General features: G+C 35.1%; 1 protein-coding gene across 1 annotated transcript; it reads left to right on the top strand.

Moving 5' to 3' along the window:
* Positions 1-15,157: 15,157 nt before the first annotated feature.
* LOC131508065 (transmembrane protease serine 11G-like) lies at positions 15,158-44,710 on the top strand. The gene is made up of 10 exons (XM_058723334.1): positions 15,158-15,210; positions 16,981-17,102; positions 18,970-19,088; positions 22,157-22,224; positions 22,855-23,015; positions 34,611-34,649; positions 35,538-35,709; positions 36,828-37,087; positions 40,732-40,874; positions 43,178-44,710. The coding sequence occupies exons 1-10, from the start codon at positions 15,158-15,160 to the stop codon at positions 43,334-43,336; spliced, it is 1,296 nt and encodes a 431-aa protein (XP_058579317.1). The 3' UTR covers positions 43,337-44,710.
* The last annotated feature ends 11,388 nt before the right edge of the window (positions 44,711-56,098 follow it).

Genomic DNA, 56,098 nt, shown 5'->3' on the forward strand with positions numbered 1-56,098 from the left:
CCAGGAGTAATAAGGGGTATGGGTGTTTGGATGGGTGGGGGAGGTATTGAAAAACTATCTCTGTTCTTCCCTTTGGAAATCCATGCCTCAGTGTAGTTAAATCTCAGAAGATTTTCTCCATTTGAAATATACAGGTAAATGTTTATTAATTTTTGTCACCTGTGGGTAATGTGAAGAAAATATAACTATTCTTTGTTGTACATGTTAGCACCTAGTAGAATTCTTGGCATGTAATATGTTAATTGAGCTGTTTGATTGTTCTTCAAATTTATATGGGACTAACAACTTATCAGGTTTGGTTATTTGGAACTTCTCCATTTGACTTAGCTGGATTTCATATCACTTTCAAAGACTCTTTCACACAGAAAATTTTGTTTACTTTTCTAGTAAGCCACTCTGTATTTAGATACAGTGGTATAAACAGGTGTAAATAGATTTATAATGTTTAGTCCTTATTTTCTTTCCTAAAACTGAGTAACTATGAAATAGATTCCTTGGATTATCACATTCCTACAATGAGGTTCTGAATAATTTTACATTTCTCTTTGCCTCACAGACATATAAGAGTCTCTTTTCTTTTTTTTAAATTAAGACATAATTAACATACAATATTACATTAGTTTCAGGTGTATAACATAATGATTTGATATTTGTCTATATTGTGAAATGATCACAATAAGTCTAGTAAACATCCATCACCATACAGTTGCAATTTTTTTCTTGTGATAAGAACTTTTAAGATCTACTCTCTTAGCACCTTCCAAATAGGCAATATAGTCTCCTTGCTATACATTACATCTCCATGACTTATTTATTTTATAACTGGAAGTTTGACCACTTTTGACCAACTTCATTCATTTCTTCTGCCCTCCCTTACTGCCTCTAGCAACCACCTAGAGTCTCTTTTCATGCAGTAACACCCACCAATGGATTTTAAGTTCTTTCCCACATTGATTGTAAAAATCAAGTTTGGGTTTTATAACAATAGGCATAAAAAGACTCTGTCAAGGTTTGTTGTTGTTTTTTAAATATTTTTCAGAGAGAGAGACAGATAGACAGACAGAGACAGAGTGTAAGCAGGGGAGGAGCAGAGAGAGAGGGAGACACAGAATCCGAAGCAGGCTCCAGGCTCTGAGCTGTCAGCACAGAGCCCAATGCAGGGCTCGAATTCACAAACTGAGAGATCATGACCTGAGCTGAAGTCTGATGCTTAACCAACTGAGCCACCCAGGCTCCCCTCAGGTGATTTTTAATTTGTAAACCAAGCTTGTCATTTAAACAACATATTTCCCTTATCTTCTGTAATTTCCCTCATTTTTTGGGCTCTAGGAATTCAGGACTGTCAATGTAGGGCTAGGACAAGATACCAAAAAAAAAAAAAAGAGAGAGAGAGAGAGAGAGAGAGAGAGAGAGAGAGAGAGAGAGAGAGAGAAGACAGATGGCCCCTAAACTGAGTAAGAGTAATTAGTATATCTGAAGTAGCAAAATTCCAAGTTTAAATTAGGTTTACCAGAACACACTCACATTATACATCGATATACATTTGTATTTTCTTTTTTATCAACACTTTTAAAAAATAAGACTTAATGAGATACAAACATCTGTTTTTCTATAGCTAAGTATTTTTACAGGATGATGTCATGATACATTATCTCTAATTTAAACCTCTATTTGTTTTTGTTTTTTAATTTTTCAATCATGGTAAAATGGATACACATATTGTAAACAACACTGTAATAATGAACATCCTTCTGGATAATTTTTGCACAATTTGAAATTATTTCCTTAGGATAAGTTATCTTGTGCATTTTCACAATTTTTGGAATGCCATCCCTTCATTAACAAACCGCTCTACATCCTAACCTTCTTTTTTCTCTGTGTATTCTCTATATCCCTATAAAACTGAAATATAATTCTTTCCTCAAGACACGTTATTTTTTACAACCATCTCAACTAAGGGTTTATTACTGAAGATTTAGTCTTGGTTCTCCTCACTCTTTACTGCCACCTCAGACCATAGTTCTCCACACCCTTGTAAACACCCTTGAAAACTGCCTTTTTCCTCTGAGGCTCACACAGTTTGCTCTCTGCCCTCTTTCTTTTCTCGTCATGGTCCTTATGGACCCACGAGTATGCCCCCTCTTTACTGAAGACTGGAACTTGCTTCCCTTTTTTTTTTTGTAAAGTGTATTTATTTTGAGAGAGAGAAAGAGACAGCACAAGCAGGGGAGGTGCAGAGAGAGGGGAGAGAGAATCCCAAGCAGGCTCTGTACTGTCAGCATGGAGCCTGACACTGGGCTTGAACCCACAAACCATGAGATTATGACCAGAGCTGAAATCAAGAGTCAGGCACTTAACTAACTGACTGAGCCACCCAGGCACCCCGGCACTTGCTTCCCCATCTCTTCCTCTACTTCACGCTCTACATTTACTCTAGGTAACATCACTACCTTTGTGCTTCATCTGCAACATCCTAGTCATTTATTTCCTCGATCTTCTCATCTCTAGAATATTGTCTTCAAATACTACTCTCATGTCCACACCCTAGACTTGGTCATGACTTGGAATTACCTTTCTGAATCATAACTTTGGACAACTATTTCTATTCTAACCTTCCTTCTTAAAGTCTTAGTTATTTCTAGTGCATAAGGGTTTTTTTTTTATTCATTGGCTCTTCTAATCTGTGAATTCTTCATACCTATTAGTTGCCATTCCCAACACATACACGTGCGTGCGCACACACACACACGTTTTTGTTTTGCTTGTGATCCTTATATTTATCATTTCAATAAATTTTTTAATGATGGCAAACTCCACTAAATTCTATTGTCCTTTTTTTCTTTCATCATTCACACCTGGATAAATTCTAGAGAGAATATAATTGTCTGAACAGTGGCTCACCCCTGCCCAGACCAGAACATTCACAAATGTACAAGAGGTGCCAATTCATCTAGGATTCAGCTCTCTCCAGCATTCCTACTACATTCCCTTAGTCTGTACTCCCATTTTCCACTGCTATTTCCAGCTCCTCCAGCCTCTCCAAATTTCCAATTCTCACCACCTGTCCTCTCATGTGTCTACTACTTCAAACAGAGAATGTGATTTATCAATTAGAAAAGAATTCCTTCAACTTCCTGACATTGAACCAACAAACCTACCTACATCCATTCATACTCTAACTGGATGCCTACAGTGTGTCCAAATTCTTCATTCTGGGTTAAGCCATATGAAAAGGTCAATAATACATGAACACTTTTGACCTCCACAAATAGCAATTTTATATGTAGGAAACTAAGAGTTTAGAATCCAGGATCCTTCAAATATCCACCCAACCTCAGGGTCTCTGCTGGCTTGTTAACACCATTGTAAGCATACTCAAAACTGTCCCATTCACAAGGGGAAAAAAATCCTCCATCAACCCATATGCCTTGATGACTTACTATCTTCTCATCCATAGTCAAATTCATGGGGGGAAAACGTTTACATCTGCCTTTCTGTCTCCTCACTCCCAATTTATCCTCAAATCCACTGACATTTTGTTTATAATGCCACTACTCTGTTCCTTTTCCTGTCATAGTCACCAGTGATTCACTACTGCTTAACCCAATGGGTTTCTACATTTTTATCATATTTGATTTCTCAACAGTGTATGCCACTGTGGATCAATCCTTCCTTGAATATCCTCTTTCATCATCATATCACACTTTACTTTCCTCTTTATTTTCCTCTGTGGTTTTCAGACTTCATTCTTTGCCCATATCTTAAATGTTAGTCAGTCTTCGTTAAGATTCCTCTCTGAATCTTCCTTTCTTCCTATTATTTCAATTAAGAAAATTATTGACCACCTACCATATTCCATGTGCTAAAAGTACAATAATGAATTTGACACAGTACCTGGATTGTTCACTGCCATAATCTCAGTTGCCAGAAGTACCTGGTATAAGTATAAACTTAATAATCATTTTTAAATGGTAAAGTAAAACTGCTAATGCATATTGAATGTTTTAAATCCATGTTTGTAAGCCAACCTACCTATTCCTTTTCATATTTGGAACATATAACTTAAAATTTGCCATTTGACTTTCCTTTTATTTATGAAAAATTGATAAATAGAAGATTTGATCTATTATTATTCACTTTCCTCTCCTTTAAAAAAAAGTAGTCAAATTATTTAGTGTTTCCTGTGATGATGTCTACATGCCATTTTTAGGAAGTGAATATCTCATGCAAAAATGCAAAAGCAAAACATGAAAATAAACTAAGATCATGTGATACTGATTTACCTAATCTGTTAGCTCCAAGAACTTTGCAAGCAAAGGTATCAACTTTTTATCAATGCTTGGTATCAAATAACTTAAAACAGTGAAAAAGACACAATTTATACAAACAAGGCAGTTTTTAAAAGAAGAGTTCTCCTCCTGGTGTGGCATTTAAGTAAAACACAAAGTAGGTTTTTTTTATTTTGGGGGGTTTTATTTATTATTTTTTACAGTGTTGGCGTAGTACAATATTTTAAATGTCCCTATAGGAATAAGTAGTGTGCGATAATTATTTTATTTTATAGACTTATGGAAGGGAAGTTTGTAGTCTGAAAGTACTATTGCCCAGTCCATCCGCAATTAATCTTAGTTCACAGATTCACTGCAAAGTTTTTCTGTTTCCCAGTTCATTAGACATCTAAGAAAAAACTCCTTCCAAATTTCCTAGATATTGGCATATTACTGAGTTAAAATGCAAACTTAATCCTCAGTTTTGGTAAATAAAACACATAGAATTTCAGACTCATACACAGGGGTCATAGTAAGTGGATACTGAGAAATTTCTTATGCAAACAAAAGATCTAAGTAATAATAAGATGAGCTCAATGTTAGTTTATTTCAACAATAACAATGAATGTACTCAGTTCCTACCAAGGACAAGACTTGTAACTGGGTACATGGTAGGGGAATAAAGGAAACCTGATTTCTGGTAAGGGGATGATTGAAAGAACAATAAGTAGTAATGAATATAATACAATTTAAAATTGAATAAATGTTAAGTACGAGTATAATCAATGCACTTCAGCAAAATTACCTGAAAGACCAGTACCCATACTGCTGGTGACAAATGAAATGACTTTAGGTAGGATTTATTTTAATGTATGATAGAGAAGATAAAGCTACTATATCAAACTCAGCATTTGGTGGATATTATTGCTTAGGGATTGGCTATATTAAAAATGAGTTCATTTAAAAATGTAAGGAAATTACCTTGAGATATTAGTGCTTATGGCAAAAAAAAATTGTGATGATTGCAACTAAAATTTGAAAATCATTCAAAAAAAGAACAATGAATTTTAAGCAGGACAGAATATGAACACTTCAAACACAGCACTTGAGTGAGTGCTTGAAGATGAGTACATTTTATGTACATAGGGAAGTGGCAATTGTAACTGGGGTTGTTAGACTCACAATACAGAAAGCCTCCTTATTTAGTTAACGTAATAGGTGTTAAGTTTTAGCTTTGACCACATTGAAATCCTCAAGAAAATGCAAATTAGAAGCCCTACTTTTTAAAACACATGCTCATTATGGGTTTATTATAGAGGGTACTTATATACTTCAGCATACATAAAAATAAAATCATAAACACAGCAGGGGAAATTTTGATTTTTAAGTTTCATGGTTGATGCTTTTTTATAATTACTATGGCTAAATATTGCTTTGATTTTAACTACCTGAATTTTCCAGTCCTTTCAAGTTTATCAAATGGAATCTTCTATAATTTTTGCAATTCAAGCTCAAATACCAACTCTCTGGCAAAATATTCTTGTGCCCTCTAAATAATCTCTATTTTATGAAGAACTAATAAATTAAAATCCAGATTACTGAAATGTTCCCCTTACAAAATAAATAGCAGCTTAGAGCAAATAGCAGGGAAGAAACACTGGGTTTGGAGCCAGAACACCTAAATGAAAATTCCTCTAGTTAATAGCAATGTGTCCTTGGACCATACACAAGACCTATTTTTATTGCTGTACCAATATTTCAGATAAACACCATGAAAACTACAAAAGATTACAAATGTGAAAGGTTATCATTGCTAATGGACCCCAGTGAAGGTGCCAATTAGAAGACAGTTTAGTGTGTTAGGATTTATTTGATCATGACCCTTATGCCAGACACACATGTGTAACAAATGACTAGGTGATTTTCTAGGGGGTTGTTATACTTCTTTGACTTAGATTCTTACTTAGGTTTCTGAGAATAAACTCCATAGAAGGGCTTATAAATGTCCCACTTATAAGCGAATTAAGTCTCTTCCACAAAGGATTTTAGTTCCCTCCAACAGGAAAAATCATTTTCTGTCCTCTACTGCTTTTTTGGGTTCCCTGAAGGTCATAGTCCAGATAGTCGGTGACCTCACTGTGTGAGACATGTGACTAAGGCATGCCTCTCCCACATGGTCTGCTGAACAGCTCCACTGTAAGGCTTTGGTTGCCCTGGTTACTCCGCAAAATACTAGAAGCTCTTAAGTGCTGCCATGTACTATTTTTCTGAGTCTTGGTGTTCTTCCAGATCCTTGGATTTGGGCTGAAAATGAAATTGCTTTTTTTTCACACAGTTCTGCTCAACAAAATTTCCCTTCCTTTTCCCAGGTTTCTATTTTTCTCACATGCCCCACTGGTCATTGCTGTCGTAATTTTGGATTAGAACCTGTGTTCCACAGAGAAAAATGTTCATAGGTAGAAGACGAGGAACTTAGGTGGGCTCCAATAGTTAGTACTTTTATGTTCTTGGGTAAATCTTTATAGCCTCAATTGAAAAATAGGCAAATCATACCATGTGAACTCTACAAAGTTATGGGATGGGGGTGCAGATCAAGTGTTACGGGGTATGATAAAGCTCTTTAAAAACTATAAAGTGCTATATAAATTAAAGCTATTATCATTATTATTATTGTTAGGGTGACCTGTGCTTCACCCTTCCACCCTCTACCTCACCCTCCGCTCTCCCAAACCTGTTTGAAATAAGGTGGGGCATCCTTGACTAAAGGACCACTCCCTATCTTCTCAGGGGCCCTAAGACTCTCTAGAACCACCCCCACGAGGCTCTGATTACCAACTCTCTGCACAGTGATTACACTGTGCAAATTTATCAAACACAGACAGAAAGAACTCCCAACAATTAAGATAGCTTATCATATATATACAAATGCCATTTATATTTAACTGAAGTAATACAGTCACCCTGTGGCAGGTATTTTGCCACTGAAATGTGAGGATGAGTCATAGGAAACTGGGGACAAGAGAACTGTCTGTACACTCAGTTATCACATAGACAGGAATCTCCCAAATGAGTGTGACTTCTACGCAGTGGCTGGACTGCCTTAGTCAGAACTTGTTTATATTTTTCTCTTCTTTCATTCTTTCTTTTTTTTTTTTATACTTCTTAAGCCATCCCATTTTGTTCAGCAGGGTCAACCAGTCTTCCTCATCCAAGTCTGATAGCAAGAGCTAATATCAAGTGAGAATTTACTAGCTCTTCATTCTTATATCTCTGTAGGGGTCATCTGCATTTTCCAGATTAATAAACTCAGGCTGTAATAAATGAGGCAAGGTCATGTGACTAGTGAGAGCAACAGCATTTTGTCTGAAAACGACCTGGGCTCTTTCCACCCCATACATGCAACCTCTCTTCAGAAAGCTGGTAAGGCTGCTGTGACCAAAGCAATCGTTTAAAAAAAAAAAAAAAAAGTAATGTGAGAAATATTGCTTGTTTTCTGTTGAAGACTGTGTGATACATGCAGAATTATCTAGAAGAGATGGAATATCATGTAAAAATGTGTAAAATATTGTAACACGGTATTGTCTTCAAACATCTTATTAAAAGCCTGACCCATAATAGTGCACAATACATGCATTAAGATACAATCCAATAAATACGCTACTGTCAGCTTCTTTCTTCCTCATGAGGCCACAGCAACCCAGAGAACTTTCAAATATGTGACAGATCACATACAGACCAGATTATACAGCTGAGTGGGATATTGAGAAAACTCTCTGGGCAATTAGGAGAAATTATCTAGATAATTGTCTTAATTCTTGACTTCATCGTTTCAAAGTGATTCTCTCAGATTGTAGGGGGATAAGACTAGAACCCAATGTTTTCACTCCTTGTCCCATATGCCCTTCAGTTAAATTTCATTGTCTCTGCAGAAAACAGAACAATGTTTTGAACAGAACAGTTCAATGAATAAACCAAAATTTATTGCCCACTTTGGGCCAAACACTGTGTTAAACAGTATTGTTATAACAAGAAGAAAGGCAGAGAACACAGATGGGCACAGAAATAAGATAAAAAAGCACAATAGGGGTGGCAGATGTGTTGGTGGATGCTTTCTTCTGATTATTTCTATTTCCTCAGTGAAATTGTTTTAAGGCCACTAGCTGAGGGTGAGGATGAAGGAGGAGGTATTGAAGATTTGAAAAGACAAGGTATGAATAATTATCTATTTCTCACACTGGGAGAAAGAAAGAATAACTAAAGGAGTATTATGGCAAGGAAGCACTGAGGCCAACTTGAGGTTAGTGCTCCTGCATTTACAATGAGACTCATCAGCAAAATTGGGTATTTTTTTCCCAGCCATATTTGTATAACAGAGTAGGTATAAAGTTGTATTTAACCAGGGTTGGAGTTTTGTTAGATGATTATCACAGAGAGAAGATTACAGGATGAAAGATGTATGCCAGGAATGAGTATAATTAGAGACCATGGGATTTATGCCAAGTAAGAGAGCAATGTCACCATGAGGGTGATGGAAGACAGTGAAAAGATAGTAGGATCCATGTATTGTAAGTACCAGTGGGGGTGAAGTCAGGGTACTAAGGTAATGAGCTGGAAAAAAAAAGAGTGGTGGTAGTTGCAGAGCTGGTTGATTAAAATTTAGATTGTGGAGAAATTGAAGTTATTGGTAATAACAAGATATAGAACATATATCTTGCTGGACAGCTGAGGCAGGGTGAAGGACAAAGTGACACAAATAACCAGAACATGAAATAGAACACAACCAACCCAACAAAATAGCAACAACGCAGTAGAGGAAACTTCAAGGTGGCTGCTAACTGGAGTAGGATCGCAGTGAAAGGAACTGGCCCTTAGAGGAGGGAGAAGGCATTGGAGTACCACATCGAAACGTTTCCAGAAATGGAAATACCAGCAGCTGTGAAAAGAGGAGGTTAGAAATACAGGGGAAGAGAGGATATTTTAGGCAGAGGAAGTGTTGTGAGCAAAACAGGAATGGGTGAATGTAAGAAACAGAATAACACATGTGAAGAGAAGTACTATCCACTAAAAACCCAGAATTAAGCTAGACACACCAAATGAAAGACTCTTAAAAATCTAAATTATATCATGTTCTTCCTATATTTAAAGTTGTCCAGTGGGTTTCTATGACACTTTGAATTATCAGTGTTTTGGCATTGCTTCAGGGGCCCCATGACTTGATACTTGTTTGTCCCTCTGGCTGAACCTCTTCTACTCTTTCTGGGACCGATCATGATCCAGCACCCTGGCCTGATTTCTTTCAAGAACTCAACAAGCTCACACTCTTTTTCTAGCTTTAAGAACTTGCTGCCACCTAGTTGTTCTTTACTCAGAAGTAAAGTTTCTAGAAGCTGTTTCTTCACAATTCACCTCTCAGCTGAAATGGCATCTCTGCAGGGACAACTCCTTACTACTCAGTTAGGCATCCACTCTCTATTCATTAATATGCTTTGTTTTCATGAGATGAAACTTATTCTTTGGCTTATTTTCAGCCTCTTTCCACTAGCCTGTGAGCTCCATAAAAGGAGATCTTATCGGTCTTTGCCACAGTTTTTCCAGCAGCAGAATCAGTTTTAGCACATAGTGGGATCTCTATAAATATATCCTCAATGAATGATTGAACGAATGAATGAATACTAACCCAAAGAGCTTATAGCACACACAATGAGAAATATTCAAGGGTTTTTGAATGACAGAATCACATTATTAGAAGTGTATAATTGGAAGATAATTCTGGCAGCAACACTGTAGAATGTATTTGAGGGGAAATTATCTGGGCATGAAGAGATCTATTAATAGCTACTGTGTTTGTCCAGGTGAGACACATTGTATGCCTGAAGTATGATGATGTTAAGGACATGCAAAGAAGGGGACAAATGGGAAGGAAAATTCAGAGATAGACTGACTATGTGAAGCAGTTGTGCAGAGGGAGATGTCCTATGATTTCAAGGTTCAGAGAGTGGGTAATCTAGAAAACTGTGAATAATCTTATTAACACATATATTTCTTTTAAAAATGTTATTTAAAAAAGTAAAGGGAAGTAAAGGAAGAGTGTAATAAGAAATGTACAGACTTAGCTAAAAAGAGGGTGGTGATACAATAAGAACAAAGCAAAAGAAATGAGTAGAAGGAAGAAAACGGAAAGAAAAACCACTATGGAGAAGCAAAGAGAAAAAAGAAAAGATTAGTGAAGGTGTGAAGAAATTACAACATTTTTACACTCTTGATAGGTATGTAAAATGGTGTGGGCACTTTGGGGAAGTTTAGCAGTTCCTCTAAATGTTAAGCATAGAGTTATCATAAGACCGAGAAATTCCACTCTTAGCTATGCATGCAAAAGAGATGAAAACACATTTCCAGACAAAAATGTGAACATGAATGCTCAGAGAAGCATGATTCATAATAGCCAAAAAGTAGGGACAATCCAAATGTCCATCACCTGATGAATATACAAATAAAATATAGCATACCCATAAAATAGAATATTATTTGGCAAAAGAAAACAAATGAAGTCTTACCTCCCACTATGGGAAACAGTATGAAATGATACATACCATCACATTTATAGCTTTTGAAAATATTATGCTAAGCAAAAGAAGACAAATACAAAAGACATTTGTTATATGATTGATTCTGTTAATATGAAATGTCCGGGATAAACAAAACAATAGAGACAGAAAGTAGATTAGTCATTGCCTAAAGTCAGGGAGCTAGGAAAAAATAGAGAGGGACTGCTAATGGGTACAGAGTCTCTGGGGTAATACAAGGTTTAAAAATTGATTGTGGTGATAGTTAATTTTGTGAATATAATGAAAACCATTGAATTCTACACTTTACATGAGTAAACTGTATGGTATGTGAATTATATCTCAATAAAGTTGCTAAAGAAATAAAGGAAGGAAGGAAGACATCAAAAGGCTCTGGCAGCTCAAAATGTGTTTTGATTAAATGTAAAAACTCCTGACAGTTATTCACTAAAGCTGTCAAAGTTACCTAACTATCATTACTCTCCCCTTTTGGCACTCATGTGACTTCTCTAGCAGTAACAAACCTTTCTTTCAATAGTTCTTTCTGACTCAAGAAAGACTTTACCTCATTTTCTTTTCACATTTCAAATTTAATTTTTAGAAATAAATATTTCCCTGTGGTTAGATACAGTGATAGTAGAACTTGTTCATTAGAAAATATTTGTAGCTAATACATCTGTGCATGCTTCAATGTTCAAAACAACCCCTGCCTTCTTGTGGAGGTCAAAATTTGTCATTAAACAGCAGCAGGAAGAGAGATGATTAAGGATAAATGATGCTTACTTGAAAATATTAATAAGAGCAAGAAAATGTACCAACAAAACTGAACCAGTGTTGGCCAAAGTAGTATGGTACTTCTCTGGCCAATCACCTTCTCTTCAATAACCCGATAAGCCAATGGCCTATGCAACTTTTTGGTCCTCATCAGGTTTTAATTGCCTCAATACTCTAAATTTTCTTTCAAGGGGGACACCTGGGTGTCTCAGCCTGATAAGCATCTTACTTTTGATTTCAGCTCAGGTCATGGTCTCATGGTTTGTGAGTTTGACTTCCACGTTGGGCTCTGCACTCTGTCAGTGTGGAGCCTGCTTGGAAGTATCTCTCCCTGCCTCTCTGCCCCTACCCGACTCGTGCGTGTACGCACACATGTACACACACACACTCACTTTTACACACACACTCCCTCAATTCAGATAAACTTAAAAAAATTAAAATTTCCTTCAAGAAACAGCTTCTTATAGAACTTCATGAAAATTTGCATTCATGAACAGAACTCAATTATCCCCTTCTGAACTCTTATCAGCTAAAATACCAGTTAATTATGACATTAGTCAACTTTTCACTTATGAGATATTATGTCTACCTTATTTGCATAATGTGGAGTTATAGAAACAAGACACAGAGCTTGTCAGAACACGAAAGATAAAAGAAAGCTCAAATCTTTTCATTTAATCTTTTTCACAACTTGTAGTATTTCTACTCACATCACAGATTTTATGCAAGTCTCATCATATCTGGTGGTACAATTAAAATCATCATCATCACTGCTAAGCCACTGTTACTATGATAATAACACCATCACCTCCTGATACTTACACAACAACAACTTTCTTCCAGAACTGTTCTGTCTTCCCTAGACAATGGGTTAAAACCCCAGCCAGATGATTCAATTATCTTGTCTGAAATTTTCTCATATCCATTATTGTAATTCTTCCCCTTATGTATTCTCCAAAATGTGTTCATCTGATAATGCCCACTTCTGAAACTAGGGATTACTCTTGAAGGCTCTGGTAGCCCCCCTTATCTCAAGCTTAGACTCTTATCTGCTGGAACTCTCCCTGGAGATCATCAGGGCTTTTCTAGGCTCCTAAGGGGCTTCCCAGTCTCTGCATAGTTTCTGGCCAGTGTTGTCACTCAGATTCCAAGGTCCTGGGCACAAATTCTCACCTCTTTCCTTCATGAGGGGCACATCTACCATCCAGCACATATTTTCTACCAGTTCATTCCATCTCATCTATGTACAAGGATATCTGCTTGATATCCTTTGTCTGCTGCTTTTGATAATAAAAATAATAAAATAATCAAAACTCCTAAGTCTTCACTAGGTTTTAGTTACTATCCTAAGTGCTTTAGGTATATTAACTCACTTAATCCTTGCAATAATCTCACAAGATAGGTATCATTACCCACATTTGGTAAAGGGAACCTGAGGCACAAAGAAGTTGAAGGACTGCCCAAGGTCCCACAGAGGAGCCAGGATAAGAAATCAGGTAGGCCGGCTGCAGAGCCCACATCCTTAACTACAATGAATAACCTCTTTCAGAGACCATGAACCCTTCAAGTCATGTGGCCATGGCTGTGGCAGAAAGAAAACCCTTTATCTCTCATCTTTGAATCACTGAGGGACAATATTATGGTTATATAAAATGTTTTAAAGCTCCAGGAAAACAGTAGATGGTAGGAGAGCTATCTAATGGGAAGGACCTGAATATGTACCTTGGTAAAAAATTGTTACATTGAAAGAAAATGGCTGACACTGATAAGAGCAAGGAGAGTTCATTCCCTTCTGCTGAGCTTTGGTTAAGAAATACCTCCCCATGAGACAGTCTGGATAATGAGCCACTCAGAATGTAACCAAAGGGGGGGGGGGGAGGGATCAAAAATGCTTTGACTTTTTGTGATTGACCTGTTGAATGAGTAACTTTTGTCACTGCTCATCTTTGCTTTGGCATAAACACTTCAAAGGTGAGGTCACTTTAAGCGTTTTTGTTTGTTTGAATGTCAAAGGTTTCTCTAAGGCTGGATTTTCCTACACTACACTGAATCTGTTTAGTCATCTGGCTGGGATAGTCTGACCAAAATTCAATTCTTTGAATTGGAAGGATTAGGGGGAAGGAGAAGCCAGGAAAGCAAGAGAAGGAAAGAATTGTCCTTTAGAGATTTTTAAGTGCAAAATTTTTAATTGTATCTCTATCCCACATAAATGCTTAAGATCATTTCTCCTCCTACCATATTTGAAGAAATTAATCTCTTGCAAGACTTTCTGCTGAAAAGTGTTTTCTTGTTTTTGGGTTTTTTTTTTTTTTGTCACAAATAGTTTAGGGCTGCCTGCTTTTTTATGACACATAATTTTGTTTAGTAGACAAATATTTGCCAAGTACCTATGAGGTACAAACTCCACCACTCTAGAACAGCCAGTGATATTTCATCAATTTTTAAGTTAAAATTAGATTAGTACTGAAAAAAATCAGGAAGAAAAATTATTTTATTTTTTAAAAAAACATTTAAGAATACATTTTAGGGCATGTCTACATAATTAACAAAATGTACTCAGAGTGCCTGAGTGGCTCAGTCAGTTAAGCGTCTGACTTCCACTCAGATCATGATCTCACAGTTTGTGGGTTCGAGCCCTGTGTCGGGCTCTGTGCTGACAGCTTGGAGCCTGCTTTGGATTCTGTGTCTCCTTCTCTCTGCACCACCCCCCCCCCCCACTCCACTCATGCTCTGTCTCTCAAAAATGAATGTTAAAAAAAAAATTTTAAATAAAAAAAACAAAGAAAATGTACTCACACAATTTTTCAATATGACCCGTATGTAAGACTATAATTCATTCTTAGTGATGTTTCTGGTGTTAGAAGTAAAACAGTTCAAGGAGAATTTTTTTTTGAAACTAAATTGCCTCCTTATGAATGGTTTTCCATATCTGACTCAGAGGAGAGGAAAGATGGGTCCAGCATTTTCAAGCTTTAAAAATTTATCATGGTTAAAATAAATAAATAAATAAAAATTATTATTTTTCAACCACTGTTTCCTCCAAAGAGAAATCATTAGCCCTTCTCTGAAATTGTCTTAGAAATACTCTACAGCTCTAGGAGCAATTTGGTACAATGCCATCCTTCTCTATAAGACTATAAGTTCCTTGAGAGGAAGATCTATTGAATATTCTTCATTATATTCCCCTGTTTTGTACATAGCAATGCTCAATAAATATTCACTGAGCTAACTAATGAATACATGCATTAATACATGCATAAATTAGGTATATCCATATTCTCATTCATGAATTCTACTTTCTCATGTATATCCTTGAGAAATCCTTGTCTTTGTTTATGTTGTTCCCTCTGCCTGTGGTAGACATCATTCTCACCAGTTCCTCCTCCTCAGCCTCCAAGACCCTGTTCAAAGGATAAGTTCTCTAAGGCAAAACCATTTGTATACACTCATCTCTCATTGCTTATTGGACATAATTCCATTATGGTATTTATCTCTTGTATTTTAGTAGTTACTTAATGTGTTGCTAGGTTACACATTCTTGAAGATGAGACTATGTCTTACTCACTTTTGAATCCCAAGCAGAAAGTGGCACACGAAGAAACTTGGTAAATGTTAACTGAATGAGTTCATGATTGCCCATGGTCTTCTATTAATAAAGGCAGTGAATATTTTCATCAGCTCTTTCCTTGCCCAGCTCTTCTAAAGATACCTCAGATGTTTGTAGATTTTAATACTCTTGTCTTGCTACCAACCAAAGAAAGAGTGGCAAGCCAGAGTAACTTTAGCTCCTTCCAGAAACACAACAAAACTCAGAACCAGTGCTACCTGAGATATTTATTAGAGCTCAAGTTGATGGTTCTTGGGTGAGGAAACTGCCTCTAACTTCTTTGTGAAGATACAAGGATACAGAAATATCCCCACTTTTTCCACATTGTTGATGCCAAAAGGTACCCCAAGGTGATATCTTCAATTATTTAGTGCTGATCTACTTTCCACTTTACCACAACCATCCACCGATCCAGGGAAGGTAATTCTTTCTTCTGCTTTTACGTGTGTAATTTTAACAGAACAAGAACCGGTACCTTTAACTTTCAGAGACATATTCCTGCCTAGTTCTCCCATGAATCAGATGTTCCTGGACAAGCCATGCCAGTTTTATTCTAGACTGTCTCAATTCTGTAATTATCCAGATTTAGTCTTTAGATTTTGGGCCCTGACTCTGGGTTAGGGACAGAACTTTGTCACATCCCCCTGCCTCCACACTGTTTTTCCGAAATATCAGTCATTTGCATTCCACTTTCATGCTTTTTGCCATATTTGCATACTACTGGTACTATTATTGTCTTAATATTTTTATTTAAATTGATGATTTACTCAAGTAAATATGGCCTGTTTTATCCAATATCATCTATTAAAAGTCACAGGTCTGAAATCTTATAGCCCTATGAAATAGATATTCATCAAACCAGTGGTTCTCACACCACGAAGTTCCCGGGTCCAAAGTCCTGAGCTATAATTATTTATTTGTTCATTATATTGATGATCTCTTTTTGATCTACCTATTATTTCTTCCTTATAGCTCTATTGTTTTTCTTCAACCTGTCCTATTCTAGATATTCTTCATATGCATTACAGGTTACTTGTCATATAAATCAGGATTATGGGATTAAGTACAGAGGTCTGAAAAAAGCCCCAAAAGCCAAAGTCCTAATTCCAGTTCCCCCAACACCCAACTTTAAGGTTTTATTATTATTATTATTATTATTATTATTTATTTATTTATTTGAGTATTATTGACACACAGTGCTATATTAGTTTCAGGTATATGACTTAGTAATTTGACAAGTTTATGCATTTTGCTATGTTCACCACAAGTATAGCTACCATCTGTCCCATTACATTGCTATTACCATATCATTGATTGTATCCAACTTTGAGCCTTTAGTAATCACTTTGAGCCTCTGTTGGGTTTATGCTAGAATGAGAAGAGTGACCCAGATGCTCTCATTATTTGAGGCTTTTTGGATGTGAACCACATGAGTGAAATATGTTTTTAGTTCATTTAACAAAGAAAAACATATTTCAGAAAATCTAGCATGATGGACCAGGAAGTATATGAAACAGTAGTCAATTGCTGTAAAATTCTGACTTTCTAAAATCAAAATATAAAGTCAAATGTCAATCAGTTATATTTTTCATTAACAGTATTTTAGTACTTTTTCTATTTTTTATAGAACAATATATTTAATGTACTAAATGTAATATGAGCTAACCATGAATTCTAGAGAAAAAAAATTCTATATCAAAACTATGAAAAACTAAGATTTTAGTACTTAAGTTCTATTTGACTTTAATATACAACTCTCTCTCAAAAGGCCAGCAACACTGGGTAGAAGGACAAGTTCACTGAAACCATGGATGACTGCCCTTATTGTCACAGCTGTTGTGTTGGTTCTATCAATAATCATCGGTCTCCTTGTGTATTTTTTGGCATTTGGTAAGAATATACCTCATTGTATTATTTTGAAAATTTCAAGAGCCACTCAATTTATTTCAAAGCCTAATATTTTCTAATATTATAGAGTGCAATTTTAATTGCAACAATAATTTTCATAAATCTATGCATACTTTGTATGAAGCAGTATTAATTTGCATAAACTTATCTACATTTGGGAAATGATTATCCTTTATGTATAAAAATTATTTCTAGCACTTAAAATTTGAACTGGTTCATATAATATTATCTCTTGAACAATGCAATACATATTATTATATGGCTTAATAATATTTAATGTACTGAGGGTGAAATTTATTTTAGTAGCAATTCTGACTTCAAGGTTAACTTATGAGGATATATTATATTCTGTCATTATCTAATTAGCAGCTTAAATGTATGAATTATTACTAACAGGTAATAATTTTATTATGAAACAATTGACAACCACATAACTCTGAGGATGTGTGATTTTAAAAATAGGTTAGAAATACTTGCAACTCATATGTACAGTAAGGGGTAATATCCAAAATATATAAAGAACTCAAATAACTTGAAAACAGAAAGCCAAACAATCCAATTTAAGAATGGGCAGAAGACCTGAATAGACATTTTTCCAAAGAAGACATACACATAGCTAACAGGCACATGAAAATGTACTCAACATCACTAATCATCAGGGAAATGCAATCAAAACCATGATATCACCTCACACCTCTAGCATGACTATTATAAAAATGACAAAAAATAGGGGTAACCAGGGGGCTCAGTCAGTTAAGCATCTGACTCTTGATTCTGGCTCAGGTCATGATCTCACGGTCGTGAGATGAGCCCTGCGTCCGGCTCCGTGCTGGGCATTGAACCTGCTTAAGATTCTCTCTCCCTCTCCTTCTGCCCCTCCCTGTTTGCACCCTCTCTCAAAAATTAATAAAATGAATTAAAAAATAAAAAGACATAAAATAACAAGTATTGGCAAAGATGTGGAAAAAGGGAAACCACATACACTGATAGAGTGTAAATCGGTATAGCCACTATGGAAGACAGTATGAAAGTTCCTTAAAAAATTAAGAATAGATTTACCATATGAATCAGCTAATTTGCTTCTGGGAATTTATCTGAAGAAAACAAAAACATTAATTCAAAAAGATATATGCATCCCCAAGTTCACTGCTGAATTATTTACAGTAGCCAAAATCCACAAAAAAACTTTAGTGTCTATTTATGGATGAATAAAGAAGATGTGATTATATAGATACACACACACACACACACACACACACACACACACACACACACACACACACTATGGATTACTACTCAGCCATAAAAAAGAAGGAATTCTTGCTATTTGAGACAATATGGATGGACCTTGAGGGCATTATACTAAGTGAAATAAGTCAAACAAAGAAAGATAAATACTATATGATTTCACTTTTATGGGCAGTCTATAAAAGCAAGCCAAATACACAAAACAAAACTCATAAATACATAATACAGATTAGTTGTTACTAGAGAGGAAGAAGTTATCAGAGGGGAAGTTGGGGATGGGCCAAAAGGGTGAAGGGGGTCAATTTTATGGTGACAGACGATAACAAGACATTGTGGTGATCACTTTGGAGTTTATACAAATATCAAATTATCATCTTGTACACCTGAAACTAATATAATATTATATGCCAATTTTACTTCAAAAAAAAAAGAGAAAGAAAAGAAAAGGTTAGAGAGAGGTTTTGGCCACAGCTATTGAATGTTTAATTCCCAATAGTTCATCAATTATAGGATTTTTTTCTATGTTATCCCCTCTACTTCTGATATTTATACAACTCAAATGAACTAAAGCAAAAACGTCCATTTTTGTTCTCCCTTCCAGATCAGAAATATTACTATTACCAAACCTCCTTCCAGATCCCCAGTATTGAATATAATCCTGAATTTTCAGTTGAACACTCAAAAATTAGAACAGACCTGAAACAAAAAGTCAATAATGAGGTAAGTCTGGCATCATTTCTACCAATAATACTATTGTGAAGAAGGTTAAAATAAAGTAAGAGATGATTGAACCTATACTAGGATTGCCAGATAAAATACAGAATGCTCAGTTAAATTTTAATTTCATATCCTCCTGAAAATATATTTCATTCAATATTTTAAACATGCCTATACCTTAAATTGAAATGTAACCACATTTTTGTTTGCTAACTCTAGCAACTCTAACCGACATTTTCACAGGAAAATTGGAAAAATACCCTGGACAAAGAATAATTGCATCAAAGACTAAATAATAGAAGCCCAACAGAAAAATTAAATAGCTCAAACATAAAAAATGAAATTATTAGAGTTATCTGGAAACATAACTCAATCATTCAGACACAAACATTACCATGTATCAATTTTTAACCACCTAATATATTTATGACCCTCATACATTTCCCACCAGGCAAGTTATACTAAACATTTATTCCTGAAAATACACCACAGAAACATACAGACCAGTTCTTCCACTGAAGACTTCAGTTGTGTACACAGCTCCTATTGTGCCTAGCATTGACCAAAGATGATAGATCATTTTGCCAGCTTTAGACATATTTCTTTCTTCATTTCCTCAACCAAAAGTAAAAACTGATGAAATGAGTTGAAGGTTACAACTGAGTGGGATTGACATGTCTTTCCAAAAACACATCATAAGGAAATTTTGATTAAGAAAAAATAATCAGGGCAGGGTATATTTTGTTATAGGAAGCAAAATATTAAATTACAGTCTAAGCATTGAAGTCAGGACATCCATATTAATATCCAAATTTTAATTTTTGACAGACTATCAGCTTTGATAAAGCTCCTTGACCCCTCAAAGTTTTAACTACAAAACAGGTATAATTTCACCTACCTCCCTCAGTTATTCTGAAGACTGGTTTATGTTGTGAATAAAAAGTATGAAAAGTTATGTCCAAATAAATGTTAGCATCTGTTTCCTGTGCTCTCACAGAACTTTTTATACACCTCTGCTAAAGCGCTTACCACATTGTTACAACATTATTATTTTGTATGGCTTTGTCCTTCTGAATTTGTGAGGGGCTAAGTCTACTAATTCTTATATTTCTGGTGCCTATAACAGTGCCTGTCATATGGTAGGACTATGAAAATACACTTCAAGGAGATGACTAGTAAATAACGCACTAGAATTGGCCCTCTCCTCTAGAGTATGAATGGAGACAACATAATTAAGGGAAGTACAGTAATTTAGACCAGAAGTTGGCAATTTTTTTCTGTAAGTTACCAGATAGTAAATATTTCCAGTTTTGCAGGTTATGTGGTCTCTTGGCAACTATTCAAATCTGTCACTGGAGTGCAAAAGCAGCCATAAGATAATACAACAAATAAGTATGTCTATGGTCCAGTAATACTTCTTTATGGATACTTAAAGTGGAATTTTGTTAAATTGTTAGATGTCACAAAATATTCTTCTTCTGATTTTTTTCAATTATTCAAAAAATGGGAAGACCATTCTTAGATGGTTGTCTAGATTTTTCCTACAGGCTGTAATTTGCTGACCCCTGATTTAGACTATGAGTTATAGTTCTAGGAAATATTTTCCTAAAAGAAATTATTAAAACCAGTAACTAAAATGAATTTTAGAAACTTCTTGTGGAGTTCAATAATCTAAATTGTTTATATTCTCAATTACCATGGGTAATACATGGTTCACAAAGCAGTGATTTCAAAAGAAACAAGAAAAAATAATGAAATTGGAAAGAGAATGGAAGGAGGCAAGCAGAAAATTTATGATTATATATAAGATATGTAAGTATCATATATAAAGACATATTAATGTATGTAGAAAATCTGGAAGTACATAACCAAAAATACAAATAGCAGGTTCTCTATATGGTGACTTAGAAATTATTTTAATGCTTTTTGCTGTATTGCTTGCTTTTTATAACTTTTTACAATGAATATGTATTTGTTTTCTCAAATAATGTGTGTATGCTATAAAAATATTTCCTTAAAAACCAAATGTATGTATGCTATAAATGTATGTATGCTATAAAAATATTTTCTTAAAAACCAATTTTCCCTTTATAATCAGTTAGTAGGAAGACACATGGTCATTCATTTTTTTATTTTTTATTTTATTTTTATTTGTTTATTTCTCAATATTTCTCAATAAACATGCTCACTAATCCATCCAATATGATATGGCATGGCACTTTGCCAGAAAAGAACTGATAAATCAAATTAACTGCATGAAAAGCATTTGTTCAACACAGACCCAGTTTCAATATTTGCAGCTCTTCACCTTTGATTTGGGAAACTGATTATTGAGACTCAAGTTCACTTAAGGTTTGGCATATGGTCAGTCTTTTTTTCAAGAAGCCAACTTGATGAGTTAATGATAATAAACAGGTTTGTAAAATCATAGATTCTTTAATAAGCTGTGGTTTTAGTAAGAAATAATTTATTTTAGGAATTTATAGTACAGAGAAATTATCCCACAGAGAAAAGTCTAAAATGACATACAAATGGCATATGTAGTCTTGTCTTTTCTAGGTAATTATTTCATGCATTTTTTTCTTGATGAATATATTTTTTTAGGAAGTACCTGATAAATACACATTCTGCACCTCTCCTCCATTTGCCACAGGATCAAAACATGGCCTAAAAATTTCACTAAAGCCTACAAAACTGATTCTTCAATCCATGATGATAGCTGAGCTTTAATGATAATGACTATACACATCAAATTTTCAAAGAAATTCAGTCTCAGCACCTGCATCCCTATGTATATTTTATATTGGCTACTGAAATATCTAGCTTAATTCAACTCTTTATATCAGCCATCCTGTGATCATGTGACAAATTGTTCAAAAATCAGCATCCACTTATAAGGATGACCTTTATGACACCAGGACTGTGCCCAAATGAGCTTTCTGAGATTAGTTGCAAACTTAGAAGTAAATGCTATAACTGCAGAGTTTACACAAGCATTTTTGTGATATATTGAAATGTGTGAATTCATATTTTAAAAGTTCTTTACTGTTGTTTTTTTTTTCTTTTTTCAGATAGATCAGATATTTCGAAGATCCAGTTTAAATCATTATTACATCAAGTCTCATGTTGTCACTCTCAGGTAATCACAACTAATTAATTTTTGTAATGAAAAGACAATTTGTATTATTTAGTTATTTTTCAATTGTTCCATTTGTGGACAGTATCTAAAAATCTCAGATTTAACAAGAGCACAAATTTTTTAATATTATTACATTTAATTGTTATTCTTTCTGTGTAGAGTACCTATAGGGAGAGAATTTCTTAGTTTGGGTATTGATACAATATATTCTACTGGTTGTCCTCTTAAAGACTTGCATTTTAGTTAAAGATTCTTACAATCCTTAAATACTCTTCTCAGTTTTGCTTGCTTTATTTTTTAACAATAAATATTGTGAATTTTTAAAAATCAAGAAAACATACACAAAGTTGATGGATTTAACAAGTGTTTTTTGATGTATTTTTCTAGAAAAAAAATGTAGAACTCTCAGATACTCAGCTTTCTCTGAATATGATCAAGTTACACAAGGAGGGAATAATTCAGGTATTAACACCTATATGACACAGGAAGGAGGAAAAATCCATGACGATAAAATACATAAAATATTTATGTTGATTTTCTTGAAGATGTAACTAATATTTAAATACTAAGGTATAAAATAATCACAACTATGGCTATGACTTCACTCATTGTGGTGTTTTTCTTTTTCAGGTCAAGTAATGATGGTTTGAAAACAGATGTATTGCTTAAATTTCAGTTTGTTTCTAACAATGCAGACACAATAAAAAGGCAAGCTGACAACATTTTGCATCAGAAGCTGATATTAAATGACAGCTTCTTGAAGACAGATACTTCATTACCTCATCTTAGAGGCAAGAAATATCATTTTCCTTCCCTTGTTAAAGTTTATCATTTTAGCAATATTCTCAACTACAGAGAAAAGTTTATTTCACCATAAGATGAAACCACTTTTCATTTTTAAATCTCTCCTTTACTTAATAATAAACAAATCCCCACACGATCAACACCAAATATTATCTTCCTTTGGTTAGTATAGAAATAATTATGAAACCTAAATTATACTATAACCCAAATATAATTTTTTTAAAGTTCTTGGTGGAATTGTTTGAATTAATTAAGCATGTATGAGATAAAAACCTACATTCTGCTACTGATACAGTAATCTATAGTGCCTGGCTCTTTCTGTTGCAATATTTTCTTCAATCTGAATCCAGAATGTAAGAGTGGTATGAACACAGAAATCATGATATGTGGAACACAAACATAATTTGGGCTCCTGTGAAAGGAGACCTGGCTCTTTTTCTGACACTACAATAAGCCTTCCTACAGCATGCAGGATAGGACTGGCCTAGGGCCATAGAGGAAACCGAATTAAGAAAAATGTCAGACCCTGATGATACCTGGCTCTGGCATAAAGGCACCGTATCATTTGCAACACAGGCATAAGGTGTGATCCCCAACTTCCTAGGATCAGTGTTTCTCAGGTATCTTTAGCAACACTGATCCTAGGAAGTTGGGGAATTGATTAACTTATCTCTTGAAAAGGGTATCTGGAAAGCTAAAACACACACATAGCCCCCAAACACAAATATTAGAAGAGTTAGTTGGCTAGTATCTTGAGTCCAACAAAGAAAAAACAATGCAGAAATATATTAGGTTTAATTTTATAAAAGTAATTTATACAGGATCACAATAAAGCTCAAGGGGAAGCTTTGAGTGTAGCTTTCAGAGTTAATAAAGTACAAGTTTGACAAATAGTTATCTATGTATATCTCATTTTTAAAAATTGCAGAATTTAAAGTGCTCATGCATAATTTGGTGAATTTTTTTCTAAAATTTATAGCCTTCTGAAAATTTCTTCTCATTTTATACAAGTCAGAATACTCTCCAGTGATTCTAGTGACTAGATTTTGGGGGAAAAAGGAAAGAAGAAAGAAAAGGAAAGGAAAGAAATGGAAAGAAACGGAAAGGAAAGGAAAGGAAAGGAAAGGAAAGGAAAGGAAAGGAAAGGAAAGGAAAGGGAAGGGAAGGGAAGGGAAGGGAAGGGAAGGGAAGGGAAGGGAAGGGAAGGGAAGGGAAGGGAAGGGAAAGGAAAGGAAAGGAAAGGAAAGGAAAGGAAAGGAAAGGAAAGGAAAGGAAAGGAAAGGAAGGGAAGGGAAGGGAAGGGAAAGGAAGGGAAAGGAAGGGAAAGGAAGGGAAAGGAAGGGAAAGGAAGGGAAAGGAAGGGAAAGGAAGGGAAAGGAAGGGAAAGGAAGGGAAAGGAAGGGAAAGGAAGGGAAAGGAAGGGAAAGGAAAGGAAAGGAAGAAAGGAAGAAAGGAAGGAAGGAATGAAGGGAGGGAGGGAGGGGAAAACAATTAGTTGGAAAAGAGAATTAGCTAATATTGCCAGTGTCTCAAGAAAGTGTACTTTTAGTCACTGATTTTACTCTAAACCTTTCATGAAATTATTAATTCTTTTATGATACCTAATTATGCCTCTATTTCTGTTTCTTTTCATCATATAAATATATATAATATAAAGAAAAATTCATGGAATTTACTTGTAGAGAGGAAAAATAATTTTCCCTTCATACTTCTGAGTTCTTGATTATAATAAAAGACTACTGTAATAAAAGATGATTAACAAGAAAAAAGAAACAAAAGTTTATTAACATGATGTATACATGGAAGATAAGTAGCGGAAAATGAGTAACTCAAAGAGGTGGCTTAGAATTTGGCTTTTATAGCATCTTCATCAAGGAACAAATTTGTGAAGAAATGAGAGAACAAAGGAGAGCAGTTTTAGGCTTTCAAGGACAGAGATAAGGGCTAGTTAGTAAAAGTGTTATAAAGATTCTTCTGGTGCCTTCTCCAGGCTGATAGGGTCTAAAATTATCTCTAGGAATTAACCTTTCTCCTTCCTGGTAGAGAGAAGAAGAGGGACACCTTTATAAACTTACGTCCTGCCTTTAGGCAAATAGAGGAAGGGCAAGAGGAATTTCTTGTATCTGCTTTTTCTCACTTACCTTTGATTCAAAATAACTCATATACCAAAGTGACATATTTTGGACTAGCATAATCTGATGCTCCTCACACTCTAGGAGAGGATGTAAGTGGTAGTCTTTTTTTTTTTTTTTAATCATTTAGGTCAGTTATGGGTTTTTTCGCTTGCTTTTAAAATGCATAAACTTTGCCTCTCTTTGTGAATTATCTCAGATCAAAGCCAAATAGCATGTGATATAACTTTTATTCATTCATACTAGTGTAATTTAAAAATTTTTAACATTTTAAAATCGTTTTCTGGTCTTAATTTTTTCAGCCAGTAGGGCTTTTCCCTTCTAAATTTAGTATTTAATATATTTCATAGCAGTTTTATTTAGCATAATAATAAGTTAACCAGAAGATTTATCAGTAATATTTCATTTAACCCCTTTCATGCCTTGTTTCTAATCAAACACTATATTATCTTTTTTAACCAGATCCAATATCTCACCCACTATTGAAATAAATTTTATTTTAGGTAGGAAAGTGAATAGTTAGAATAAGAAAGAAATCACAAATCACAAATTTTAAAAAGCTAATATACTACATATAGAATCCAGAAAAAAAGGACATTATTTTTATTAATTAGTTTCTTGGTATGCCTCTGTAATACCTCACTGTTATCCCTTTACATTTTTTTGACTGCATATTTATTCTCTGATTACTTCTTCAAATGACAATGTTTTTAATATTCTATAAGAAGAATAGAAAAGTAATTCAGACTTTCTACTGGGATGCTTGACTTTTAAAAATATTTTGAAATAAGTATAGATTCACAGAAGGTTGCAAAGCAATTTATAGCGAAATCTCATGCTCTTGCGCCCTTCCCCCAGCCTTTGGTAAAGTTAACATCTTATACAACTATAGCACAACATCAAAGGCAAGAAATTGGCATAGATAAAACCCATAGAGCTTATTCAGGTATCATAGTTATATATGAGCTCGTTTGTGTGTGTTTGTGTGTGTGTGTGTGTGTGTGTGTGTGTGTATGTGTAGGTGCAGCTCTATGCCATTTTATCACATACGTAGCCTTGCATAACCACTACCACCATCAATATATTCAACTGTACCTTATTGCATTGTCCTTGTGTTATCTGGACACAGATATAACTATACCCATCTCTTCCACCCATCCCTAGCCTCTGGCAACCAGTAATCTATTCTCCATCTTTATAATTATTTCATGAATGTCACATAAACCATACATTTTGTATCATTTTGAACTTGACCTTTTCCACTCAGTGTAATTTTCTTGAGGTTCATCCATGTTGATGTGTGTATCAATCATTTGTTCCTTCATTGCTGAATAGTATTCCATTGTATTCCACAGTTTGTTTAACCATTCATCCATTGACTAACATTCGGGTAGTTTCAAGATTTTGGCTATTACAACGAAGCTGCTATGAACATTGGTATATATGTTCCTATAAGAATAAGTCTCCATTTTTCTGGGATACATCCAAGAGTATATTTTTTGGGTTTATAAAAACATTTTGAGTTTTGAAAGGAACTACAAAACTACTTTCCAGAGTGGCTGTACGTTTTGCATTCCCATTGGCAATGTATAAGTGACCCAGTTTCTCTGAATCTTTGCCAGAATTTGGTGTTATCACTATTTTTCATGTTGGCCTTTCTGATAGGTGTATAGTGATATCTTATTATGGCTTTAATTTTATTTTCTCCAATAGCTAATAATAGCAAAAATCCTTTTAATTGCTTGCCATCTATACATCCTCTTTGGCAAAATGTGCAAATTTTTTCTAATTGAGTTGATTTTTATTTTTTAAATATCAAATTTTGTGAGGTTTTAATGTATTCTAGATGCAAGGTCTTTGCCAGATATGTAATTTGTAAATAATTCCTACTACTCTGACATTTGCTTTTTCATCCCATAAACAGATAGGAAATGTTTTACATTTGATGAGATTCAACCAACCAAACTTTCATTTTATGGATTATGTTGTTGGTAAGAAATCTTCCCCTAGTCCTGGGTCTCTGAAAATTATTTCCTATGTTCTTTTCTATAAATTTTGTAATTTTACACTTATACTTTTTAACATTTTATACATATCTCTATAAAATTTGAAGTCTTCACATTACATTATATCTTATGTTAAAGTCTATGATCCATTTTGAACTCATTTTTGTGTAAGCTGTGAGGTTTTTTTTTTGCTTCCCACCTTTCACTGAATTACATTGACTCCTTTATCAAAAATTAATTGGACATTTTTGTGGGGATCTATTTTTGGGTTCTCCATTCTATTCCATTGATTTATGCTTCCACTAGGATCATACTCTCTTGAATGCTGCAGCTCTATAGCAAGCTTAGCATTGGGAAGGATGATTCTCCCACTTTATTATTCTTTATCAATATTATTTTAAATACTTTAGGTCTTAAATAAATATTAGAATAATCTTATATATATCTACAAAAAAAAACACTAACAGATTTTGATAGAAATTTTGCTAGACCTATAGATCTATTAGGGGCAAATTGACCTCTTTTACTATGTTGAGTATCAGCATTTTCTAACTTTCAGCATAAAAATCCTGTACATTTTTGTTACATTTATAACTGAATATTTCATTTTCTTTGGAGAAACTGTAAACATGTTTTTATATTTTGATTTCTACTTGTCAGCATATAAAAATACAATTGTTTTTTGAGTATTGATATTGTATTTTGCAACATTACTAAATTCACTTGTTAATTCTAGGCTGTTGTGGGTTTTTTTTTTTTTTTTGGTAGATTCCTTGGAGTCTTCTATGTACACAATTATGTCATCTTCAAATAGAGAGAGTTTTCTTTTTTTCTATCCAATGTGTATGCCTTTTATTTGTTTTTCTTATCTCATTCAGTGGCTAGACCTTCCAGTACTATGTTACATAAGAGTGATGATAGTGGATATTCTTGCCTTATTTTCTATCATAGAGGGAAAGTATTCAATCTTTCGCCTTTAAGTATGATGTTAGAAATAGGTTTTTTGTAAATGTTCATCAAAGAAGCTGAGAAAATACCTCTTAATGGACCAAGAGTTTTTATCATAAATGGGTGTGGTTTTTTGAGATAAAATTTATGTAACATAAAATTAACCATTAGCCATTTTAAAGTGTACAATTTAGTAGCATTAAGTTGATAATATTGTGCAACCGTTATCTCTACCTAGTTTCAAGACATTTTCCTGACCTCAAAGGAAATCCTATACCAATTAAGCACTCATTTTCCCTTCCCCCAGCCCCTGACAACTACTAGTTACCTTTCTGTATTTATGGATTTACTTATTCAGGATGTTTCATATAGATGAATCCTTATAATATGTTACTTTTGTGTCTGGCTTATTTCACTTAGCATAATATTTTCAGAGTTCATCCATGTTTTAGGATGTATCAATACTTCATTTCTTTTTATGGCTGAATAATATTTTACTTTATAGATATATTACATTTTGTTTACCTATTCATCAGTTGATGGACATTTGTGCTGTTTCCATTGTTTGGTTATTGTGAATAGTACTGCTATAAATATTGGTGTATAGTATTTGAATATCAGTTTTCAATACTGTTGGATATATACCCAGGAGTGGAATTTCTGGGCAATATGGTAACTCTATGTTTGACTTGTTAGGGAACTGTAAACTGTTTTCCACAGTGGCTGCATCATTTTACATTCTCGCCACAATGTATAAAGGTTCTAATATTTCCCAATCTTCATCAACACTTGTTATTTTCAAATGTTTTTATTGTGACTATGATAGATGGGTGTGGTGGTGTCACAGGTGCCAAATTTTGTTGAATATATCTTCTAGATCAATTGACATAATCATATAATTTTGTTCTGTAGTCTGTTGGTATGGAAGATTGCATTAATTGATTTACAAATATTGAACTATCCTTACGTACCTGGAATAAACCCACTTCATCACTCCATATTATTCTTTACATACATTGCTGGATTCAATTGGTTAAAATTTTGCTGGGAATTTTGCATCTAAATTCATGACAGATATTAGTGTGCTTTCTTTTCTTATCTAGTTCCAGTATTAGGATAATACTGGCTATATCAAATAAATTAGGAAATGTTCTCCTTTCTTATAGTTTCTAGAAGGAATTGTGTAAAAGTGGTGTTAATTCTTTGAATGTTTTGCCAAAATCTCCAGTGAAGCCATCTGGGCCTAAGGATTCTTTTCTAATCTTTTATTACAAATTCAGTTTCTTTAACAGTAGAACTGTTCAGGTTATCCATACCATCTTTGATGAATTTTAGTAGTTTATGGTTTTCAAGGAATTCATCCTTTTCTTTTAAATTATCAAACTTATGAATGTAAGGTTGTTCAAAGTATTCCTTAATTAACTTATAAGGGCTGCAGGCTCTTTTGTGATAGCCCCTCATTTAATTGCTGATATTGGTGATTTTTGTCTTCTTTATTTTTATCTTTATCAATCTTCTAGAAGCTTATCAATTCGACTGATTTTTTTCTTACAACCAGTGTTTTTTGTTTCAATGATTTTTTTATATTATTCTTCTGTTTTAACTCTTGATTGAAATTCTGATCTTGATTGATTTTTTTTCTTCACTTTTCCTTCTTCTACCTTACTTTAGGCCTACTTTGCTCTTCTTTTTCTAGTTTTTTTTGAGTTAGGAACTCAGAGTGTTGATTTGAGATTATTTCTCTTTTCTAACACAAGCATTTAGTGCTATAACTTTCCTCTCTGTAATGCTTTATCTGCATCCCACGATACTTGGTATGTTGTATTTTCATATTCCCTCAGTTCTATGTAATGTTTTTATTTTCTTTGGGACTTCTTGGACCATATTACTTAGTAGTCTGCTGTTTAATACCGTGTTTGGAGATTTTCTCATTGCCTTTCTGTTATTGGTTTCTAATTTGACCCCACCATGAACAGAGAACATAATCTGATCTCAATTCTTTTAATATGCAGAAGATTATGACACTGGATATTGTCCAGTTTAATTAATATTCCATGGCTGCTTGCAAGGAATGTGCCTTCTGTTATTGCTGAATAGAGTTTTTTATAAATGTCAATTAGGTCTTGTTGTTGATGTTGTTTAATTCCATATCCTTGCTGATTTTCTGGCTAGTAATCCTGTCAATTGTTGATATTAGAGGATGGTGAAGTCCCAACTATAATTGTGAATTTGTCTATTCCTTCTTTCAGCTCTTTCGGTTATTGTTTGATGTATTTTGAAGCTCTGCTATTTGTAAACACATGAAGTTGCTACATATTCTTCATAAATTGATCCTTTTATCATTATGTAATGTCCCTCTGTGTCCCCAGTAATTTTTCTCTTCTCTGAAGTCCACTTTATCTGAAATTAATAAAGCCACTACTGGTTTTTTTGGATTCATATTTGTGTGATATATCTTTTTTCAACCTTTTATTTTCAATTTAGATATTTCAGTGTAAAAAGAAAATAGTTGAGCCATTTCTTAATTATACTCTGCCATTCTCTTTTAATTGATGTATTTAGACTATTTACACATTAAAGTAATTATTGATATGTTAGAGCTTAAGTCTCTCATTTTATTATAAATGTTTTCTATTTGTGCTGTGCCTTATGTCTCTGTTGCTTGTTTTCTCCCTCCCTGTGGGTAACATCAATATTTTTTTAGAGTTCCATTTTGATTATTTGTAATGTTTTTAAGTTTATCACTATGTATAATTGTCTTAGTGGCTGCTTTATGTATTAATATGCACACATGTAACTAGCCACAACCTACTGATGTCAACATTTCAAATGAAGTATAAAAACTTTACCTCCATGTGGCCTGTGCCCTCCCTATTTTTTAGATATATTTTTCTTAAGTATTTCTTCTCTATACATTCAGCACATGAGATGGTGTTACATCTTTTACTTTGGCCATAAAATATGTTTAAAGAAACCCATGAAGTGAAAAATAGTGTATTATGTTTATTTCTGTGTTTACACATTCTGTCTCTTCCTTTCCTTTCTGAAGGTGCTAGCCTTCTTCTATTATCAGTTGCTTTTTGTTTGGAAAGCTTCCTTTAGCCCTTTTCCAAGAGTAGGTCTGTTAGAAACAAATTCTTTTAATTTCTCTTCATCCTAGAATACCTTCATCTCCTCTTTATTTCTAAATACAGTTTCAGCAGATATAGGATTCGTGGTTAATAGTTTTTTCTTTCAGAGCTTGAAAAATGCTATGCCACTTTCTTTTGTCTTCCACGGTTTCAAATGAGAAAACTGCTGTTATTTGAATTGGTGTTACTTTATAGGTAATATATCATTTTTCTGCTTTTAAGAATTTTTCATTGTCTTTAGTTTTTAGTAACTTAATTATAATGGATCTTGGTGCGGACTTGAGTCTTTCCTATTTGAGATTTTCTCACCTTCTTGAATCTGCAGATCTCTGTCTTTAGCCAAATTTGAGAAGTCTTCAACCATTGTTTCCTTCGATCCTTTTTCAGTCTCACACTCTTTTTCTTCTCCTTCTGGAACTCTGATAATATGAATGTTAAATCTTTTGTTATCATCCCACAAATCTCAGATGTTTTCTTAATTTTTTTTTCAGTCTCTTTTCTCTCTGTTCTTCTGAGTAAACACTATTTAATTTAATTCAAGTTTACTGACTCTATCCCCCATGTCCGCTCTCCATTATTAAGACCACCCAGCAGGGTTAATAACAATAATAATTAATAATAAATATAATAATATGAATATTATTGTAAATAATATTTACATATTATATAATATTATATATAAATATAATAGTATAAATACAATAATAATTATTACTTATACTTTTCAGTCCTGTAATTTTGCAATTGGTTTTTGTAACTTCTATTTCTTCGCTCAGATTTTCCATTTCTTCACTTGTTTCAAAAGAATTTGTAACTGAATGCTGAATTATTTTTCTGGCATCTGCTTTAAAACCCGTATCAGATACTTCCAACTTCTTATTCATCTCAGTATTGGTATTTGTTGATATTCTTTTCTCATGCAGAGTGTGGTTTTCCTGGGTTTCAGTATGGCAAGTAACTTGTTTGTATTCTGAACATTTCAGTTTATGTTAGGAGACTCTTGATCCTATTTAATTCTTTTATTTTGGCAGATAGCCAACTTGTTTAGGTTTGGAGTATAGATTCTCACCAACTTTTGTGGTTTCAATAACAACTTAGTTTGCAGAGTCCTTGCAGTATTTATTCTAGTCTTCTGGAACATCCTCTCAATTCCTGCTGCCAGCAACGTATATGGGAATAAAACAGGCTTCTCTCAGCTGCCTTGTATCCCTTGGCCATCCTCTGTGTAGGGGTGTGGTGGGCTTGAACCTACTTATGTCACAGGGGAGATAAAGGCTGATGCTGTCCCTGTGGGTGTCAGTCTGCAAGCTGGTGCCCTGATTGGGAAGTGGGGTTTGGGATGGTCAAGGGCTTATTACTGTCACTGCTGCTAATAAAATAGATAGCCAGCCCTGTGTTGTGAAACAGGAGATTTGGGCTCCTCACTAGGCCTCTGTTGTGCTTCTTCTTTCCCAGTATTTGGACGGAGAGAGCAGACTTTTCTTAGGATTTTTTTGTCTATGCCTATGGATGGTTTCAGATTGCAGGCCTTTCTTGGTCCCCAGTCCAAATGTAGGTGAGATGAAAACAAAACTAGGAAGCTCATCACACTGTCCTTCAAATACTGTAGTCTCTAGCCATTTTGCCTTCCTCCTTCCAGCTTTAAGAGTTATTTTACCGTTACCTGCTAGATGATTTTCAGGATATTTAGTTGTATTTAGTTATAGGAGAAGGGCTGAGAAAAGGGAGTCTACAGTCTTGTACCAAAACTGAAGCTATTCAACTTTTGTCCTGCAGGTGGAGCACATCTGCTGGGTAATGTTCACCTAGGAGATTTCATGTCTTCTCTGAAGTCCCTCAGTAGTTGCAGCAGATAGAAATAACCCCAGACTAGTTACTCATGAATTGACCATAATTCCACTCCTCTCATTGTTCCATTCCTACAGAAGGTGACACTAGACTATAATTGACCTTACAGTGAAATGGTTGTAGAACAAGCTTTATACCTGAAGAAGTATTTAAATTATGTCCTTAATACTTTTGCCTCATACTGCTATTGGGAGGATATAAGCAATGTTTGTCATACTCCCTAGTAGATAGGACTCAGTAAATTACTAGTTATCATAACTGCTCATTATTCATTTAGCAAGTATTTATTAAGAACCTATTTGTGCCAGGAAATCACCTCTCCTCATAGAACATTGTAATTGGAATAAGAAAGACAATGGCCCACTAAAAAATAAGTAAACAAAAGTTATATCAAATAATTTGAATTTTCATATTCAATAACGAGAATAGAGAATGGGAGGTTGCTTTTATTTGTCATGGAAAGCCTGTCTGAGGAGAAGACTTTAAGTTAATTTCTGAATGGCAATAGGGAACCAACCATAAAAATGGCCAAGGGAAGAGCATTTCTGGCAGGGGACAACTAGAATAAAGACTGTATGAACACCTTGGCACAGCCAAGAAACAGAACGGCCAGGGTGACCACTGAGTCATGGCTAAAAGCAAGAACAGTTCAACATGACAACAAAGACGTAAATAGGGACCATGTCATGCAGATCCAGGTAGGAAGTTTCAGTTATAAAGATCAGGGAAGCCACTAGAGAATTATTAGCAAAACTAATTCAAAGGGATTCATTCTAATAAACAGTAATAAACATAAGCTTAGTTCCCTGCTGATGAATTCAATCTGAGTTTAGAGTCTGAAAGATGCATTAATTTTTCAGGCTTACCAGAAGTCCACACTAGTTTTCAACTTAACAAAACTGTGGATCTGGATTATTCATTATATTATCTGGCATGAGGAACAATTCATATAATTTCGGGGAGCAGTCACTGATCATGATTTCTTCTATTTTACTTTATGATAAAATGACTAACATATTTTGAAGATTCATTAGTATACTGGTGGACCTTTATTCTACTGGGAGACTCTGTGGAGATGTCAGGCATCTAAGATGCTTTGAGTGCCTTTACCATGTCACTAATGTGTGAATGAGGACAGAAGGAAATGGTGCCCACCATATAACAGTACACATGTAAAAGTAGTCCTAGAACCTCTTCTGTTTGACTTGCATTTTAATAAATTACTATGGCTAAATTAATTAGATGTAGTCTTCCTTCAAGAAAAATAATATCCTTCTCTATGCAGATGATTTTAAAATCATAACCCAAGATTTTCTCAGAGTCCATAAAGAGTTAGAAGAAGGGTTTAATTTATACCCAGGTCTCTTCTTCTGGTGGGATTTCATTTTATTGCCTTAAAATTAAAGAATGTCCTGACTAACTCAGCTCATCCCAACCAGAAATATTCATGTCATGTAGGCATAGTATTTCCAAATTATAATTGTTCTACTGCTGAGAAATCATCTTGCTTTTTCCAGATATGAATGAAGCACAAGCAGAGCACATTCTGAACAGCTGTAAGTTCGAGAATATCCCTGTGATGTTTGTAAATAAAATGCTAAAATTCAAAATACCGCTAGAGTTTCTCTATCCCCAGGTTTACTATTTCCCAAAAGTATGAAATATCTCTGAATGGATACATGATTTAACACTCTGTAAGAGGAAAAATTATTATTAATAATAATTGGCCATGCCTATATGGGCTCCTTGGAAATAACTTACTATTCCTCACAGAATGTTTCCCTGATAACTTATTTTAACAATTCCCTATCGTTTTATTGTATTTATTCTTATTTGGCTCACTTTGTTAAAGTAGAAAATTTTGCTTAGAATTAAATAACACCCATTAATTTTAATATGTGAATTTTGATACAGTTGGGTAATGGCTATAATATTAGACAGGTATTTTAAATGTACCAGTGGTATTTTTCTGCAATAAGTAGTATACATTGTGCACTCAAAATTGTCAACGATCATGAAGTAAACTGTTGCACATAAAAAAATGACCTAGTAAGATATGAAAAAACAAACTTTAAACTGAAATTGCTTTAAATGCACTAGGGAGGATATTAAATAGTTTATTTTTTAAGTTAATCCTTTTTCAATTTGAATGATAATTATTCTATTACATAATTTTGATTAATTTTTTGAAGGCAAGACAAACTTATAACTGTTTCCATCTTTATGTGCTAAACATGCCTTGACATGTTTAAAACACTGTTTATAAATAACCATCTTATAGCTACACTTGTTGCAAGCGCAGCATAATGATAGAGAAGTTGAATCTCTATAATGTACAGCTAATGTACAGCTAATGCTAATGTAACATTGTGTGTCAACTAAAATGAAACAAAATAAAATAAAAATAAAAAACAAAACAAAACTATCTTATTTCCTTCTGACAGGTTGTGGTAGAGGGAGAGAGTTTCCATCCATGGAACGAATTGCTGAAGGTTATCCTGCAAAAAGAGCTGATTGGCCATGGCAAGCCAGCCTGCAAATGGACGGCATCCATTTCTGTGGTGCGTCTTTGATCAGTGAGGAGTGGCTCCTGACTGCTGCTCACTGCTTTGACATGTAAGTCCTCAGTCTATACCAGCAGGATGACCAATTTCACCTTCTTTTCTTACCTTCATTTCTCATCATTCTCAAAAATTTTTCGTTCTTTTATGAGCATCTTAGCCCTCCCACTGGAACTCAACATTGTGAAGCAGGCTTAGGAAGAAATGACAGTTACTAAAGAATAGTAGAAAAATTAGAGAATCTTCAGCTGCAACTGGAAATATATTCCCCAGCAATCCTAATTTAACTAAGAACAAGACAACACTTCAAAAGTTAAGCACACTCACCAGTTTTCCTAAGATATATTGTGGATTTTTTAACTCTGCTAATAGTACCCTGATGCACAAATTTACATCAGATTATCCCACATGAATGTCTTTAGTCCTGCACTTTAATTATATCTTTTTTGAAGATGTAACATATGGGATACATGGAGATAATAATGAGATACAGTAAATCTAGTGAAATTCGTATCAAGTGGGAAAATATTCTGAGTAAAATGTTAACTAAAAATAAAGGATGACAAAACAATCAATATATAAAGTGTGGCTCCAAGTTGACACCTCTCCCTCTCCTTCTCCCTCCCTTCTCCCTTTCTTTCTCTCTCAATACCTATACATACATTTATATTACTGCATTCATATGGGGGTATATATGTGCATGGATGTGTACATATATGGGCACATAAGTCTAATTTTTTATTTATTTATAGGCTTTTCAACTACTCTGTATTTCTTTTATAATCAAAACTAGCAATAATATTTTGTTTCCTTTAGAAAATACAAACTCCGCCTCAAGGGGAGTAAGCTACCTTAGAATGGGGAGGCGGGGCGGATTTGTATCACCTAAATGAAGCAGAGCAATCCTGGGGGAGATACCTCAAGTAGAGTGGGAAGACCCCGATCAACTATTACCTTAAACAATTTTCTTTTAACTTTTTTCTTTTTTTTAATTTATTTTTTAAATTTGCATCCAAGTTAGTTAGTATATAGTGCAACAATGATTTCGGCAGTAGATTCCTTCACCTTAAACAATTTTCCCTTCTACCACCTCTATGTCCTATGCTTATTTGGAGTCCTGGACAACTTTAGATCAGAAATGAACCAACTGTAATACTTTTAATCTGTGATCAGTTACAAAAACCCCAAACTCTGGATGGCTAGTTTTGGAACAACTCTCAGCCCTCCTCTGATGAGAAGAAAGATACAATCAATTATCATTCACAACAACTATGCTACCCATAAGCATGATGACGACATTGCTGTGGTGAAGCTTTCCACCCCCGTCCTCTTTTCCAATGATGTGGGCAGAGTCTGTCTCCCAGATGATACTTTTGAAGTCTTGCCTCAGAGTCCAGTGTTTGTCACTGGATGGGGAGCATTAAAAGCTAATGGTGAGTATCTCAGTAAAAAGAACTAAGCAAAAAATGCAAAGCTGTCTTCCATTTGAATGGAGATATAAGATACAAAATCAAAATATTGAATGTAAGAGATGAAATCAAGATGTCCCATGAAAAATATCACAAAACAACAAACAAAAAAACCAGATATGGTGACTTATGGAAACTTTGGCTATTACTATTAGACAGTATCTATGTTTAATGCTTTCTTTATGGGCTATTTTGGTTATAATTTTACAGCTAGTTATAACTTCCTTTTCAAAAATTATTAAGGCATATTTTTTCATATCATTTACTTCTTTGTTGCTGTCTCTTTTTTGTATTAAAAAAATTTTAATGTTTATTTATTTTGAAAGAGAGAGACAGAGACAGAGAGATAGAGCATGAGCAGGGAAGGGCCAGAGAGAGAGGGAGATGGAGAATCCAAAGCAGACGCCAGGCTTGGAGCTGACAGCACAGAGCCCAACACAGGGCTTGAACCCACAAACTGTAAGATCATGGCCTGAACCAAAGTTAGACGCTTAACCACCTGAGCCAACCAGGAGCCCCATGTTGCTGTCTTTTATATGTAGAGATTCTGCCATGGCTGCATGAATCTTAAAGTATGTGATTTGTGAGCAGTAATAATGATAAATTTCTATAATGTGTCATACAACTAAACAAAAACAGACTTAAGCAATTTTTTTAAGTAAACAATTTAAATGTCACGCCTGATGCTAACTATTAAATGGGACCCCTCTGATCCATGTATCTATGGAGCAGGTTTTAAGCCTCAGGATTTATACAGTTCAAAAGTACAACATTTTACTACTTTTAATAATACACAATACACTGCAAAGATAGATCTTCAGATCTTGATAGGAGTCTCTGTTTCTACTTTTCTTAGGTGAGCAATTTACATATAGTTTAAGCAGCCTTTGAATTTCTGATTCTTGTTCCAGTCTCTTGTTAAAAAGTTATAGTCTTATTTATGTACTTGCTCCAAAGATAGCTTTTATGTACTAAGTCTCTGTCACTTCATTTTTATAGAAATCTGCTTCCCTTCAATATGAACTCCAAAATTCTGATGTTGGGTCCAGGTTGTTATACTGTCATTATAATCTGAGAGTTCTTTTCCTCATCTTGGGGGATCTGCCTTGTTCTATAGGCAATGGTGATGAGAACAAAGGGGAATCAAATCCTTTGGGATTAGAAGGCCACTATACTGACTAGAGTAGAAATGGAAAGCATCTACCACTAGGGCAATACTACTACACTTCCTCTAGACCCTAATTAAACTTAACACCACCCCCTCCCAGAGTAGTAGTTTGGGAGTGATTTGGGACTTCATCATGAATCGTTCAATGCCCAATAGTGTGTAGATTACTAAACTTTGATCTATCTACTCTAACAAGTTGTATACTTTCCAGAAATAATGTTATAAATTTGTAAGACGTCAGTCTAAAGTTAAGCATTAAATATTTGATTATGGTTTTCTCTGTGTTTTGAAACTGAGACAAGGACTAAGGTTTTCTTCTCTTACTTCCCCAAATTTTTCCAATTATATCTAATTAGAAATCTTGTTACCAGACAGCTTGTAAAATAGAAACTTTCTATTCTGGATGGTTTCTTCCTTGAATAGTTGATAATGTAAAATAGCTTGTTATATTGTTAAGCACTTGAATTGACTTTTTAAAAGTTGAGATTAAGGAATTATAAGCACTTGAAGTTTAAAACTAGGCATCCTAGGCCAATTAACATAACACATAAAAGTAGGCACACAGAAATTATAAATAGTTTAAATACAGTTGATTAAAACCTAGGAATACCTATAAATTTTAAATGTCAATTAGAGAGGACAAAAGAGATAGTATTGAATATTGCTGAAGCATTTACACAAATAGTTTAGCCTGTTCTAAAAATCTGTATAAAGAATAGATAGTGAGCAGATTCTTTCACTAGGACCATTTCAGAGAGAATCAGAAATGAAGAGAAAATGGTCATATAATGACCCTCCAGTGCTTAAAAATGGTGAAGAAATGCACCAGATCCTAGATAATCTTTAATGACTATAAAAGATTTAGGCTTAGTTTTTCAGCAAGATAGTTAACGCTAGGTAAGTGAATTTACTAGGCTTAATACAGAGAATTAGATTATTTACAGTTAGTGACAAATTCCCTAGAAACCTATATCTTCTCTTATAAAAGCTCTAGCACTCACTAGCCATCTTTGACATTGAAGTGCAGCTTAGTACCATGAGGGTTTTAAATACATAATTTCATACTCTACAATCCACTCCAATAGCTTCCATTGGCTGAAATCTAAATGTGGGACAAAGCACTATCATAATTGGTTACATTAATTATTTTTTTAAGTTTACTTATTTATTTTAAGAGAGAGAGAGAGAGAGAGAGAGAGAGAGAGAGAGAGAGAGAGAGAGAGATGGAGCACAAGTGGGAGAGGGACAGATAGAGAAGAAGAGAGAGAATCCCAAGCAGGCTCCTCACTGACAGTGTTAGCCAGATGCAGGGTTCGAACTCATGAACCATGAGATCATGCCCTGAGCTGAGATCAAGAGTCAAACACTTAACCAGCTGAGCAACCCAGGCACCCTAACATTAATTATTTTTTAACCCTTACAACAGACATGTGAGATAGGTATCATTTACTCCTTTTAGTGAGTAAACTGATGCTTAGTGAGATTAAATAACTTGCCCAAAGCTAAATAGCACATAAATTGTGCAGTATTCAAACTCACACGTGCTACTGCTAAGCCTAGAGTCTTTAGCACAGAATTACCCTGATTCGTTGGTCAAATTGACAGCACTGCCCTCCTTCCTCCTTTTAATTGTCTTTGAACCTTTTGTAAACAGTGCATCCATCTTTATATGAAGGACTAATACAGTCTTTAAAATAAAAGCTGCTCAGGGGTAATGAGAAGAATACAATGACTAAAACGGTACAATACACAATTAAAAGCACTTTTCATATAACAACAAATCAATGAATGTGTGGATCATTAGTAAAACAAGATTTAAATCTTATCTTGGTATTGGTTACTTACCCTGGAATTAGTTGTGGACAGCCATTTGAGCTATTATCAAAGTAGATATGGTCTTTCTGATGAAGCAGTAGGGTTCCATTTATTCAGTATTAAAATTACTTTCTGATCGTACAACCTCACTCTATACTGCTCTTCCTGAAGGATTTTCAATTCCCATTGTAGCTGTGTTTTTTAAAGTGATGTGGCAGATTTCCAGGTAAGGTAAGGTAAACTATCACAGATTTTCCCAGGTAGTGAAAAATGCCCTGGGTTTAAATGTGATGTTATCCTCCATTTAGCTATGTGATCAGAGCAAGACTCGTAACCAGTTAAGCTTTGGTTTTCTCATCTGAAAAAGAGAATATTCACACCTACTTTTGTTGGTTGTTGCAAGGATTAAATAAGATAGTGGAAGTAAATGTTCCAAGAATGGTACCTAGCACCTAGAAGGCACGCAAGAAATATAACTTGAACCTGAGCACTGTCATCGAGCTCAGAGTCCTACAACTTTAAGACATATGTCTTATCACCAGTACATCCTTTATAAAACACAACAATTAACTATCATAAGCAACAATGTGACAATTCTTCATCTATTAATTATTTTCTTCTTTAGGTCCTTTTCCCAATACTCTGCGACAAGTTGAAGTAGAGATCATAAGTAATGATGTATGTAATCAAGTTCATGTATATGGTGGTGCTGTATCATCAGGAATGATATGTGCTGGATTCTTGACAGGAAAGCGAGATGCCTGTGAGGTAAGAATAGACTCAAATCCACAAAAATGAGTGTGTTGAATGGAGGTGGCCTCACTGACTATAGACCGATGTCACTTCATACAACTATAAAATTAAGTTGACGAGGAGGGAAGAGAGTGTAAAAAGAGGGAATGGGAGAACCTTAAGAAATACTCCTCATTTAACACCCTCGTATTGTCCAGAACCATATGTAAAAAAGGACCATCAGTTGCAAATTAGTACTTTGATTAGAGAAAAAGACTGGAAGCAGATAGTAGAAACCAAGCCAAGAAGCCACACAATCATTGCTTCAAGTCTCAATGATAACCAATTAGGTGTCTGACCCCTACTACTTGTAAGGCACTAGGGAATGGAGTCTGAAGATCCCTCCATGGCCAGAGCCATCATCCCACCCGCGCTTAACCCTTTTGACCATTAGCAGTCTACATTCATATAGAATCACACCATTTAGGAAGAGAATACATTTATCAACACTTATTCATATTAAAGTGTTGCCTCACAAATTATATCTAAAAACTAAATAAATAGCATTTCACTAAACCATACAAAATCTTAGGATTAAACATTTAAGGAGAATATCAGTTTTAAAGTCAGGCTACTTAAAAGACTAAAAATAAGTAACTAAAATAATGAAGTTTTAACTTGGGTCCAATAGTTTAGCAATTCTTAAAAGATTAGGAAATGTTTTGAGAATTTGACACATATGAGTGCTTTACTTAAATGCAAAGGGCCCACTATTGATCTGCCACTACCTGGCTGTAATGTGATATAATAAATATTCATTCACTTATTCATTCCATTTTTCTTTTGTATATTGCAAGGTAACTTGGCAATTACTGAAGGAAATATAAACATTTAAAAAAAAAAAAGCCTACACTGAATCCACAATGAATTTACAATCTAATAATATAGCAAACAAGTAACGAAAAGAACAAAAACATAGGATTTGGCTACATATTCTGAATATAAGATCTCCTTCCACTCACTTTCCTTCCTGAGGAGAAGCAAAAACAAGGCGGTCCACAACACAACCGGATAACATGACTTTTGAGCAGAAACATAAATCTACGTAAAAGATGTTCTCTTTCCATTGGTCCATGTTCCCATGCTTCCTTCGCCAGCAGCAAAGTAAAATACTAAGGACCTAAATTAGGATGTGGTATTACAGGAAAAGAGCTGAGAAGCATTGCTTTTAGTAACCAGAGTTTTCACACTCTGTCCACTGAGCCCTAAAGGCTACATGGAAAGAGAAGGGAAGGGAGCTAAAAGCCAAAACTCTAGGATCCCAGGCCTGCTTCAAACAGGATAATTTGTCTTATAAAATAAGTCTATAATGGGCTTCCATATAGGTTTATTGCTAAAAGATAAATTTAAAAATCATCTGTCTAAACCTTGGGTTAAAGATATCAGGGAAGTCCTCAGGATTCACACACTTCAAACCAGTTCACTAGGGCTAGGGATTAAACCTTAGTTTGGGAACAAAAGTCTGTCAGTGATAAACCCTGCATCAGGCTCTGTGCTGACAGCTTAGAGCCTGGAGACTGCTTCAGGTTCTGTGTCTTCTTTCTCTGTCTTTCCACTGCTCGCTCTCTCTCTCTCTCTCTCTCTCAAAAAGAAATATTTTAAAAAGTTAAAAAAAACCACAAATTCATAGCAAGTGACTATATCTAGCTAACAGAAGAGGCTTCATGGAGGTGACATATAGTTGAGCCTTGAGTTCATCACTTAGGTAACTATTGTATGCCTGGACTCAGGTTCAGTTTGTGTTCCCTGTTCAGATAGAGCAAAACTAAAAACTATACAAGGGTAAAACTGAAATATTAGCTTTATTCACACTACTCCAGATGAAGATATTAACACAGATAAGTAGAAGTAGTAAGATAAAAACAGGTAATAAGCAATAAATTCAATTGTTATATTAATAACAATGGTAAGTAAAAACAGAATTCATTTTATATGCTTTTGTTTATTTTATTTTTTTAATTTTTTAATGTTTTTATTTTATATGTGAGAGAGAAGGAGAGCATGAGCAGAGGAGGGGCAGAGAGAGAGGGAGACACGGAATCCAAAAGAAGCTCCAGGCTCTGAGCTGTCAGCACAGAGCCCGACATGGGGCTCGAACCCACAAACCATGAGATCATGACCTGAGCTGAAGCCAGACACTTAACCTACTGAGCCACCCAGGCACCCCTACATACTTTTATTTAAAATATTAATTTAATAGTCATTCACAGGCTCATAAACTTTCATTTTTTACTCCCCTTTATTTATTGCATTGACAATGTACATTTCTTCTTCTACAGGGTGATTCTGGAGGACCTCTGGTTATAGCACGTGATAGAAACTGGTATCTTATTGGGATAGTAAGCTGGGGAATAGACTGTGGAAAAGAAAACAAGCCTGGACTTTACACCAAAGTGACTTGCTATCGGGACTGGATTAAATCTAAAACCAACATCTAATGCAACAATCACCTGTACATCCAAAATGTTAATGTGGTCGCTAGCAAATTGTTTTGCTAGAATGTGTTGCTATGTATATTGTCATTGAGTTCAAGATGCAAATAAGCATGAACGGACAACATTCCCCTTAAACATGAGGAAAGCAGACTTTCTTTTACATCATCTGAAATGTTTTGCTAACCTGAACATACAAGATATCATCAACTCCACAATGATCTGCCATTGCTGCTAAGTGTCTCCCATGATCTCCTTGCTCATTTTTCTGTTCCTACTCATTTAAAATGAGAACAATCCAGTTTAATCAGACAAGTACCAATTGGCTAAGCATTCTCTATTTTTCTTCCCCGACAGGGCACACTGCCCTTCCCTGACTCCACAGTTTTCATGTTCCTCACCAAATAATCTTCATTAAGAATCTGTAGGTTCACTGTACTAGACAAATCAAGGTAATTAGTTCTGGCCAATGTGAACACAAATGATGGAGGGGCACTAGGCATAAAACTGGGACTTAAGAGATGGCCCTCCTATCAGCCCTTTCCCATTTGTCCTCACATGCACATTCACCTCTCTCTGAGACTTGAAAAACATTGACATGACAGTGTAGATTTTAAAGTGTAAACAACTACCTAATATTTGCTTTGGAACAATAGATAAATCTGTGTACCAGACAGGAAAACTGAAAACACTGCCTAGCACAGATTCTGTGCTACCCTACCTAAAAATTCCTTTTTTTTTTTTTTTTTTTGTATTTAGAAAATAAAGAGAAAGTTTCTTGGTCTTTTTGTTAGATGGAAATGAGAAGATAAAAGGACTCTGTGAGAAGGAGCTCCTTTCCATCTCTAAAAATGAGAGATGTTCCAAACCTGGTATAAATTAACTTTTCACTTATGTTTTATTATATCTTACTGCATTTTCTTTTCTAAATAGCTTTATTTTCAATCAACTTCAGAACAAGTAAAGGACCCACAGAATAAGAAGCCAATATAGATATTCATAAATCATTTACATGAGAAGCCAATATAAAATTAGATATTCATAACCAATTTGATATAAGATTTTGGAAAAGATCTGATTGTCTAATATTTAAATTTACTGTTAAAAATGGCTGGCATTCTTTATAGTATTTTTGGAGAATACTCAAATAATCCAGAAAGCATCTTTGGAGAGATTTAACTTATATGACAAAATAGTCATTTTCATATGTATTTAAATGTATATTTCCTGACACTATATATGACTATGGACTAGTATTCAACAAAACTCAAACTTTTTCTGTGCTTCTAAACCTTTGCTCCCCCTGTTATGATTAATTTGGCTAATGAAATAACTGCTGTGCTAAGATTTTCTTCTGAGTTTTATATCAGCTGAGAGTCTTTCTTGGTCCACATACATAATGTTATATTGTATACATTAAAATATATTTATAATAATAAACTCAACCTCATTTCCTTTGAATCATCAGTATATTGCATTACACATCTCAACTTTTGCCCTGCTGACATTAGTCAGAGATAATTCTTTGTTGTGGGGGGAAGGTGGCAGCTATCCTGTGAACTGTAGAATGTTTGCAACATTTCCTACCTCTATACACTAGATGCCAGTGGTAACCCCCACCAAGTTATAATAACAGCAAATGTATCCAGATATTGCCAAACGTTGCCTGTGGGGCTAAATCACCCCCATCTGAGAACCACTGCCATGGAGTCAACAGTCAGAGGAAAAAAGTCACTTGATAAAAATCTTACAACCACAATTTTCTTACATGGGTCTGAGCATGTCTTTCTTCTCCCTTTTCTTACAATGCAAATGTGTTGAGAATGCTAAAAAGACCGTCTATGATGATTACTCTCATATCCAAAAAATCCTAACCAAATTAAGATCATTTGGAAAGTGAACCTGTTCAGGCAAAGGAGGCTGTTTATATAGATCTATTGAGATAGAAGTCTATCTATAGATAGATGTCAACTGGTCTATATAGATTAGAGAAATCTATATAAATTTCTCTCTAGAAAGAGAGATATTTGTCATATACCTAAATCCTGCATAATCATACCACATATATATTCTATTTAATATTCTCTGAATGAATAAATAAATACTGCCTGAAAAAAGATTTACATATTCGGCTGAGGCAGAATGGCTCAGTCCATCATTCACTAGCATTGTAGAGTGGAGAATAGGAAGTTGCATAGCATCACTATGCACTAAAAGCTGCATTATCTGAAATAGTAGCCACAAGTCAGATGGGACTATTTAGATTTAAATTAATTAAAATTAAGTAAAGTTCATTTAATTGAACTTTATAATAGTATCAGTTATACTAATATCATTTCTAATATAAAAGAGTCAAATAAGGTTAATGGTACCATATTGGGTAGCACAGATATACATCATTTCCAAAATCATGAAGTTTTATGGACATCACTGGCCTACAGCATTGTATGCAACTACTTGCATAAATCACTTATTCATCTAACAAACATTTCTTGAAACACTATGTGTCAGACATTGGATATTCTAGATATTGGGTATATAATTGTATATAAAACCAAGTCCTGTTCTCAAGACAACATAGAGGTAAAAGTATTTTTGATAATTATTGTTAAAAGTAACAGAGCCTTTGGGTAGTGTGTTTGGCCATGCATATCATGGTGACTTCCAGACTCTTCCTCTACTGTCATTGGCCCACTAGTACAGAATGTTCTTTGTATAAGCTATATCAGGCCCAGAGACCCATAAGGAAATTGAAGTGGTCACAAGTGGAATTTTCAACCTTAGACAAAGATCCCAGAACTTCTTCAATAAATAGTATATTAAAGAATAAAAACGTTTAAAAAATATATTTTTATTATTTTATTAAAGAATAAAAATATTTCGGTAGCTTTTTAAATCAGATAATATCTTATAATCCAGAAAGATATATTAATGGCAACAAAAGAGTAGCAAGTAATAGAGGAGCATCAGAGTGACTTAGTCACAAAATTTAAAAATATCAACTAATATTTTAAGCAAGAAGCCAACCCAGGTATAAAACAGGGACTTGATTGTGCAGTATGTTAATATTGTTTTATTATAGATGAATCCAAGAAATGTAGAAACAACAGATCACTATAATCCAAACCTATGTTCATTAAAAACCCAGTAAGAAACAGACCAAATGTGTTACTATGCTGCCATCTCCTGGTCTATATAATTTATTTAAATATACTTTTATTGTAATTGCATTTCAGGCTCTAAAGTTGCATAAGCTATTTTCCAACACAGATTAGTAGAAAGAAAAATCAGACAATCTCTCCCCAGTTATCTCCTGAGGTAATCAAAGTTTAAAACTGTATATCCTTAGGGCGCCTAGGTAGCTCAGTTGGTTGAACAATCGACTCTTGATTTCAGCTCAGGTCATGATCTCATGGTTCGTGGGGTCGAGCCCCACATCAGGCTTTGTTCTGAGAACCTGTAGAGTCTGCTTGGTATTCTCCATTTATCCCTCTCTCTCTATCCCTTACCCACTAGCACTCCCTCTCTTTCTCAAAATAAATAAACCTTTAAGAAAATGCATATATCCTTTCAAATTGTTCTGTTTATACAAATATAAACAAATATATTCATTCACTTATAAACAGCTTACCCACTTTTTTAAAAAATAGCAACATTTTATATGCATTCATATATATGCAACGTGTGTGTGTGTGTGTGTGTGTGTGTGTGTGTCGCGCGCGCGCACGTGTATGTGTGTAGTATCTGGGCTTTTGTTTCTGCTAAAATAATGTACTAGAGTAAGATATTCCCTCCAAATCAAAAAAAAAAACAGATAAACTATAGATGAAAGAAGCAAACATGGGTTCTAGGCCAGCAAATGAAAATAAAAGTGAAAGGCTACGAGACTAGGCTCTCGTGAAGTGAATTATGTAGGGAGGGTAGGTGGCTGACACCTTGAGTGGAATAAAAGAACAGGTCAAAGAAACACTGTTTATGTTTTACTCTTGCAGTTCCCAACACCCTGCCGGCCTTATATTGCCTTAACAATACATTCACCTGCCCTTCAGACAAGAAACTAATCATAGCAATCCAGACAACTACTTTTGGGAGTATCAGGGCAAACACCTACTAAGGGGAGGAGGCTCTAGAAAAAGTGACCACTAATCAGATGCTTTCAGGTATTCCTCACCCTCACTCCTCCAAACCCCAGGACAGGTGCATTAAAACTTAAGTAGCTGGTTTCCTCTGGTACTGCTTCCCTCTGAGGCCAGCTCTATAGCTGCTCCTGGTGTGGTCAGCCTGCACCTGCAGGGGTGAGCCACCACTGAACTTCTTAGCTGCGCTGGAGCCCCTCTCACCAGCTCATTTCTAAGGCTTTGGTAAACGGTGTGTCATCTTGGCCTTCCCATAAAGCACATCTCCCACAGGGTCTTCTGGCTTCACATGACAGATCCATTCCAGCATGGTCACTTCCCTCAGCTTCTTAATTTCTTCCGCCACTGCCTGCCAGGACAACTGGGATGTTTCTGTTTCCCTCAGCTTTGGCTATTTCTTTCCACAAGATGTTAAGAGCCACTCCAGAAGCAAGACGTCCCCAGTCTCCTTGGGTCCTTCCCAGGGTGTTAATTCTATATTTTGAGAACATCAATGAATTCTTTTCCAGTCTTCCATTCAGCCCTCCTTCATCAAGCACACTCAAAACCCAATGTCAGGAACAGAAGTACTCTTCTCACTAATTCTCATAATCCCTCAAGTGCACAGTCTCTTTCCTCCCTTATCAGACACAGCACATTCTAGTGGAGTTATCGACAGGTTTTCAGTTGAGGAAGGGGAAAGGGCTTGTGGGGAAAGCGCTCGCCAGTATCTTGCTGCATGGGAGAAGGGCTGGCTTTTACTAAGGAGTGAGGGACTACTTCTACAAATTCTCAGGATTCAGAGGATCTGTAGAACAATATCCTCAAGGACATCCATCCACTTGACTCCAAATTGCATTTCAAGGTCCTAGGTATTCCAAACCAGGGACCTGACCTAAAGAAGCATAGCAGATCTGCTTTGACCAAGCATTCAACTTCTGAGAAACTAACTATTAGGTCTTCAGCCTGATGCTGAGCCATGTCTACTATTTCTCTGTAGAAGATTAAGGCCTCTTTGTAACCTATCTCACATAGCTTTTAACTGATTACAAAGGACTCTCAGCTTCTCCTTATCCTTCTGCAGGGCAACATGCAATTTAGCAGTAACCAGCCAACTCCACTATCTTTGTAGCACTCCTCCTTCTCATCTTGCCTCATCAATTGCCTGAACCATAATGGCTGCAATCATGCCCCTACCAGGAAGTTTTCCCAGGTCACTACTGGTGATATCTTCAGTAATTCAGGTCTCACCTTATGCCAGGGATTATCTGTGCTCTGCATGCTTCTCAGGGTGGTATTCTCTTTACCCAACAGGCAATGAAGTGAGTTAGTCAGTCCTAAATTTTCTCAGACTATTCAATCAAACCTCAAGGTGGGATTTGAGAGATTGGGGAAATTTCTGTGAAGAAAATGGAATAATTCCTGGAAGAGTCAAAGAGACCCTAGAGAATACAGTTCAGGTTGTCCCCTTATGCAGCAAAAAAGGAAGGAAGAAGAGTTAGATAGGAAGAATCTCGTCAGATGGCTGTGCAGTCTCAAGAAAATTTGACCAAGCCTACGGGGAGTCCTCAAATCAAAGCTGTCCATCAGAAAAGTCCCACATCTCTCAGGAGTGAGCTTGCCTTAACAACTCTGCTGTGCATGGTTACAGGCTGGGAGAGGCTTAAAGGAAGCATGGCCTCCATGAGTGCAATGGATGGCTCTGAGCACAGCAGCTTGGGCCATCTGTCAATTCTATCCTGCAAATCAGGGGATCTGAGAGGCACATTTCCATTATCATCACCATCCTAGATCTTTGCCTAAAAATATGCACAGGGGCACTCGGGTGGCTCAGTCGGTTAAGCATCTGACTTTGGGTCAGGTCATGATCTTGCAGTTCGTGAGTTCAAGCCCCATGTCAGTCTCTGCACTGACAGTGCAGAGCCTACTTGGGATTCTCTCTCTCCCTCTCTCTCTGCCTCTCCCCTGCTCTTTCTCTCTCTCCCTCTCTCTCTGCCCCTCCCCTGCTCTTTCTCTCTAAATAAATAAATAAATAAATAAACTTTTAAATACATAAAGAAGTAATAAATAAACTTAAAAAAATATGCACAAAGGTTGACCCCCAAAATGGATTAGAGATGTGAGAAGGGAAAAAAATGATAATGTTAAGACAAAAAAGGAGATTGTCTTTGTGACCCAGGATAGGTAATAGATTATTAAAGCAAAGTATAGAGAGTATTAACTATTATAATAATACAGTATTATATACAGTATTATAATATACATAATAATGTATAATATACAGTATTATAATAATAATACAATGGACTATTCACTGCTTTTTTTAAGTAAATGATACAATGGATAGAATGGGAAAAATATTTAAAATGCATAAACTGAAAATATACTAGAATATACAAAATAGTCCTGCAAATCAACAAAAAAGAACAGTCTCAGAAGAAATATGAGGAAGGATATGAAAAAGGAATTTATAGAAAAGAAAACCAAAAAGTTAATAGCATGTAAGACAAATGTTCAAATAACTAGTATTGAGAAAAACACAATTAAAATAAAAGTAAATCATTACTGTACACCACACAGACAAGTGGAATAATAGCAAGTATAGGCAAGGATGTGAACTTGGATTGCTGGTATTCACAGCCAATTTTAATTAAATTACACATACATGTCCGATGACTCCCAAATTCTGATATTTCACATCATGCATAAATTCACTTTTAAATTGTATCCCAGTACATTTTCTTCAGATTAGATCAGTTGGAAAAGTTTTAATTTTTCATATAATTTCAAGTGCAAACCAAAAATCACGAACACAGAAATTTTTCATTTGACAAGAGTTTAGCTATGAGAATAGGAGATTTATGGCAGAAGGAAAAGAAAATAAAAACATGTTATTAAGTAATTCTGCCAATCCCCACAGTCTGCAGAATCAATGACCCATCTCTATTTAATTGCTGAAGGGAGGAGAGTTTTTCTCCATTTGAATAAATTGCCAGAGGTTGTTAGATAAGCAGTCAAGGATTACTCTAGCATCTATGCAAAATAACCAACATAAATTTCATCTCTCAGAGTAATAGGCAATAGGAAGAGAAAGGTTTTATGTACTAATCTTCTAATTTAAACAGATTCTCATATTTATAACTAATACTTGCACCTAACTGTACTAACTGGTAACTTTGAAATGTTATCACATTCTGTTTGGTCTACTTAATTAATTGTGGACAGTATTATAGCTATGCCTATAATATTCCTAGGTCACTATCCAATCCATGCCCTTTCTTTAGCGTGGAGCAGGACAAATAGTCTCCTCTTGAAACCTCTAGGACAAGAGATTTCCAAGGACTATCTCTCAGGAGATACAGAGATGCTGAGTAATTGGAGTTCAGGTATGCCCTGCTCACATCAACCAGAACTGTTCACTGTGATTTGTTTCTCGAATTAGCTTCAGCATAAAATTCAGTTAAAATAAATGGTTCTACTGCTTTATCTCCACCCACCCAAAATAACTGTTGGAATTCATTGTCGTAGGAAGATATTTGTTAGATTTTGTGACCCAGTTCAATAGGAACAGGAAGAGAGGTGGGGTGTAGATTCTCGTGTGAGAGGAAGATTTCATAAAGAATAAGTACAGGTCATGACAATTCAATTGATGTGGGACACTCAGGAATGGATGGAGAGGAATCAGAGTACAATAAATTGTTTGGTTATATCGAGTTTGAGATTTCAGAAACAGATTCACACTATTCCAGGAGACAGAACTTTTTTTTTTTTAATTTTTTTTAACGTTTTATTTATTTTTGAGACAGAGAGAGACAGAGCATGAACGGGGGAGGGGCAGAGAGAGAGGGAGACACAGAATCAGAAGCAGGCTCCAGGCTCTGAGCCATCAGCCCAGAGCCCAACACAAGGCTCGAACTCACGGACCGCGAGATCGTGACCTGAGCCGAAGTCGGACGTTTAACCGACTGAGCCACCCAGGCGCCCAGGAGACAGAACTTTAATGCAGAAGAATAATAACAAATGTTTAGAGATTTGTGGGTCAAATGCATACAGGTGCTATTTGAATCTGTGGCAGTGGATTAAGAAAGATAGGTGACAAGCTTCATGATATTTAATTTGGCAATGATTTTTTTAAATGTGACAGTTAAAAAATAAGCAACAAAAGAAAAAACTGACAAACTGGACATTACAATTTTAAACATTTGTGCATCAGAAGATGCTATCAACAGAGTGAAAAGGCAACCGATGAAATGAAATATTTCTAATATTTGAAAAATATTTTCAAATCATATATCTGGTAAGGGGTTAATAGCCAGAATATACACAGACCTTCTATAACTCAACAACTAAAAAATAACCAACCAAACTTTAAAAGGGGCAAAATACTTGAATAGACATTTCCCCAAAGAATATATACAAATGGTAATATGTATATGATAAAACTCTCAGCATCACTAATTATAGATAAATACATATCAAAACCACAATTAGATACCACTTCACATGATAATGCGTATTAGGATACAAAAAAAAGTGTTGGTAAAGATGTGCACTAATTGTGCGTTATTGGTACAAATGTAAAACAATACAACTGCTATGGAAAATGCTATGGCAATATCTTAGTCCGTTCTGACTGCTATAACAAAAGTACCATGAACTAGTTGGCTTAAACAACAAACATGTGTTTCTCTCAGTTTCAGAGTCTGAGAAATCCAAAGTCAATGTGCTAGAAGATTCACGTCTGGTGAAAGCATGCTTCCTGGCTTAACTTTTCCTTGTGTTCTTTCACCTGGTAGGAAAGGCAAGAGAGCTCTCTGGGGTCTCTTTTATTAGGGCATGAATCCCATCCATGAGGGTTCTATTCTAATGACCTAACCATCTCCCAAAGGCTCTATCTCCTAATACCATCACATTTAGGATTAAGATTTCAGCATAGAAATTTTAAGGAGACGCATTCAGTCTCCTTAAATCACTTATCACTTAAATCACTCATCTAACAGGTGATTTCTCAAAAAATTAAACACAGAGTTACCATATGAAACAACAATTCTACCTCTCGGTATCTTTCCAAAAGAGTTGAAAGCAGAAATAAACAGATATTTGTACACCCATATTCATAGCAGCATTATTCTCAACAGCCAAAAGGTGGAAGTAACTCAAGAGTCCATTGACAGATGAATGGATAAACAAAATGTGGTATATACATACAATGGAATAATATTCTATGCTAAAAAAAAAAGAAAATTCTGACACATGCTACAACAAAGATGAACTTTCAGGACGTTATGCTAAGTGAAATAATCCAGTCAGAAAAAGGCATACTGAATGAGTACACTCATATGAGGTTTATAAAGTACATACAGGGGCGCCTGGGTGGCGCAGTCGGTTAAGCGTCCGACTTCAGCCAGGTCCCGATCTCGCGGTCCGTGAGTTCGAGCCCCGCGTCAGGCTCTGGGCTGAGGCTCGGAGCCTGGAGCCTGTTTCCGATTCTGTGTCTCCCTCTCTCTCTGCCCCTCCCCCGTTCATGCTCTGTCTCTCTCTGTCCCAAAAATAAATAAAAAACGTTGAAAAAAAAAAATTTAAAGTACATACAGTAGTCAACTTAATAGAAACAAAAAGTAGAATAGTGGTTGCCAGGGACTAGAGGAAGGGGGAAATCGGAAGTTAGTATGCAAGAGGTACGGTGTTTCAGTTTTAGAAGACGAAAAATTCTGAGGATGGGTAATGCTGGTTGTTGCAAACAATGTGAATGTACTTAATGCCAAAGAACTGAACACTTAAAAAATGGCTAAAATGACTTGTGAAATATGACTTGTGAAAGTGACTTTCACAATGACTTGTGAAAGTTTTGTGAAATATGCTGTTAATATTTTTATAGGGATTGACTTAAACCTGTAGATTGTTTTGTGTAGCATAGACATTTTAACAATATTTGTTCTTCCAATCCATGAGCATGGAATGTCTTTCCATTTCTTTGCATCATCTTCAATTTCTTTCATCAATGTTTTAAAGCTTTCAGAATATAGGTCTTTTACCTCTTTATCTTTATTCCTAGGTATGTTGTGATTTTTGTTTCAATTGTAAATGGGATTGATTTCTTAATTTCTCTTTCTGCTTCATTAATAGTGTATAGAAATGCAACAGATTTCTGTACATTAATTTTGTATACTGCAACCTTACTGAATTCTTTTTCCAGTTCTAGCAGTTTTTTGTGGAGTCTTTAGGGTTTTCTATATATAATACCATGTCATCTACAAATAGTGAAAATTTTACTTCTTCCCTACTAATGTGGATGCATTTTATTCCTTTCTCTTATCTGATTGCTGTGGCTAGGACTTCCAGTACTATGTTGAATAAAAATGGGGAGAGTGGACATCTTTGTCTTATTCCTGACCGTAAGGAAAAAGTTCTCAGTTTTTCCCCATTGAGGAAGGTGTTAGCTGTGGGTTTTTCATATAAGGACTTTATTATATTGAGGTAAGTTCCCTCTAAACCTACTTTGTTGAGAACTTTTATCACGGATAGATGTTTTGCTTTGTCAAATGCTTTTTCTTCATCTATTGAAATGATCCTACGGCTTTTATGCTTTCTCTTATTGATGTGATGTATCACATTCATTGATTTAGGAATATTGAACCTACTCTTGCATCCCAGAAATAAATCCCACTTGATTACGATGAATGAATTTTTTAAATGTATTGTTGGATTCAGTTTGCTAATATTTAGTTGAGGATTTTTGCATTTATGTTCATTCAGATATTCTGGCCTGTACTTCTCTTTTTTTATTGTGTCTTTATCTGGTTTTGGAATCTAGGTAATGCTAGCCTCATAGAATGAATTTGGAAGTTTTCCTTCCTCTTCTATTTTTTGTGATATGCATATTTTATCACAAAAAAGAACAGGAGAGAGACAGCAAAGGAGGGAACACAGAACAGAAAAGACAACATGTTGAGACTGAGGCAGAAACTGGAGTTTCCAGATACAAGTCAAGGAACTCCTGGAGCCACCAGAACTAGAAGAAACAAGGAAAGATTATTCCTAGAGCCTTTGGAGGGAGTATAGTCATACTGACACCTTAATTTCCGACATCTGGTCTCCGGAACTGTGAAAGAATAAATTTCTGTATTTTAAGCCACCAGGTTTGTGGTAATTTGTTACAGCAGCCTCAAGAACCCAATACAGTGATGCAGGGATCAAGGCCATCAGCTAAAATTGAGAATGGAAGAGTAAGTGAAGGGGTTTGAAGAAAAAAAGAGAGGTGAGAGACTGCCCAGAAGTGTGGGGAAGTGAATGGTCTAGGGACATGTAAAATGACTACCTCCAGCATCAGGAGCACACTTCAGGATCATGCACAGGAATTTAAAACTAGATCAGTTTGTGTTTTTCTACTTGGCCTGTTTATCTGCACAAGAGTACAGCTAAACAATCATGGAAACAGGTTTATCCAAAATTATCTTTTCATTGAGACAGCACAAAGTGAAAACAAAGTGAAGGAGTTGATGATATATGCAAAGAAGTGACTTTAATGATTATCTTTTTTTTAACTTCCCTAATATCCAAGTACCTGAAATCTATTCTGGTGCATCATAGGAACTGAGCAAAGATCTATTTAATGAGTTACTGAATGCCATGATGTTTAACGTAGTAGCTTCTCTGAAATAACCACAAAACAGAGTCTGAGCTCCTATGTGCAAACACTCCTAGACTAAGGGATGTTTTCCACCTGTTCATTCTCAACATGACAACACTTATTTGTCAGTTGGCATCAGTTTAATTTCCTCTTATCAGAGGACAAAAATATCAGTTGAAGAAAAATATTCAATCACAGAAGTTATATTGCTATTGTCTCATGATATAATCCTTATGCACTATAAGAGTTTTTATCATTTAATAGCACAATAGGAGACAAAAGCAAAGCAGTAGCATGCCAATTTAATTTACACTGACAAACTTTCTTTAGTACTTATTTTCTGTGAAAAATTCCAACTTAAAAATTTTTTAATGTTTATTTATTTATTTTGAGAGAGAAAGCACAAGTGGGGGAGGGGCAGAGGGAGAGAAGGGAGAGAATCCTAAGCAGACTCTGCACTGACAGCATAGAGCCCAATGTAGGGCTCGAACTCACGAAACTGTGAGATCATGACCCGACCTGAGGTCAAGAGTCAAACTTTTAATCAACTGAGCCAGCCAGGCACCCCTCCAACTTTAAAAGTATAGGTTTGGACATGACGACTGTATACAATCTTCTGAAACAGTGAATTATTGAGATCTACTTATGCAGATGCCTAAAATTAAAATATATACAATTTTATCCATATAAAAATGTGATTATTGACCATCATAACTCTTTACATCTTTACATCTTACCTTGTCACATTAGGTTAATTAGGTTGGGACGTAAAAGATAGACCAGAATAGTGGCCAAGGACTGCTACCTCTTACTACAGCCTCTGTAATCAGCTAGTGATAAGAAAAAATAAAATTATTTTTAAGGGTCAGCTTTGTATCAAGTGCCATTCATAAAGTAGATCTAAGTGATAAAGGTAAGGGCCTTTTAGAGTCAGAGACACCTGAGGGGGAAAATGCCATCTTTACCACTCTCAGATGTGAGATTAGGCAAACTCTTTAACATCTATGAGTTCCAGTTTCTATT

Source organism: Neofelis nebulosa, chromosome 3 (genome assembly GCF_028018385.1).
Source record: "Neofelis nebulosa isolate mNeoNeb1 chromosome 3, mNeoNeb1.pri, whole genome shotgun sequence".
In the NCBI taxonomy this organism is placed as follows: Eukaryota; Metazoa; Chordata; class Mammalia; order Carnivora; family Felidae; genus Neofelis; species Neofelis nebulosa.

Excerpts from the sequence above, each read along its gene's own strand:
- LOC131508065 (XM_058723334.1), top strand. The coding sequence starts at position 15,158 with ATGTCTTACTCACTTTTGAATCCCAAGCAGAAAGTGGCACACGAAGAA. Across the intron at positions 17,103-18,969 it reads TGTGTATTTTTTGGCATTTG|ATCAGAAATATTACTATTAC; the intron begins GTAAGAATATAC and ends TCTCCCTTCCAG. Across the intron at positions 19,089-22,156 it reads AACAAAAAGTCAATAATGAG|ATAGATCAGATATTTCGAAG; the intron begins GTAAGTCTGGCA and ends TTCTTTTTTCAG.